This window comes from Hibiscus syriacus, unplaced genomic scaffold (genome assembly GCF_006381635.1).
Source record: "Hibiscus syriacus cultivar Baekdansim isolate YM2019G1 unplaced genomic scaffold, ASM638163v2 tig00116997_pilon, whole genome shotgun sequence".
Classification (NCBI taxonomy): Eukaryota; Viridiplantae; Streptophyta; class Magnoliopsida; order Malvales; family Malvaceae; genus Hibiscus; species Hibiscus syriacus.
The window spans coordinates 5,681,856-5,753,944 of NW_024063513.1; the positions used below are offsets into that span (position 1 = coordinate 5,681,856).

General features: G+C 34.0%; 3 protein-coding genes and 2 pseudogenes across 5 annotated transcripts; 1 reads left to right on the plus strand and 4 right to left on the minus strand.

Annotated features, from left to right (window-relative positions):
• The first annotated feature begins 8,311 nt into the window (after nt 1–8,311).
• Nucleotides 8,312–11,562, plus strand: LOC120194147 (annotated as a pseudogene).
• A 20,476-nt stretch (nt 11,563–32,038) lies between these two features.
• Nucleotides 32,039–33,584, minus strand: LOC120194039. 3 transcript variants are annotated; one of them, XM_039196440.1, is made up of 3 exons: nt 32,889–33,584; nt 32,691–32,792; nt 32,039–32,611 (listed from the first exon to the last, which is right to left on the minus strand). In XM_039196440.1, exons 1-2 carry the CDS (start codon nt 33,378–33,380, stop codon nt 32,730–32,732), a joined length of 555 nt encoding a protein of 184 aa, XP_039052371.1. In that variant the 5' UTR covers nt 33,381–33,584; the 3' UTR covers nt 32,039–32,611; nt 32,691–32,729. The 3 variants fall into 3 exon arrangements, with proteins under 3 accessions (XP_039052371.1, XP_039052369.1, XP_039052370.1); XM_039196438.1 differs by having other exon boundaries at nt 32,691–32,802; nt 32,889–33,578; XM_039196439.1 differs by having other exon boundaries at nt 32,039–32,792; nt 32,889–33,583.
• A 9,312-nt stretch (nt 33,585–42,896) lies between these two features.
• On the minus strand, nt 42,897–43,659 carry LOC120194040 (basic leucine zipper 4-like). Its single transcript, XM_039196441.1, has one exon. The coding sequence runs from the start codon at nt 43,587–43,589 to the stop codon at nt 43,098–43,100; it is 492 nt and encodes a 163-aa protein (XP_039052372.1). The 5' UTR covers nt 43,590–43,659; the 3' UTR covers nt 42,897–43,097.
• A 10,107-nt stretch (nt 43,660–53,766) lies between these two features.
• Nucleotides 53,767–56,849, minus strand: LOC120194506 (annotated as a pseudogene).
• Nucleotides 56,451–59,895, minus strand: LOC120193906. The gene is made up of 3 exons (XM_039196331.1): nt 59,155–59,895; nt 58,336–58,523; nt 56,451–57,426 (listed from the first exon to the last, which is right to left on the minus strand). The coding sequence occupies exons 1-3, from the start codon at nt 59,801–59,803 to the stop codon at nt 56,899–56,901; spliced, it is 1,365 nt and encodes a 454-aa protein (XP_039052262.1). The 5' UTR covers nt 59,804–59,895; the 3' UTR covers nt 56,451–56,898.
• Nucleotides 59,896–72,089: the final 12,194 nt, after the last annotated feature.

Genomic DNA, 72,089 nt, shown 5'->3' on the forward strand with positions numbered 1-72,089 from the left:
CGGATAAACCTGCCAAACTATTTAATATTGAAACACAATGGAAAAAACCGAATAAAAACAATAAATGAGAGAACACACCAAATTTATGAGGTTCAACGAGAATATCGTCTACTCATCGGGCACCACACCGGATGGCAACTTCACTATACCACCAATATTACAACAAATGGAATTCTTTAGAATTCTCAAAGTGGGATAATGAATAATACAATAGGAAGAGAGAACTTGTTTTGAGATGATTTCTAATGAAATACTTAGGCCTATTTGTAGTTGAGTTTTAAGGACTAAACTTATAAATAACCTAATATTTTAGGGATTAAACATGAAAAATAAGTTGGCCACCTACCAAAGAATTTTCCAACGTGTACAAGTTAGCCACCAAATATGAAATTCCCATGTTCAAAGTTTGGCCACCAACCAAGATGAAATTTCCAACTTTCCAACTTAATTTCAAGCCAAAACTAACAAATCTCCACATTGGCTTGAAATTACCAAGCCTACTCAACTTCTTCAACTCCTCAAATTTGTAGTGCCTCTAATTACGCTCACAAGCGCCACACACCTGAAGGTGTTCATACTTTCAGGATGTTAATCAAGTTCAAACAATGATTGAACTTGATTACTGTTACCACATTGGTCATCATATCTGCAGGATTTTCTGATTTCATAATTTTCTGAAGTAGAATCTTTCATTCTTCAAAGATATCCCGCACAAAGTGATACCTCACGTCGATATGCTTACTCCTTGAATGGTAGACTTGATTTTTCGCTACGTGAATAACGCTCTGACTATCACAATAGAGACTAATGTGACTTTGAACAACTCCCAAGTCTTCTATCAACCCGTTAAGCCAAATTGCTTCTTTTACAGCCTCTGAAACTGCTATGTATTCTGCCTCTGTAGTAGACAAGGCCACCGTAGATTGCAATGTAGACTTTCAACTTACTGGGGCTTTAGCAAGAGTAAACAAATACCCAGTAGTTGATTGACGCTTATCCAAATCACTAGCATAATCGAAATCAACATATCCAACCACACACTGACCAAGTGCTTCATCCTGTTCAAAAACTAAACCAACATCCACGGTTTGTTAGAGATACCGTAGAATCCATTTCACAGCTTGCCAATGTCCTTCTTCAGGATCATGCATGTACCTACTCACAACTCCAACTGCTTGTGAAATGTCAGGACGCGTACACACCATTGCATACATCAAGCTCCCAACTGCATTAGCATATGGAACTTTTGCCATATACTCTCGTTCTTCATTAGTTTTAGGAGATAAATGAGAACTAAGTTTCAAATGAGAAGCTAGTGGGATACTTACATGTTTGGTATTTTCATTCATGCCAAAATATTGTAATACCTTTATCAGATATTGCTTCTATGTTAAACAAAGCTTCCCTCTCTGTCTATCTCTGCTTATCTCCATACTAAGAATCTTCTTGGCCTTACCTAGATCTTTCATCTCAAACTCTTGATTCAACTGAGCCTTTAATTTATCTATCTCCTTTTGAATCTTCGAAGCGATCAACATGTCATCAACGTACAAGAGAAGATAAATGAAAGATCCATCTTTAAGCTTTTACAAATACACACAATGATCATATTTGCTTCTAGTGTACTTTTGCCTCCTCGTAAAGCTATCAAATCGCTTGTAACACTGCCTCGAAGATTGCTTCAATCCATATAGCGATTTTTTTAGCTTACAAACCTATTTCTCACGACCACCATCTTTGTATCCTTCTGGCTGAGTCATATAGATCTTCTCTTCTAAATCACCGTATAAGAAAACCGTCTTTACATCAAGTTGAGCTAGCTCCAAATTCAACTATGCTACCAAGGCCAACAATATTCTAATGGAGGAATGCTTCACAACAGGGGAAAAATACTTCATTGTAGTCGATCCCCTCCTTTTGAGCGTAGCCTTTATCTACCAATCGTGCCTTTTAGCGAACATCTTTCTTGCTATGAGATCCATCTTTCTTTGTAAATACCCACTTGCATCCAATTGCTCTTTTACCTTTCGGTAACTGAGCCAGTTTCCAAGTATTGTTCTTTTGGAGAGATTGCATTTCTTCATCCATGGCACTTTTCCACTTATCACTTTCCAAGGTTTTTATTGCTTCTTGGTAAGTGACAGGGATATCATCATCAACAACTGGAAGAGCATAGGCCATCATATCAACAAATCGAGCAGGTCTACGAATTTCTCTTCTTGGCCTTGTAACTGTAAGTGGTTCTGGTGTCTCCAATGGTTATTGGGTTTGAACCTCTTCATCTTCTTATTCTTCTATTGGAGTTGAAGAATCAGCTGCATCAGCTTTTGGGATCATCATCTACTGAAACTCCACCTGTTTTGGAGTTTGCTCCACCTGCTGCGGAGTACTACTTGTCTGGACAGCTTCATTTGTTACCTTATTTATTAGGGCAGATTCATCAAAGGTAACATCTCCGCTACAAATTATCTTCTTGGTGTCTAAACACCAAAGGCGGAATCCTTTCACTCCATGGGTGATTCCCATAAAGAAAACCTTTTTTTCTCTCGGATCAAGCTTGCATTCCTTTACATGATAATAAGCAGTGGATCCAAATACATGTAAGGAATCATAATCAGTAGTAGGTTTTCCAGACCATACCTTCAATGGTGTTTTTCCTTCTATCGCTGATGACGACAGAAGAATGATGAGATGACCAATATATGTCACATCCTCAGCCCAAAATGCCTTGCCTAACCCAACATTAGACAACATATATCGAACTTTCTCCAATAGTGTTTGATTCATAAGCTCTTCCACCCCATTCTGTTGTGGTGTATTTCTAACAGTGAAGTGTCGAACAATACTATACTCATGGTAAACGTCAAAGAATGTGTCATTTTTATATTCCCCTCCATTTTCCGTCCTAAGACGTTTGATCTTTCTACCAGTCTGGTTTTCGATCATATTTTTCCATTTCAGGAAAATTCGAAGCACTTCATCGGATACACCCAAACTATTCTGGAAAAGTCATCTACAAAATTTAAAAAATAATGGTTTTCTCCCAAAGACGATATCGTTGAAGGACCCCATACATCTGAGTGAATATAATCCACAATACCTTTTGTATTATGTATAGTGGTGCCAAACTTCACTCTCTTCTACTTTCCCAGAACACAATGCTCGCAAAAGTTCAATTTGCAAGCCTTTTCACCTTTCAATAATCCTTTGTTTGCCAGAATTTGCAAGGATTTCTCTCCAGCATGTCCCAACCGCATATGCCACAACTGGGTTGCGTCTAAATCATCACCTCTGGAAGCTGCTGCAACTGCTCCAATAATTGTACTACCTTGATAGTAATACAAATTATTTTTCCTTATGCCCTTCATCATCACAAGTGCGCCATATGTGACTTTTAAAACTCCATCTCTCATAGTGACTACTGAGCCTTTGGATTCCAAGGCTCCCAACGAGATGAGATTTTTCTTCAAACTGGGCACGTATCGGATATCCGTCAGAACTCTAGTTGATCCATCTTGATTCTTCAATCAAATTGAACCTATCCCAACAGTTTTACAGGCATTGTCATTGCCCATATAAACAACTCCTGCATTTAGTTCTACTAAATTGGAGAACCACTCCCGATTAGGGGACATATGATAAGTGCAACCTGAATATAATATCCATTCATCTGAATGGAATATTATTGATGAAGCAACCAATGATATGTCAGAGTCATTTGCATCATGATCTGTAACACATGCATTTGGAGCAGCTTTTCCTTTCTTCTTCAGCTTCGGACAATCTTTCTTCCAATGTACTTTCTCATGACAAAAGGCACATTCATCTTTTCCCAGTCTGGACTTCGACTTTGATCTCCCTCTCCACTTTGGCTTTTGACTTTTCGAGTGACCTCTTGCCACCATGGCCTCTGCTTCTTCGTACTTGCTCTCCTTATTAGTTTTCTTCCTGAGCTCATAACTATACAAAGCATCAGTTACATCTTTAAGAGTAACATTATCCTTACCATGAAGTAGCGTTGTCTCAAGGTGCTCAAATTCATCTGGAATAGATGACAACAACATCAAGGCCAAATCTTCATCTTTGAAGGTTTCATCCATGCCCAATAAGTCTGCCACTAGCTCATTGAACGTAGTGATGTGTTCATTCATACTGGTTCCTGGTTGATAATCAAATTTGAACAATCTTTTCTTCATGTGGAGACGATTCTGAGAGCTTTTCTTTAGGAATTTTTCCTCCAATGCTTTCTACATCTTACTTGCAGAAGTCTCGTTCTTGTAGACATACTTCTGCTCCCTGGAAAGACAAGATCGAATCGTGCTACACGCCAAACGATTAATTGTTCCCCATTCTTTCTCCTCTATATATTCGAACTTTTCTTCCTCAATGGCGATGCCTAGACCTTTTTGGAATAAAGCGTCTAACACCTCGCCTTGCCACATGCCAAAATGACCGGATCCATCGAACAACTCCACCGAGAAATTTATATTTGACATCCTCCTCCTCACCGGTCCGGATGAAGAGCTTGATGTCTCAACTGATCCGTATTTTGGCTTTTTAATTCTAACGAACAATATTCAATAGCATGAATTGTATCTTTTCAGCAACGGAACCACCAGGATAACCTCAACCGAAGCTCTGATGCCAATTGTTGGGGAAATTAGGTTATTTCCCACACGAACGTAGTTTCAAAATTGACCTAAAATGTCAAGATCAAAACCACCAAAGGTTGCACAGCGGATAAACATGTTAAACTATTGAATATTGAAACACAATGGAAAAAACCGAATAAAAACAATAAAGGAGAGAACACCAAATTTACGAGGTTCAACGAGAATATTGTCTACTCCTCGAGCACCGCATCGGATGATAACTTCACTATATCACCAATATTACAACAAATGGAATTCTTTAGAATTCTCAAAGTGGGAGAATGAAGAATACAAGAGGAAGAGAGAACTTGTTTTGGGATGATTTCTAATGAAATACTTAGGCCTATTTATAGTTGAGTTTTAAGGACTAAACTTATAAGTAACCTAATATTTTAGGGATTAAACATGAAAAATAAGTTGGCCACCTAACAAAGAATTTTCCAATGTGTACAAGTTGACCACCTACCAAAGAATTTTCCAATGTGTACAAGTTAGCCACCAAATATAAAATTCCCATGTTCAAAGTTTGGCCACCAACCAAGATGAAATTTCCAACTTGCCAACATAATTTCAAGCCAAATCTAACAAAGTTTGAATCAAACTTAAGTAGCCTAAGTTAACTAACTTACTATTTTGATTAGTAGCTGAGCACTGTTTTCATACTCTAACATGATGAGGCAAACATTTCTATTGGGAAATGTACATTTGTTTTCATATTTGCGTGGGAGAATATCACGGGGTGATTATGAAATAATATATTTTGAGAATTTTTTTAAATATTTATAATGCATATATTTTACAAAAGCAACTGTTTGAACTTAATTCACTAAAAACAACATTTATTTATAACTTTTAAATGTTTAGTGTTGATTGTATGTCACGTACTTAGGGACGGTGAAAAGATTGAGTTTCGGGTAAGATGACAGCTGATAATGACGAATTGAGATGAATTTGATGATTTTATTGATTAAATTTATTGATGTTAGTATCTTAATTCTTGTTTTAATTGGTGACTAAAATAGAAATATTCTAATTATGGTGATTAATTGGATAGTTTATCCTACTTTTTATATTATGTTATGGTTCGATGCATGTAAATTTTAAATAGAAAAGTAAAATATTAAACGTATGAAAAAATATATAAAACAATAATTTTTAAGGTTTAATAGAGCTCGATACTCTTTAAATAAAATTTATTTTTAAAAAAACTCCATAGAGAAAGAGGGATTTTTTTTTTTTTGCGTCGCGGGACCATTTTAAGGTGGTAAAAACTAGTGTGGGGGAAATGGGTGAGTGGTGAAGCATATGTAAAGAAGACGACTAAGGAAGAGGAGAATGATTGAATGCCTCAACTTGTCTTCTTAGTTTCAACCTTGACAAGGATGGTTCGAAAGCATGCATGCATTCCCCTCCAAACCCATCGTTTTCTTTCTTTTTTTAACCTCTTCCTAGTTTCCTCTCTAATATTCCCTTTTTCTTCATTTGGAATAATTCATGCTTTATTTATCTCGTGGTTTAAACAAAAACAGATAAATCACTATTTCTCAGGCTTCATAAGACATGGTGAAATTGGTGTGTACGTACATTCGGACGTGAAAGGATTGAACACTTTGCAGGGTCGACCCAATCCATTATGATTCTTTAATTTTTTAGGTGGAGGCAAAAGTTTTGTGCATGGTCCCATTCGGATACGATGTTTCAACTTTCTCAAATTTCCACTATGCATGTTATGTTATCAAGATTTCCCACAGACTATACTCCATTTTTCTTTTCGGTGGGTCGGGACAGCTAATATCTAGCCAAGAATTCCAGTAGTTGAATCAATGTGTAATAAATTTCTAAACAGTTTTTATTCTAGTAGTCTCTTTCGATGTCTCTCGGAGTTGGCGAGAACACCAGCATCATTTATTTCGGAGTAGTGAATGCCAACAGATAAAGCGAGGTACGAGCGTAACTGATAAAGAAGACATTGACTTGATGTCAAATTAAGAAGCTGCCTTGTCTATCTTGGATATGGTATGTGTTCTTTTTCCCCCTATAGTGAAGCAACACATCCACATAGATTAGATGTTCAATCATGGATTTTGACTTCATTTCCGCTTCACGTTTAGAAACATAACATTAACACTACTTTGTGCTTGGCGTCTGTTTCTTTTTCCTTTTGGATGTTATGCTTACTACTACTGTTTATACGGCTATATATAATTACAATCTACATAGCAAAGTGAATATGATGATATTACTGTATACATCCGACATCAATTTAGATTGTTATCAATTGGATCTTCACTGTGAAGTAACACCAACTTTTCACATCTTGTTAAATCGAATTCTCTTCAAATTAGATTTCTTTTTGTTTGAGTTTGGTGTTAGAAATGAGGCATGTCTTAAATACTGAATGAAAGAGATTGTTGCAGAAGCTGAGTTGAAGGAATTTTTTCCCCTTCATTGTGGCGACCGTTACGTGGCATTGCATATTTTAGTGAATGGATGAATTCATGTAGCTCCACACACCTTGATTCCTTGGCCTTTTAACTTTAAGAAGAGAGAGAAGAGAGGAGAAGGCATGGAAGAAAAGAAACAGCTACCGGACATTGCATTGCAAGGCAACTATTTAAAGTTTTTTAATCACTGCCATTTAGCATTCATATTCCCCCGAGATATTTTTATGTTCAATTTGAAATTTACCCTAATTAATTTTTATTTTAAAAATTAAAATATTCACTTGTTCACATTAAGATCTCCAAATCGGCACAAAAGATGCTCATCCTATTTCACAATTTTAAGGTTAGTTTCTTCTTCATATGGGTTTTCCTCAAAATTGTCCTCCTTTTAAATATTTTCAAAATCATCTTTTTATGTATGTATGTTGCACATGCAAAGCTTCTAAATGGTTGTATTTATTAGTGCTGGGGAGTCTTGTCTCTTCCATTTTTGCAGGGATTTCAAGGCTTTGTTGACATTGTCTGGTTTTGTGCCTCGAAGCCCGCCTAGTCTTTTTGCTTCACCACCGATTTCCACACTGTTTCATCTCAGAAAAAAATGTCTGAATCTAATCCAAACTCACCTTGCGCCGAGCTTGCTGATTTCAAGCAACCCATCTATCATATAATGTCATTTTCAAACAAAAAGTCTAATAAATATATTGAACTCACAAATTTTAAACAAATTAATAATTATTAATTAAATTACCTCAAAAATCTTTTTATTAAATTAAACCCGATCAAATACTCACCCCAAATAAAAATGTTCATCTTTTGATTAAACAGTAAGAGTATCCCTATCCCTATTCGGGGTGTTTTTTTTGGGGGGGGGGGGGGGTTGCGGTGGGGTCCTATCAATATTAAGATATATATCGAGAGACACTAGTGTTTAGGACTAGTTTTGTCCGCTCAGTTTTTTCTTTGCCTCCGTTACTCTATCTCTTTCTCTGTCTCAAATTATTTGTCTTTATTCCCTCTTAACATCAAATCTTTAAACGGAAGCAAGTCTACTCCGAGTCTGAGCTAAAGCTTAAACCATAATACTTATGAACCAAACATTAAAACCGAACATCTTTGCACTTGACAAGTTGCTGTCTTTAGCGCAAGTAAGAACACCCAATGCTCTTGAATCTTGAGCTTCCCTTGTAGGTTGGATTGTGGGGGAGTGTGTTCTGTATGGATTTTGAGGTGATGGGTCTGGAGGGGTTCGTGGGTTTAGAGGCGGCTACTACTGGTTTTGCTCCTGATCCTGAGACGATGCAGAAAAGGTATGAGTCCGGGTACCCGAAGCAAGAGAGATCTGGAAATAATGAGGATCAGTGGAGGAGTTCAAAGCTGGCCAAATTTGAAGATTTCTCAGCCTCCAAGGCAACGTTGCTGAACCACAGAAATACTTTACTGAGATCCAATACCTCTATCTTCTCTGACGGACAACAACAGCAGCAACAATACTGAGCTTTTCTGCTCCCAAATCAGAAGCTCCTTCAGTGGCTCAAAATGTCGCATTCCCTTACTTTACCTCACATCACCTGCTTACACTAGAAACACAGGTACATATGTCGAAAGATGTTAAGATTCCAACATCATTACATATTCAAAATATCATTGAGGAAACTATGCAAATGGCTTTGACACGTCGGTTGATGCAAAGACTCGACAGGTTTTCTTATTGCTTTTCTGGTTTGATTCCATGGGTTCTGGTGTTGGGTCTGTCTTTTCATGGTAATCTATGACCGGTCTTTGGTTTAAGTCTTGTCAAATAAAAGTGAGGTTGTCTATTTTTCTTCTTCCTGTCTCGGGAGAGCGAGCAGTATTTTTGGTAAATAACTCAAACGGTGACTATGAGAGCAAAAGATGAAAACCAAAAGGTTTCATTCTCGGTTGTTTTTTTTGGGTTCTCCTCAATCCTTACCTGCCTCCATTTTTCCATTTTTTTACATTGGAGTAAAAACATTTTTTTTAAAGAAATTCTATTTCACTGCTTTGAAAGCCTTGAAATTTTGGCTTTTCTCTCGTCATTTTTATTTAATTTTTGTTTCAATCTTTCTCCTTTAACCTTCACTTGTTTTTCTTTGTTTTTTTTGTTAAAGGCTACAGCAGTGGAGGGTTTAATGGTACAAACATGCATGGGGTGTTAACAGGAGCTAGAGGACCATTCACTCCATCTCAATGGATGGAGCTTGAACACCAGGCTTTGATCTACAAGTACATAACTTCTAATGCGCCTATACCATCTGATCTTCCCATTCCTATAAGAAAATCCCATTCTGCTAGTTTTTCTATTTTCTCTGGTGGACTCCTCAGACCCAATACATGTAAGTTGTCTCTACTCTCTTCTCAGAGAAACAAAGAAAATAAAACTTTTTCCCCTCTTTCTATAATGTTCGTATAATTGCAAACGTTGCATCAAATATTCTCTCTCTCTCTCTCTCTCTCTCTCAGAATGATTTGGGAGTATGAAGGAGAGAGGCTCCAGCTAGTGATGCACTTTGTGTTCTTATTGGCAAAGAAGTACTTTATGGGGTTTCTATTATCCTTTTTTCTTTTCTCCCCCAAACTGTGAATACAGAAAACAGTGTTCAACTAAGCCAAAACGATGCACTACACGCGCTACTTGACTTGGAAATTTGTTTGAATCAAAAGCATCACTGTCAAGACAATTGAAATCTAACCTACATTTGTTTTGGTCCCATATACGACTAGGCAGCTTCACACAACATTTTTTAAAGCAGTGTGTGATAAAATTGATATCAATGGTAAACCAGAAAGTTTTATTTTGCACTAAACGCAGTTTAGCTAACAGATTTGGGGCGTTGTCATGCGTGCTTAAGGATGCAGTGGGATGTTCTTTGTAATGATTTGCACTGTGTGTTTTATTGACAAGTTTTTTTTAATGATGTTGCAACAGTGGGATGGGGAGCTTTTCATCTTGGGTTCTCAAATAACACTGATCCAGAGCCAGGACGGTGCCGTAGAACGGATGGAAAGAAATGGCGGTGTTCAAGAGATGCTGTTGCCGACCAGAAGTATTGCGAGCGGCATATGAACAGGGGCCGCCATCGTTCAAGAAAGCCTGTGGAAGGCCAATCTGGCCATTCCGCCGCCGCCACTACCACCAAACTGATGCCTAATGTCTCATCATCCCCAACATCAGTCAGTGGCAGGGCCAACCAGTGGCAGCGGCGCGTCCAACAGCCTCTCCATCGCACAACAGCAGTTCAAGAATTGGCCGCCTGGTAGTGCATCTAACCTTTCAGCGGAAGCTCCACTGAACAGGTGACAGAATTCGTCCCATCAGGATTCATTCCTTGTTTGTAAGCTGCTGTTGATAACATTTATCTTGGCATGGTAGGGTGCCTACCTTGTGCCCACTATTATTATTATCTTGTCTTGCTTTCTAAAGAATAATAATGTTAGATTGTGGAATCTACCTATCTTCTGCCATTCCTGACAGTGACTGGCCTCACTAGTTACTGTTAGGGAAGGTTCTTGTAACAGATTGTTTAATACCCTGTTACTGTAAAAGTTTGTCATTCATCTAATGCTAATTCTATTGACGGTTGGTTCTCTTCTAGGTTGCTTCCGAGTAAAGACACCGCGCCAGGACTCGCCGTCAAATCCCTGACCTGTGACCTAAAATCTAAAGAAAACTCCTCCTTGATCCCGAAGCAGCCCATCTCATATGAACAAAACTCGAGGGCCGAGTTTGGAGTAGTTTCCTCTGACTCACTTCTTAACCCATCTCATAAAGGTTTTTCCTTGATCAAGTGCAGAAATTTTGGTTCCTCTCTAGACGCTAGCAATCAAGAAACTGAGACCCAGCATTCCCTTCGCCAATTCATGGATGAGTGGCCTAAAACCCAGTCTGATCGTTCAGCCATTTCTTGGCCTGAGGTTGATGTTCAATCAGATGGGACTCAACTTACCATATCAGTACCCATGGCTGCCACTGATTTTATTTCCTTTACTTCCTCTACCAACAACAATGAGAAAGTAACACTTTCCCCTCTCAGATTATCACGTGAATTCTATCCTATACACATGGGGTTGGGAGTGGGCAATGAATCAAACCAGAGGCAAGCGAATTGGATTCCCATCTCTTGGGAGTCATCCATGGGTGGTCCTCTTGGTGAGGTATTGCATAGTACCAACAACAGCACGGGTGAGTGTAAGAACACATCACCACTCGGTGTCCTACAAAAGACTACGTTTGCTTCTCTTTCTACTAGCAGCACCGGAAGCAGTACGAGAGCTGAGAACAACAAGGCAAATGAAAGTGCCAACCTTCGCAATAATCTCCTCGGTTCAACCCTTGTTCACCCTTCCTCTCTGCCTGCTCTATAACCCACTCTTACCAACACCAAAATCACTAGGTTGTGGGAGAACGGAGAAATGGGGAAGCAAGAATTTTACCCGCTCTATAACAATCACTTATGAAAGCCTTATATTATTATGTTAATCCTTTTAATTTTGTATTCTGTACTTTGCCATGATTATAATCACTTAGTGTACGAATGGGAACAAAAATTTTGTTTTTTGTTTTTACCACCTTTACTTGCAATGTATGGTAATGACTTGTGTTCGTAACATAGTTCATAGGTTCTGTTGGTAGCATGCAAGCATGGTCTAGTAAACATAATCAATGTTTTTCACTGCTTAGAACTACAAGCCTCACTGTTACCTTTAACTGCAATTGTCTAGTAAAAAGGAACTCATCTCTACGGGTACTTTTTCTTGAAAAAAAACTTTTAAGTCAAAGTTACCACTCAACAACAGTAAATGTAACTTTCCAACCAACTTTCAAGCAATGCCTGGATGTGACTTACCATTATCACTTGCAAAGTTTGGAACTAACAATCCATCTATCCCACAGTGCTCCGCAGGCACAAAAAATAATAGATGTCCTCTGCTTAACTCTAAATGCAATCTATGTATTTCCCAATTCCCACTCCGGTTGATTGCGGATATGGAACATATGTTACATGAATAGCATTTCATATATCAAGAGTATCGTACCTTTATAACAATATTTAAGCATGCGCAATACTCAAATATTGACTTTAAAGATAATATAGTCTGCAACTACCAGAATCAAAACAACCTCTGCATGTAATTATTTTAAGCATTAGATATTCTTTGACAGGATTTATAGATTTCTTTATGTATAAAAGCTATTCAACAGCGATGGAAGCTTTCCTACACCCATTTACTCCAATAAGCTAACCAATTATATACATCGTCTCATCATTAAAGATCTCCTTTATCTCAGACCATGAAAGGAAGTAATCATGCAACATGATAATACATATGCAGACATTAAACTTACACCTTAGGCAGATGAGACAAGAAGGGTATATAAATGTTCGTTTTATTTTCTGGAACGAAATCAACTTTTTTGTTGCTGGGTATATATGAAAAACAAAATCACCAATTTTGGTTCACCCATTTATTGAGATGAAGCTTAAATGCTCAATCAATGGGCCCCAAAGTGAAATACGAACATCATGTAAATATTAGAGTATAAAATATGAGCTGACTGTTGAGTTTGTTAGTCAGTTTGTGTTTCTGTTATAGTTGGTGTTATAGTTGGTAGGCTATGTCATTCTGTGTATTGGGCTATAAATAAGGCCGACTTATGTGTAATTGGATATGAATAAATAAAGTCTTTTTCTTTATCATTCCTCCCTTCCTTAATCTCTCGTTTTTTTCCCTCATCTGTTATGAGATTTCATAATTGATTTCTCAGAAAAGGTCTTTACTCCAATGACCAACGTTTCATCATCTAATTTGGTATCAGAGCTAAGGTTGCAAATGTGTAATCGACGCTTCGCTCTGCCTCATTCCTCTTCGTGTTGATGCATTTATCTTCTCGCTAAGATGTAATCACTGCTTTGCTCCGCTTCGTTATTTTCTGATATGGTGTTATTATTGTAAGATCTTTATGTTTCTTTGATTTTGTGGTGTTACTGATATCTGTGATTTGGTTTTCTTCATGCTATTGCTTTGGTTAGAAATCTGCAGTCCTTGAGTGTTGATTTTCCGTTGGCTTGATATATCTGATTGATTGCCAAGGTTTCATATTTATGTTGTTTTATCCTCTTCTCGTTTGAAGTCTGTTGTCATAACTGTTAATGAGAGTAATAATAATATTCTTCCTAATAATGTTTGTACTGGCAGTAGCACTGTTAATTCGAGTGATTTACAAGGTTCTGCTAGCAAGTTATTTCCACTAAAAAGATTAACGTAGTGTTTTGATGAGTGGTTTAAATAGTTTAAATAGTTATTATTTTATCATCAATTACTCATTGATTCGTTGATTTACATTGCTAATTTGGTTATTTTCTGTTATTTTCTATACAGGACATTAAATTCTAAAAACTATGCTAAAAGGGGCGAATTTATGAAGTTTTTATTTTTCTGGAGTTGAGGTTGGACTAGTGGGCTTGACTTGGGCCATGACTCTACTAAATTGGCGTTTAGTCAGCACCTTCTAAAAAATCCAGTATGTATTTTCTTGCAAGTAGAAGACTCAATCGTAATTTTCATCTTGAATTTAGGAATTATCTTTATTTTTTGGGATTTTTTCAAACAATTAAAGAAATTATCTTTTGGAACTTTAGGGATTTATCTTTTGTGAGTTTTAGGAATTATCTTGTGTATTTTTAGGGTTTTAGGAAGCTACAAATACTTCTTTAGGGTAAGTTTCAAACACACCTCAGATTGCCTGAATTTCTTTGTTCTTGTTTATCTTCTTTTATAAAAGTTTTTACTTTTCTTTTCATTTTTACTTTTTTCTTTAAAAAATGTTAAGTATGATTTTTATCATACTCAAATAATTTTCTCATAAGCCAGGGGCCAAGCGATGACTCAATTTCGGTTGTGAGAATTGAAAAACACCTCATACCCTTTCGGGTTAAATTCTTAATTTTATGGAAACTAGATTGACGATCGATCTTTCTTAAAATCAAAACACACTTTCACTTCAAAAATAGATTTTTGGCTTAGATGTTATTATTTAACGTTGGGATTATAGAATCAATTGATTCGAATTGCCTTAAACACACTTAGCAATGACACACTAAGGGAAATTGTGATTGAGTTCGACTTTCATAGAGAAAGCATAATTCAAGTCGGGTTTTAAAAGTGCTTTTAAACTGTTTTGAGTTAACAATGATAGTCGAAGTTAATCCGAACAAAGATTGCAATTCCTAAAATAGATTTGGGAAAATCAACTACCAAAGAGGAAAATGAGTTACAAAGATTGAACCTTGCAGACTCAAACTGATATTTAACTGGAGGAAAATCTTATTCAAGGATCGACTGGAATTTGAGGCAAGCGAAAGCCTGAGGTTGATTTCATCATATTAGTTTTTAATTTAAAAATTTTTCTTTAATTCTTTTAATTTTTTTTACAAAATTTCCATCAAACACCCCAATTTACTTTCACTAGTTATTCTCGCCTAGTTTAGAATCAGAAGAAATCTATATTAGCGTCTTTCTTAGTTCCTATTGATCGACCCTTACCCTCTATATACTATTCTAGTTTATATTTTTGAGATTAAAGATATTATTTAACATTAAAACGACGAGTGTCATGCTTGATGATCACAATTATTTGTTGTGGCATCAACAAGTCTATTTGACTATTAAGACACAAAGATTGCTTCGGTTTATCAATGATAATGTTTATCCGCCCTCTCAACATATCACTCATGATGATATTGTGAGCATCAATCCTGAATATGAATGGTTTGGAGAGCAAGATGGTGCTCTAGCCACTTGGTTGTTGTTAACTATTAGGGAGAATGTTTTGCCACATTTAATTGGCTTAAACACTTCATCTGGCATACGAAATAACTTGCATAAATGTATAGTGGTAAAACAACATCACGCCTTATGTCATATCGAAGACTTCTTCATTCTCATAAGAAATGTGAATTGAACATGAAATACTATTAGATAAAAATTAAAAGTATATGTGATAATCTTGCTAGTTGTGAAATTATCTCTGAGTATGAACATGTCACTGTAATTTGAATGGTCTCTCTTCTAAGTATGATCTTCATTCTCATAAGAAATGTGAATTGAACATGAAATACTATTAGATAAAAATTAAAAGTATATGTGATAATCTTGCTAGTTGTGAAATTATCTCTGAGTATGAACATGTCACTGTAATTTGAAATGGTCTCTCTTCTAAGTATGAGTTTATCATTACTGTGATTACTGCAAGTCCCAACTAATATTATTGTTATAAGTACAATTTTGTTAGATGTTGATGCTAGTATGTCTAATATTCATGATGTTATTACTGTTTCTACATATTTAACTACTCAACCACTTTCTTTCTGGACTAAATTCATTGGATGTAGCAAGTGATTATAGGGGTGCTTCATCGGGCAGAGTGATAGTTCTAGTTATAGTTACAATAATAGATGTAGAGGGTGAGGAATGAGTTCCTCAAGGCCTCAATGTCAGTTGTGTGGTTGGTTAGGACATCTGGTTTATCGATGTTATTATTGCTTTGATATGTCTTTTAAGAACGAGTCTTCTAGATTTAGTCAAGGGAACAAGGGCCAACCTTTCGCTCACGGGGTGCCATTTGTGCAGTCTAATACTTGTGCTTTTAGTCCATATAATCATGTTTTTTTTATAATACACGTGTTAAACTCGTTTCATATAGTGTTTCAAGTTTCTCCACAGGTTCAGACTCTTGGTCATTTTCTTATTGATGTGCCAGTTTCTCTTGATTAATTTTCTACTTGTGCGTAGGGTAATGTTGTTTATGTAGTATCTTAACCAACCTATGTTCCTATATTATCTTTGGTTGCTGTTTCGAGTTCCTCTTCTGCTTCAGCTCAAGTGTTTCGAACAGCTCAAGTCCAGGTTGCTTCTCGGAACATTTTTTATGATTATGTCTGGTATCCAGCTTCTGCTGCCACGCGTCATCTGACCAATGATTTTGTAAATTTGTAATCTCGATCCACTAGTTCTGCAACAGGTACGGTTTAAGTAGGTAATGGTCAGTTGCTGCCAATTAGATTGTAACACCCTTAACTCATATTCGACCCGAATACAAGTCTGAGGTGTCACATTGACTTTTCAAACTTTGACTCTTATAGAAAATCCCGAGAATTTTTAAAACTTTCATTAAAACGAAATACATAAATTTACATAAGACCATAAAATACAAAAATCGATCAGAGTATTCGTAATTAACACTTATTACATGCCAACACTCTATACATAACCAAGTACATACTTTGTCAATTACTTCTGATATGATTTCTTAGTAATATTGATGTTTGTGCTACTTCTATTTCCACTTTTCCTGATTCTTGGTACCTACGTGTAAATCACTTACATGCTAAGTCATATACTTAGTGAGGCAATAAATGAATATGCAACAATAAACTTATGAATGTTCATACTTACCATTAGATCATGACATTTCAATATGCATGTATCTATCACACGATAACATATATAATCATATAATGCACATACGAAACTTACCTTCTTGTATCACTTTCACTGTAAATCGGTAATTCAATTGTTGTTGTTGTTGTCCAAGTATATTATTCTTATATTTCATATGTTCATGTACTCATATCATTTCTCTTGTGATCATGTATCTCATATCACTTCATATCATGTTCTCATATCACATGTCATATCACATGTCATATCACATATCATATCACATGAACATATATATGTCTTATGCATGTATCACAATAATTATCATGTATGCATGTTTACAACTACTGTATTATAAAAATCAACATAGGGATTAGACTTATCACAAGTCTTATTCCATTATAATATACATATAGTATGCACTCACCTTAGCTTTGTTTTGATTCGATTCTAATCCTTTGATCGTTCCGGAATCAGCTTACTTTTAGTATCTACATAATCACACATGGATTTATATCAGTATTATAACTAATATATTCTAATGGTTCACTCTTTAGACTAAGAGAAAAGTCAATTTCATCTTTTAATGAAGGTATACATCGATGCACTACTGATGCATCGATGCACTACTGATGCATCGGTGCATAAAAGGTATTCGATGTAGTTTTATTGCTGGGATGCATCGATGCACTCCTTATGCATCGATGCACCAATTGCATTCGATGTTTTTATTTTAAAAGAGTGCATCGATGCATTACTAATGCATCGATACACATTCAAACAATTTCTGGGTTTTAACCTTGATGCATCGATGCATTATGAATGTGCATTGATGCACTCTGCCCAGAATCCTCTTTTTGAACCCAAAAATCCATTCATTTTGGATTAAATCCTTCATGTTTAATCCCCTTTTTCATTCTTAACTCTAGTACACATACTTAAACCAATCTATACTTATTTATTTCATCTTAAACCTCCAAATCCTATCCTTCATATGTAATTCAATAATTACATCAATTTTTCAACTTGTTTGAATTCCACTTCTAACACTTCGTATATCTTAACTAGATTGATGACAAGTCAAATTTAACTTTCAATTCTAGTTATGAACTCTATTCCAAGATTTCATTTAAGAACTTCAAATCTTAAATCTCTCCTAACTCAATCATCCTTTGATGTTAAGATAACTTAAGCTTTTCTTAAGCTTAGTTATCATCTAATAATCAAAACTCAATATTAAATTTAACAAGAAACTCAATAATCAGAAATCTTACATTGGCTTTGGTTCACACGCACAAGAAAGAAAGAAGAAGAAGAAGAAGAAGAGAACTCTGGAAGCCTTTGTTGTTCTCTCCTTTTCAACCCACTTGTACTCATATATATCATTATCCCTTCTTTAATTAATTTTCCTTGCAAATGACTCTTTTGCCCTTTCCTTTCATTCTTTCTTTCAATTCAATCCTACACAATCATTTACATATAAATCTTTATACTATTCATTCATTCTATTTTAATCACCAAAATTTGAAACTTTCCAATTTAGTCACTAACCCGGTATTGAGGATGTTACAACTCTCCCCCTTAAGAAAATTCGTCCTCGAATTTTCATTATGAAAAGAGGTAGGGGTACTTAATCCTCATGTCCTCTTCACGTTCCCATGCTGCTTCCTCTACTTTGTGATTCCTCCACAAGACTTTAACCAATGAAATAGTCTTGTCCCTTAATTATTTGACTTCGTGAGCTAATATTTGAACAGGTTCCCGCCTCATAAGTTAAATCTGGTCGAATCTCAATTTCTTCAGTAGTCACAATGTGAGATGGATCAGATCTATATTTTCTAAGCATTGAGACATGAAAAACATTGTGTATCTTTTCCATTTCAGGTGGCAAAACTAACTGATATGCTACTGATCCTACCCTTTTAGTAATCTCAAAAGGTCCAATGAATCGAGGACTCAACTTTCCTTTACGTCCAAACCTCAATACTTTCTTCCACGGAGACACTTTCAAGAACACTTTATCTCCGACTTGAAATTCAATTTCTTTCCTTTTTAAATCAGCATACGATTTATGTCTATCAGCTGCAGCTTTCAGATTACTCTGAATTACTTGAACTTTCTCTTCCGTATTCTGAATCAACTCAAGACCAATAATTTCTCGATCCTTAAGTTCATATCAGTTCAATGGCGTACGATATCTTCTTCCTTAAAGAGCTTCATAGGGAGCCATTTTGATACTTGACTGATGACTATTGTTGTATGCAAATTCAGCAAGTGGTAAATACCTTTCCCACGATCCTTTGAATTCAATGACACAAGCTCTTAGCATATCCTCCAGAATTTGAATAGTTCGCTCGGATTGACCATCGGTTTGAGGATGAAACGTTGTACTAAAGTTTAACCGAGTTCCCAATGCTCTATGTAATGACTTCCAAAACCGTGATGTGAATCTAGGATCCCGATCAGAAACTATGGAAATAGGTACACCATGCAACCGTATAATCTCTCTAATATACAACTCAACATATCTATCCATGGAGAAATCAGTTCGTACTAGAATAAAATGGGCTGACTTAGTCAATCTATCCATGATTACCCAGATTGAATCCTTTTTGTTCGGAGTTAAAGGCAAACCCGTCACAAAATCCATCGTTATGTTTTCTCATTTCCATTGAGGAATTGAAATTGGTTGTAACAATCCCGACGGAACTTGATGCTCAGCTTTGACTTGTTGACAAGTCAAACACTTTGATACAAATTCTGTAATGTCTTTCTTCATTCCCAGCCACCAATATCGACTCTTGAGATCCATATACATTTTGTTTCCCTCCCGGATGCATTGTCAATGGACTACAATGAGTTTCCGTTAACAAATCATTCTTTAATTCATCATCATCTAGAATTACTAATCTTTCTTGATAATACAAGTTCTCATCAGACTTAATCTCATAATCCGTACCCTCTCCATTCTTTATCTGTTGTATCCTCTTTAAACACTTTTCATCTTTAACTTGCATTCGTTAATTCGATTTAGCCATACGGGCTTGACCGTCAGTTCTGCACAAATTGCACCATCGTCTCTTAACGATAATCTAGCATCAAGAGTTCGCAAAGCTGCAAACGTCTTTCGACTCAAGGCATCAGCTACCACATTTGACTTTCCAGGATGGAAATCAATCACCACATCATAATCCTTGAGAAATTCCACCCATCTTCTTTGTCTTAAATTCAACTCTTTCTGAGTCATCAAGTATTTTAAGCTCTTATGATCCGTATACAAGTAGCACTTTTCACCATACAAGTAGTGACGCCAGATCTTTAAAGCAAACACTACTGCCGCCATCTCTAGATCGTGTGTTGGATAATTTTTCTCGTGCGGTTTTAGTTGTCTCGAAGCATAGGCCACCACTTTGCCTTTTTGCATTAATACGCATCCCAAACCACTATGAGACGCGTCACTATACACTATAAAGTTCTTTCCAGACTCGGGTTGAACTAACACTGGAGCTTCTGTAAGAATTTTCTTTAACTTTTCAAAACTCTCTTGACATTCTTGAGTCCAAACAAATTTTACTTCCTTTTTCAACAATTTAGTCAGGGGTAATGCTATAATCGAAAAGTTTTTAACAAACCTTCGATAATAACCAGCTAACCCTAGAAAACTTCTAACTTCCGATACATTCTTTGGAACTTCCCACTCCATAATAGCTTTAATCTTTTGGAGATCCACTCGAACTCCTTCTGCAGAAATTACATGTCCAAGAAATGCCACTTCATTCAACCAGAATTCACATTTAGAAAATTTAGCATAAAGCTTCTTGTCTCGTAAAATATGTAAAACAATCTGTAAGTGTAAACTATGATCTTCTTCTGACTTTGAATATATTAAAATATCATCAATAAACACCATAGCAAACTGATCCAAATACGGTTGGTAAATTCTGTTCATTAAATCCATAAAAACAGCTGGTGCATTCGTAACTCCAAACGGCATCACGATAAATTCATAGTGACCATATCCTGTTCTAAATGCCGTTTTTGAAATATCTTTCTCTTGAATCTTTAATTGATGATAACCCGAACGTAGATCAACTTTTGAGAACACTGAAGCTTCCTTTAATTGATCAAATAAATCGTCGATTCGGGAAAGTGGATACTTGTTCTTGATGGTCACTTTATTGAGTTGTTTGTAATCGATACAAAGACGCATTAATCCATCTTTCTTCTTAACAAATAGAACTGGAGCTCCCCAAGGCGATACACTTGGTCTAATAAACCCTTTGTCCAATAACTGCTTTAATTGAATCTTTAATTCATGCAATTCCTTTGGAGCCATTCTGTATGGTGCCATTGCAATGGGCGTTGTTCCTGGTATTATCTCAATCTAGAATTCTACCTCTCTGTCAAGAGGTAAACCTGGTAACTCTGCAGGAAATACATCGAGAAACTCTCTGACTATAGAAATCTCTTCAATCCCTTTCTCATTGGTTCTAATATCCAGTACATTAGCAATAAACCATTGACATCCTTGTAGCAGTAACTTCTTTGCAGTCATCACTGAAATCACATTTGCTAATGGATTCCATCTTTCACTAAACACAATAACTTCAATTCCTTCGGAACTTCTCAAAGTCACTCTTTTTAATCTACAATTGACATCAGCGTAATAACGATATAACCAATCCATCCCCAGTATCACTTCGAATTCATCAAAAGGTAATTCCATCAGATTAGAAGGGAATTCAATTCCCTGAATCCGTATGGGACACCCTCGGCTCACCAAATTTATCCGAGCACTGTGCCCTAATGGATTCGTCACTATTACTTCATTGCTAGTAGTTTCTAAAGGAATGTTCAATTCTCTTACTAACATACTAGTAATATATGAATATGTAGACCCCGAATCAATCAATACAATAACACCTTTTTCAAACAATAGAAAGGTACCTGTTATAATATCTAGGTCATCACAATCCTCATTGGTCTTGAGGTTGTACACTCGAGCAGTGGAGTGTATCTCCTGTTGAGCAGAGGAATCTGACTGACTTATTCCTCTGCCTCTATCTCTTCCCCTATGGGCTACAGAAACAGACATCTCTGGATGTACAGATTCACTAGTTGACATTGGACAATCTCGAACGAAATATCCGGCGTCTCCACATCTAAAGCAGACTCCAGAAATCATCCGGCATACCCCTAAATGATTCTTTCCACAATACGGGCATTGTCTGGCTTGACTCTGATTAGTTCTCCCAGCTCCAGATTCTACTAACTGAGTTTGTCTACCTCTCATTTGATTTGATCCTCTAGAGGAGGATGTAACTGATTATGATCTAACCTGAGGTCGAAAACCAGCATCTCTGCCCCTTTTTGATGGTGCGGAACTCGAAGAAACACCCATTCTTTTGACTGTCTGAGCTTTTGAATTTTCAAACCTCTCGTTCTGAGCTCTTTCCAGAGCCTTGACACGGTTAACTACTTCTTGAAATGATGATAAATTTAAGACAAATAACATTTCCTTTAACCGAGGACGTAAACCCTCTACGAACCACTCACAAGCATCTTTTCAGTAGGAACTAGCTCGGCAGCAAAGCGGCTAAACTTATTGAATTCACACTCGTACTCATATACAGTGTGATTCCATTGCTTCAAATTCATGAACTCTTGCTTCATTTGACAAACAAATTGATCTCCAATGTACTTATGCTTGAATTCTTCTAAAAATAATGACCAAGTTACTTGGGCATTAGATATCCTCAATGTAACATTGGTCCACCAGATCTTTGCTTGTCATCTCAATAAGGAAATTACTCCATCCAGCTTCTCAGCATCAAAACAATGAAGTCCCGTAAGCATGATTTTCATGTCATTAAGCCAAAGGTCCGCAATAACAGGACCTTCATTGGCTTCCCCTTTAAACTCTGGAGCTCCTAATCCCTTCAACTCTTTCGCAACATTCATTTTTGGAGTTGAAGTAATAGGAGGTTGGAAACGCGTCAATATCGCGTCTAACGTTCTAAAGAATATATCTTGATCATTGACAGACATTCCAGAGGATGTCTGTTCTTCACTCTGCCTGGCCAAGGCAGGTGAATTACTGCTTTCAGCGGGTCTATCGTCTCCCGCTTCATTTCTAGATCTACTTTGTCCGGACATCTATAAAAATACAACCATATAGTTCTATTAGCAAAACAACATACTTACTATTCCATCAGATCAGAAGTTTCCACTATTTTGTTGGCATGTATACCTTATAAGACACTCTAGACTTCGGTTTATACCGAGAATTGACTAAACTGTAGCTCTGATACCATTAAATGTAACACCCTTAACTCATATCCAACCCGAATACAAGTCTGAGGTGTCACATTGACTTTTCAAACTTTGACTCTTATAGAAAATCCCGAGAATTTTTAAAACTTTCATTAAAACGAAATACATAAATTTACATAACACCATAAAATACAAAATCGATCAGAGTATTCGTAATTAACACTTATTACATGCCAACACTCTATACATAACCAAGTACATACTTTGTCAATTACTTCTGATCTGATCTCTTAGTAATATTGTTGTCCGTGCTACTTCTATTTCCACTTTTCCTGATTCTTGATACCTACATGTAAATCACTTACACGCTAAGTCATAGACTTAGTGAGGCAATAAATGAATATGCAACAATAAACTTATGAATGTTCATACTTACCATTGGATCATGACATTTCAATATGCATGTATCTATCACACGATAACATATATAATCATATAATGCACATACGAAACTTACCTTCTTGTATCACTTTCACTGTAAATTGGTATTTCAATTGTTGTTGTTGTTGTTGCCCAAGTATATTATTCTTATATTTCATATATTCATGTACTCATATCATTTCTCTTGTGATCATGTATCTCATATCACTTCATATCATGTTCTCATATCACATGTCATATCACATATCATATCACATGAACATTTATATGTCTTATGCATGTATCACAATAATTATCATGTATGCATGTTCACAACTACTGTATTATAAAAATCAACATAGGGATTAGACTTATCACAAGTCTTATTCCATTATAATATACATATAGTATGCACTCACCTTAGCTTTGTTTTGATTCAATTCTAATCCTTTGATCGTTCCGGAATCAGCTTACTTTTAGTATCTACATAATCACACATGGATTTATATCAGTATTATAACTAATATATTCTAATGGTTCACTCTTTAGACTAAGATAAAAGTCAATTTCATCTTTTAATGAAGGTATGCATCGATGCACTACTGATGCATCGATGCACTACTGATGCATCGATGCATAAAATGTATTCGATGTAGTATTATTGCTGGGATGCATCGATGCACTCCTTATGCATCGATGCACCAATTGCATTCGATGTTTTTATTTTAAAAGAGCGCATCGATGCATTACTAATGCATCGATACACATTCAAACAATTTCTGGGTTTTAACCTTGATGCATCGATGCATTATGAATGTGCATCGATGCACTCTGCCCAGAATCCTCTTTTTTGAACCCGAAAATCCATTCATTTTGGATTAAATCCTTCATGTTTAATCCCCTTTTTCATTCTTAACTCTAGTACACTTACTTAAACCAATCTATACTTATTTATTTCATCTTAAACCTCCAAATCTTATCCTTCATATGTAATTCAATAATTACATCAATTTTTCAACATGTTTGAATTCCACTTCTAACACTTCGTATATCTTAACTAGATTGATGACAAGTCAAATTTAACTTTCAATTCTAGTTATGAACTCTATTCCAAGATTTCATTTAAGAACTTCAAATCTTAAATCTCTCCTAACTCAATCATCCTTTGATGTTAAGATAACTTAAGCTTTTCTTAAGCTTAGTTATCATCTAATAATCAAAACCCAATATTAAATTTAACAAGAAACTCAATAATCAGAAATCTTACCTTGGCTTTGGTTCACACGCACAAGGAAGAAAGAATAAGAAGAAGAGAACTCTGGAAGCCTTTGTTGTTCTCTCCTTTTCAACCCACTTGTACTCATATATATCCTTATCCCTTCTTTAATTAATTTTCCTTGCAAATGACTCTTTTGCCCTTTCCTTCTTTATTTCAATTCAATCCTACACAATCATTTACATATAAATCTTTATACTATTCATTCATTCTATTTTAATCACCAAAATCTGAAACTTTCCAATTTAATCACTAACCCGGTATTGAGGATGTTACATAGATGTACTGGACAATTTTTTTTTCTTTCTAAAACATGTGAGTTTCATTTAAATATGGTGTTATTTGTTACAAACATAACTAAAAATTTGCTCTCTATATTCAAGTTTACCCAGGATAATAGAGTTGCTCTTGAGGTTCTACCCATACTTGTGTTATTCGTGATTTGGACTCTTGTGAGACTTTGCTTTAAGGGTACGAAGATGATGGTTTGTATAAACTAATTATACCTGCCAATGGCTTACATATGGGGAATAATAAATTTGATAAAACTCATAATGCTTTTTGTAATTTGTTTGATGCTGATTCTACCTTAGAAATGTGACATAGAAGGCTTGGTCACCCCTTGATGGATGTTGTGACCAAAGTTCTCTCAAAATATAATGTTTCATTGTTGGATAAAAAAGCTGGTTATATTCTTTATGGTGCTTATCGATATGTCAACTCTTGTAAGCTATCATTTCCTACTTTTTCTACAACTTATACATGCCCTTTAGAACAAGTGGTTGATGATATATATGTGGGTCTGCCCCTGTATTGTCTAATAACTTTAATGGAGTGTTTGGTTCAAGGATTGTGGGATTCCCATGGGATGGGAATCCCACATTCCCATGTTTGGTTGGCCGGGAATCTTATTCCCGGTAATGTTTTATTACCAATAGTAGATTTTTTTGGGTATATTACCGGGAATGTCATTACTTCTCTTCCCTTAGGTATTGTAACATTACCGGCGTTTTGGACTAAAATGTCCTTAAATTTTTTTTTTCAAAAATATCATTCTTCTGTCATTGAATAATAAAAATTCTACGAATGTTAAATTACAAATTTATCCTTAAATTATTTTAGATTTACAAAAAAAATCTATAATTAAAATTTTATATGAAGTTCAGAGGTTAAAATTTTTTTTACCCTTTCATTAAACCTTTTTTATATTTTTAATTTTGTAAAAAAAAATTATATAAATATTATGAATTTAATTTTTTAAAGAAAATATATAAATATTTTACAATTTGTAATATTATACAAATATATAATAAGGACAATTTGGTCAAATATACATTCCAATAATCTTTTATTCCTTTAACCAAACACGGTAATCTTACATTCCTGCTAAATCAACCAAACACAAAATACAACATTCCCAGTAATCATATTCTCTGGTAATCTTTTATTCTCACTGATAATCTTACATTTCGTGAACCAAACGCACCCTAAATACCATGTTGCATTTACTGATGCCTTTACTAGGTTTACGTGCCTTTATTTTCTCAAGTTTTATAAATAGGCATAGAGACAACTTGGGGTTGAGCTGAAAATGCTACAAACTGACTGTGGAGGTGAGTTTGAAGCTCTACGATTGTATTTAAAGGAGCAAGGAATTGTGCATAGAAAGTCTTGTCCTCATACTTCTGAACAAAACGGTCTTGTGGAGCGCAAACACAGACAAGTAGTCGAGGTCGATCTCTCCCTCATGGCTCAAGCCTCACTGACCTTAAGTACTGGAGTGAAGCCTTTTCTAGTGTTATCTTTTTGATTAATTGTTTACCTACTACTGCTTAGTTAAATGTGTCTTCATATGAAAAATTGTTTCACAAAATGCCTTTTAAATGACAATACGACATATTGACATTAATAATGCCTTTTAAATGACAGGCTGATAGAAGAGATATACATGAGTCAGCCTCCAGGGTTTGAACAATATGAACCGAATGGTGAAAAACTTGTCTGTCGACTTAAGAAAGCGATCTATGATCTTAGGCAGGCCCCTCAAGCCTAGTATATAACGTTGAAGTCATTTCTCACGACCAAGTTGGGGTTTCTTGGTTCAAAAGCTGATTCATCTTTGTTTATTAGGAATGATGTTAACACTAGGCTTTTGTTGATGATATATGTCGATGACATAATTATAACATGCATCAATAGTGATGAAGTTGATAATGTTGTGTGCCAGATTAATAGTGATGAAGTTGAAGTTGATATGGGGTAAGATTAATTTTTCTTTGGGTTAGCAGCATTCTAATGGGTTGATACTTACTCAAAAATGGTATATTACTGAGCTACTGGCCAAGGCAAGTCTGACTTGTGCGAATCCTACACCCACACCTATGGTGGTTGCTCCCAAGATGGCTACAGATGTGGGAACATTTTCACTGACATTCATTTTTATCGTAGCGTTGTTGAGGGTTTACAGTATGTTACGCTGATGAGACCATATATAACGTTTGCTGTCAACAAGGTTAGTCAGTTTATGAATAGTCCTAGTGAGACTCATTGGTGTGATGTCAAACGAATTCTTCGCTACTTATGTGGGACTGTGGACTATGGGTTGAACTATCAATGTTCTAGCTCTCATAATCTTATATGTTAAGCGGATGCTAACTGGGTAACATCGATAGATGATCAACAATCTACTACAAGATACTGTATTTTTCTTGGTGGGAATCTTATTTCCTGGTGCTCCAAGAAGCAAAATGTGGTGTCTAGGTCCACTTCGAAAGCAAAATATCGCAGTTTAACCAACTCAGTTTTAGAAATTGAATAGCTTGAACAATTGTTGGAAGAGATGGGTGTGTCTCTTTCTAGTAAACCGGTGGTTTGGTGTGACAATTCATCCACAATTTCCATGGTTTCCAATTCCACTTATCATGCTTGTGTCAAGCATGTTGAAATTAACATGCATTTTGTTCGCAAAAAGTTTCTACCGGTCAGCTGCTGGTGAATTTTATTCTTTTAGCTGAGCAATTTGCTGACGTTTTGATAAAACTCATTCCTCTTGCATATTTTCTTCCAATGCGTCGTCGTCTAGGAGTTGTTTCACTTCTTGAAGTTAAAGAAGATAAGTGAACTGGGAAGATGTTAGAGTATATAGTATGAGTTGACTGTTGAGTTTTTTAGTCAGTTTATGTTTATGTTATAGTTGTTGGGCTATGTCATTCTGTGTATTGAGCTATAAATAAGGCCGACTTATGTATAATTGGATATGAATGAATAAATTCTTTTTTCTTATTATTTCTCTTTTCCCTATTCTTTTGTTTTTTCATCTTGTATTATGAGATTTCATAATTGATTTCTCAAAGTAGGTCTTTACTCCGATGACTGGAGTTTCGTTCTCTAATTACAAATATATAGATGCTACCATTAAACTTAACCTTTCACAATAAAACCTGAACCATTCCTTACCAACGTTAGTGATGCTATGTAAGATGTTATAGCATTTAACGCAAGTATACATATCATTCAAGTAATAAAGTGGCATCAATTGAATGCTACAAATGTTGAACCCACAAGGAGCAGAGTGTTATCATTAGAGTTTGCAATTATAAGATTTATCAAATGTAAGAAACACTAAAAGAAAGTAATAAAATCAATAAGGAAAAACACCAGCTCATGCTACAACATTCCAGAAAGCACTAAGTTAGCTATCAAATCCATGGATGTAATATTATGAGCTTCAAATCTCATATAAACAATGCATACTCAATTTATGCAATCAACATTGATTAAAATCTTTTGAACTACATTAACTACTTTCATCAATTAAAGGCTCAAAATATTAACAACACTAATCAATTGGTTGCATACTCTTCAACACACACTATGCTACTCAGCAACACCAATACTTCCAAAGGTATATAACAAATCAAGTAAATCTATTTTTAGAAATAATTGACAATACTATATATTTAATTATAAGTAATTCTACTCGTAATCATAAAAGAAGTGTCAAAGTAAACACAATAGAAAATTCATAATATCATCCAACAAGAGTTTTAAACATTCAAATCACTCCCTCTATCAATAGAAGGCCTTGAATGCTGATTCGCTGACCGTCGATGCTACTCAACAAGCTTTCCTTGAGCTGCAGCAATCCCTAGCAAAGGCTTAGGCTTCCATGGCGTACGAAGATTGAACGTGGAAATTTGGATACTTTTAATGGCTCTCGATGATCACACTTTTTGCGTGCAAGTACTCTCATTTTATAGTTTGGATGAGAATCTATCTCCCAATAGAAGATGTCCACGTTTCAGGTGGTATCCAATCTAATGACAGCTGCCCGAGCCATATGTCCCAATCCAGAAGTTTCTCCCAACCGTATGGAGCTTAGACGACCGCTGTAGCATCTACTCAGTATTTCCTGCAATGCTACGACATATGTGTAACAGTTTTCAGTAGCAAAAATCAAATTTAGTGCGCCCTTGGTAACTCACAATGCTCCTATCATGCAGAATGTATAAAACTAAGTAAATTTAATCCTAAAATGCTCCTAAAAAGCTCAAGTTCAAACTAGACCTAAGTAAAAAAAAATACTAAAGATAACTTTTTTGGAGAGTTATCAAATAGCAGTACCAGGTTTGATAGGAAATTAATTTATTTTTTATTTAATAACCTATGACCGAAAACTATATTTTAAAAGATTCTTGTCCCGTCCTCCAACAATATTTAGAAAGACATAAAAGTTGGCTAACCAGAATAAAGATATGTTCGGAGGAAGAACCTTCACATACAAACATTAAAAATGCAACCTTTAGTAGAATACTAACATAAAAATGATGTGGCAACTCATAAGTTTGATCAGAAGTTCATTTATTTACCTATATTATCCACTGGTCTGTTAGGAAAACAATGAAGTCTGATTTACTGATTTACAGGCTGAACATCAGTTGCTGTAGCAGAAAACAGTTTAGAAGCCCGTAAAGAACATTGACAACCTTGTTCTTATCAAGTACTAGCCTTAACCAAGGATCATCTAACATGGCCAAGGAATTTATAAATGTAGTGGTGTGCGTAACCCTTACCCAATGTGTTCTCTGGTTGGGGCTTTAAACACCACCAAATTTGTTTTTAAGGAGCTGTTCACTATCACAGAAGCATATACAATAAAATGCTTTATGCTGATCATACAACCAACTCCTATATGCCATTTGAAATCCTTGCTAAATTTACAAACATTGGGTACTCATTATGAATTTGACATCCAATTCTTATGATCCTATAACAACTTTTCCATCAGTTAAGATTCAAGATTTGTTGGTTAATCTTTATTCATAATCCTAACTTAAATTTAAGTTAGTTGATGATTATCCTTATCTTAATTTTAATGCAGCATTTAATTACAAAATAGTTCGAATTGAACGTTTTGTTTAGAACCTAATTTACATTGCAATCTTTTTACTATTAAAAATACTCTCTTTTTATCTTTAATCATTTATCCAATCCTTGAGCAGGGTATAATAAGATTAATAAAAATAAGAATAATGATAAAATTTATCAAGTGATTTAAATAGTTAAATGAAGTGTTATTTTTTTAGATGTCTTGAATTTGAATTTTTTTTTAAACCCTTGAATTTGAATAGTTATATATATATATAGGATATGCACATATTGTTAATGAATATAAAAAATTAAATTATTATAAAATGTTAATGATTATAAAAAAATTAAAATATTATAAAATAATCATTAATTTTTATTAAATTATTATAAAATGATCATTAAATTACTACGAAACCATATACTGAAAAAGAACATTGGTTTGATCCAAATTAATATTAAACCAAAGGTGTGTGTACTTATTTATGATACGATAGGTCATTGCCGTGTGTAAGAAATATGTTTTTTTGGGTCTAGTATTGAGGGTCTAGAAATTATTGGGCTTAATAGGATGTTTCGAATTTTATTTTATAATCTACGACAAAAATTAGAGTATAGGTGAGCTCGTCACCTGTTCAGTTGGATATACTATTTTAATGATTCAAGTTAAATGAATTTCATGTGGATCATTATTTTATTATATTTAACGGGACTTATCATAGAAATTTTTTTATGGACAAACTTATTTTATTAAAAAAGAAAGTTGCTTAATAACAAGTGGATCGGTGTAGATACAAGGAAAACTTCGTATGGCTTTTAACTTTAACATAGACCGGGATTAATGAGGAAAAATAACTCGTCAACACAATACAATTTCTTATCCAAAATACCTAAGATAAATTCCACCAGCCCAAGAAACAAGACCGAAAGCCAGAAATAAAATCCTAGTCAATGTGTTAGATATTTGTGAATGTAAAAAAAAAATTAAACAAACTGAGATATACATAAAATAACTAACACTTGTGAATGTAAAAAATTTAAACAAACTGAGATAAACATAAAATAAATCACACACCAAGTGAATATTAATGATAAATTTTATTGTTACGATTTAATTTTAAAGGAAATTTAAGGGTCCTATTTGTTGGATTTGAGAAACATAAAATTCACATTCATGAGATAAAAAATGAGTGAACTAAAACTGTTAGAATCAGCCGACAATGACCACATACGATGCCTATCAGCAACGATGGTTGTGAGCTATGATTAACAACAAGAGACTTTGATCAAATTTATTTGATCAAATTTATGGCTTAAATTGATATTTCATCTAAGGTTTACGAGTTCAAATTATATTTCATCTAATTTTCAAGGTCAAATTAAAAATTAAACTATTTTGATTAACATGTTACATCATCAAACTAGCATAAATTAACGGTTTAGTGATTTAAATATAACAATCGATAGGGATGAAGCCGCGTTATGAATGGGAGTGGCAGCTGCCCCCTTAACATTGACAGACTAATTACATTTTAGGTCATTGGATATTTTAAAACTATTATAATTAAGTCCTTGTCCCCTAAATTTCTTGGTATAATTATTTTTTTTGGATTTCGTCAGTTCTAAGATTAATATAGTAAGTCTTGACCCAAAATTTATTTGATTTAATTATTTTGAAGACATTTAAATTTTAAAATTAGTAGAACTAAACTCCAAACTCTTACTTTTTATGATTTAATTATATTTTAAGATCATGTTTATTTTAAAATTAAAAACTTGCCCAAGGGATTTAAATTAAAATTACGGTAACGTTTTCGGTTGCGTATCGTTTATCGCGATTATGACAATAGCAAGTGCTATTGAGGTTATTGGGGGTATCGCAGTTGCCCAATAACGATTTTAAATAATATCTTTACCATTATATAATGGTCATTATTCTGATTATGAACCAATATTTCAATCCCATTTTGTCCCTTCATAATTTAATTTAACTCAGTCCATAATTTAATCTTGGACCCGTCCTTGACAATTGATAACGTAAATGACTAAAATTTAATAAATCAATAATGTAAGTGATCAAAAATTAATTTTTTTACAATAGAATGTAGCAATTTTGGGTAAATTTCATATAAATTTTTAGTTAACTTCATTCTTTTCTCAAATTTATTAGGTCCATTTATATGAAGGAACAAATTTAAACAGTAACAGCAACAGTTGAATAGCAATTAAAAGCAGACACCATAATTAAATTTTGAAACAAGCAAGCAATTTACATGTTAGCTATAGGACATTCATAAAGTCCATTAGGACTTCACTTGTAATCTCCTCTTCAATAGCGCATCCAACTACCATCCCGATATTCCATTTCTGGGAGTCAAAATCATTCCTCCACTGGGTTGAATTCATTATATCTAATTCCAACAATTGCTTAATAATGGATTCATCTCCGAGTCGTTTTCCCCATCCCTTGAATTTTTCACACCTAACCCTTGGAATCGCCTTAGCAGACCCTTTTCCTTTGCCTTTCTGTTCCTTGCCATGCTTATTTTCTACCAACTTTTTAGTACAATCAAAGAACTGGACCAATCAGGCATTTTGTGTTGTTTTAATCCCGCGCAGGCACACCTTGATTCCTCTGCCCTGGTTTCAAGTAAATTCAAGAGCCAAGGTGAGAGTATTGAGTCCACCTTGAAGAGCCTTTTTGCTGGAAACCTTTCTTGCTGTTTGAGGTGAATTAGTACTCAACTTTAATCAAAAGGGAAGCAATTATGAAAGCTTAGCAACTTTAAAGATACTAACGAGTATCGAGTGGGGAGCATGTTGAAGTAGACACTTCCTCTAACACTGACTGAGGGCTATGCTGTTTATTTTCTTCCATGCAACTCCATCCAAACTTTGACTCTGCAGCAGCCTGTTAGCTTTATGAGTAACAAACTTACGTCTTTCGTCATGAAAAGGTAAAGAGAAGAAGGAACAACGAATTAACATTTTGTTTACCTTCTTTTCCCTTTCACCGTCGAGTTTGTGGTCAGATACGCAAGTGTCGGCAACCATCCGTGGTTCATCTATGTCACTATCGGAGCATGAATTATACACTGTTGCGCTGCTAGCAGATGAAAATCTATCTGCCTCTGCAGTTTCTTGGGTATTTATGTCCATCTCAATGACACTAAGCTTTCCATCTTCATTATCGGAATTCTTGGTTATCAAGCCTTTAATTTTAAACAACTTGTTACGTAGTATAACTTTAAGAACCTTGGGAAATTGTGGAGAATCCTTCTTGCTGTCTTTTTGACTATCAGACTTGTTTAAGAACCTGGCCGAATTGGCATGGCAACAACTGAAGTTGAAGTTAATTCCTGAAATTATCTTCTTTTTCACACACCCTTTTTCTGAAAGGTAAACCTCTAAGACGAAAGGCTCTTGCTTTTCTTGGAGGAATTCTCCAAGCTGCCTCCCTGCCTTAAATGCTCTGCTCCTAGTGGCCATTTGAGCAAGTGTTAGGCTGAAGGGTGGTAGAGTTGAAAAATAAAGCTCAATGGTTTAAGTATGTTGACCAACAAGAAAGGAAACAAAAAGATGGAAAACAGATAATCTGTCAGCTTGGGAGTGAAAAAGAGTAGAAACAAGGGAAGACATACATACTCCAAAAGACCCTAAGGTTATATGTAGCTTTAACTGCTGAGATAACTTCCAAGAGCTCCCTAGACCCTAATTGTTGGGTTATGTAACAATCTTTTAATCAAGGCATCCGTCCTCCCCTTTCATTTTATATTACGTGTCGGAATTTATTTATTGTTTGGATACTTTTGAATGCTGGTCCATAACTAGTCATCATTGCTGATAGGATCAAAGGCGAATTGAACGCATAATTCCTAATGTCTTGTTAATTACAAAAAAACCTAATTTCAAATCATCTACATGTATTAATGTCTGAACACGTTTACATTATGAACCTGCATTTCATCTTGCTTTCCCGTAACTGTAGGGCACGCACGCGATATCATGGTTTAATGGGCCATGTATTAGTCGTGAACTTAGTTAATGCTCATTAAAGGGGGGAAAACACATAAAGAAAACTGCTTTATTTTTCGTTCTACTTTAAATTGAAGCATCTTTTAGATGGGAATGAAGGGTATAAATGATTGCTCTGTTTTGACATTATTTGGATAACATTTCTATGTCAAGTAACTTGAGGTCAGATCATCATTTCCCTTTGCATGATTTGCATGCTTTTCCATTTTGTTTTTATGTCCTTGGAATTCCCCGTTTGGACATGAATCGGTATTGGTAAACAATTGTACAATAATTTGAAAAGAAAACAAAAGTAAAATATGATTGACACGGACATGATGTATGGTGGGATCGAATGTTGGAATCATATTCTTCTTTGGCCAACGATAATAATATTATAATATGTGGGTATATACATATTCCACCACTACCACATGATGTGGATGCAGAACATGATTGATGGTATATGACATCGGCCCCCCTTTTCTTCACAATCTCTAATTAATAATAGGATTTATTATAAAATTAATGTCTAGATTATATTGTTTTCTATTTTAAATGCTTATTTTATTTATTAAATTAAATGTTTTATGTTGCGATTGATTTTATATCAACATCTAAAAGAAATCATCATCCTTCACTAATAAGTTCTTCATGCTTTGGTTTCTTCATCTAACTCGTACTTATAAATAAAATTAAAATATGTTCAGACTAAATCTTGATATCACTTTCGCATAGATACACTTCTATAAAGTTGAGATAAGATTTGAAGTCTTAAGATACTTTAATAAAATATAAGAATAAAAATTTATAGATTGAAATTGATTGAGTGAAAATATTTGAATTCTCAAAATTAAAGTGTTTGAGATAGAATTATTTAATTTCTTAAAATCGGATTGGATTTTAAATTTTCCCATTATTTTTCTTACAAAAATTTAAGAGGGTAATAGCAGAAGATAGACAAAGATCAAGTGTCACATTTTCTTTTCTTGCATGAGAATGAGAAAACAGCAAGGTGGTATAGTTTATAGCTTCAACATGGTTATGAACTCTGGTTTCTTTCAGATAGGCTTCTTCCACAGTAACCGGAGGATCTTGGAAGTAACGTAAGCCCATACTGTCAGCTCGCGCCAGCTTCGCCATTCCATCTGCAACGGTATTAGTTGCACGAGGAATGTGGTTGAAAAGCACTCGCCACTTCCTCCTCACCATGTTTAAGATGTGTGGGAATAACGACGAACCGCTATCCGTCTCCACCACAATCGCGCCAAGCTGCAACTCCTAAGCCAACCTAAGACCTTCAAAGATACACCATAACTCCGCATCAAGTACCGAGCAAATGTAAATATTCTTGGCAGAACCCATAATCCATCTACCATTCTTATCGCGAAGGACACCCCCACATGTTTTATGACCCGAGTCAACATATCGAGCACCATCTGAATTCAACTTAAACCATCCCATCGAAGGTGGACACCACTTCGCACCTTGGCGGTTGACCACAGACCTCTGATATACTAGAGCATTCATTGGGTCCTGGGTAAGTATCGATTCACTAACCAAGCCCTTACTCAGCTGGGGAATGTTATCACCCACCACAAAGTCCTCATTAAAGAACAACATATTCATTCGCATCCAAATGTTCCAAACGATCGCTCCAAATAACAAATCTCAGCCGTCAGCATGAGATGGAAAGTAGCTTTGGCTGACTAAGATTCTTCTTGACCCAGGCACCGTATCTATCTCTATAAATTTCGAATAACGATCCGGATGAATAACACTTGCCCAAGCTGAACGCTTCACCACCGAGTCCTCGCACAATGCACAACCTGCAGTCGGTGCAAGATGCCTCCGAAATCGTTCTTCATTCGTTAACAGGCGACCCTTATATATCAACCACAACAAGCATCTGACACGAGGAAGTCCCTTGTATTTTAAAATAAACTCCTAGCTACAATTATCTTGACTTTCCGAATCCTTTGTGTGTTGTTTATATGCACTCTTCGTCGTGAGCGGGCTGCTACTCTCCCATCTCCATTCCGATCTATCCTCACCCCCAGCAGCGAGTGGTGAAGGTACTGCAACAATATATGGGATAAGCGGAGAAGGGATTAAATTATGAAAAACGTTCCACTTTCAGTCGCCGTTAACGTCCACCATTTCAGCAATCTTAGTAGCCATTGAAACACCACTACTCTGCATGGGACATGCGTCCCGAGCCGACCCACTTCGCCCAGCCAGTTATCATTCCAAAAATCCACCGATGCCCCATCGCCTAGACTCCACACGATCCCCTCAGAAGTGTCCTACCATAGCAAGTTCACAACCCTCCATAATCGAGAACAACATGATTTGGCAATCGACATTGGGACAACCTCATTCATCCTATATTTATATCGAAGAACACGAATCGACAAACGATTTCTTTCCGCTATTAATCTGAAAGCAATCTTCATGTGCATCGGTTCGTTCTGCTTTTGTAAACACGCAAATCAAGTCCACATTGTTTATGCTCCGAACAGACATCCTCCCAACACACAAGGTGAACCCGCTGTTTTTTATCAATACTTCCCCAAATGAAACCTCTCATCAGCTTTTTAATCTCCTCGTAGACTCCCTTTGGTAATGAGCTCGATTGCATAAAATACGAAGGGAACGCGGAAAGAACTGATTTAACTAAAGTAACTCTACCTACCAAGGATAGGTTATGTGCTTTCCACCCTGAGAGTTTATCCCTTTGGTAATGAATCTTTTTTATCAAATGACTAGAAAATGAAAATTAATCATTTAATTTAATTAAAAATATATAATTAAAGCCTATTTTAAAAATAGATAATTAAAGTAAAAAAAGGAGCGTAATTAATAATTATTTTACAATAAAGCCTTAATAATATTGAGGTAGGCAACTAGCCTTTATCTTTTCAACTAATCACTCTACCAACTCTTCTCCGAAAATTCTTTTTCCTCTTCCTTGTCTTGCCCTCGTTTTCCATTTCTTCAAGCGCATTCATTTCTCTCTCTATATATATAAGGCTAAACTACAAGTTTAGTATCTAAAGCATTACTTTTGTTCCGTTTTGGTCATTCAACTACTTTTTATTTCAAAATCATATCTAATGTTGCATTTATTAATATTGATATTGATGTGTCATTATAACATAATGCCACATCATCTTTGATTTTTTTTATAAATATCACTTAAGCAATTCTATTAATTTTTTAACTTGAATGAAAAAAATAAAACCAAAACGTAATATTATATATAATTTGAGAAAAATAATAATTAAGTGATCAAAATAAAATAAAAATAATAGTTAGGATACTAAACATATAATTTACGTTATAAATAAACTAATATCACAAAGAATAGAGATATCTAATAAAAATATTTTAATTTTATTTCTAAATTCGAATTCAATTACTATTAGTTTGTTTCAATCACCTTTGCCTTTGGTCGGAGTTGGATTTAAGAGACGTTTGGGTGATGTGAAAGTGGATTGGAACGCAGAAAATATATGGGATTTGTATATTAAAATGTTTAAATTAAAGAAGAGGTAGTGATGATAAGTTTGAAAGAATATTTGGATAGAATTGTTGTAGTTACTTAAAATAATAATGCTTCAATTATTCATTGTAATTGTTGTAGTTCTAAAAGATTTTGCCGAAAACTTGATTCAATTTAATCTGTTATTATCTATAAATTAACATATTTTGAATAAATTTTAAAATGATTTTAGATGGACATCTTGTGAATGTTAGATTTCATGAATGTGAGTGTGTAAAATCTGAATTAGATTATATATATTTTTTATTAAACTAAGGTGATTACAAAATAATATATGTTCTAAATACTCTCAATCATTTGACAATGAAAACTCAATCATCCTACTGCAGTAGTTGGTGCTCGAAACATGACTTATGAGAACAACAACAATTCTTTTAACCACCGAGATAAGTTGATTCGTGTAAATATTAAGTTATACTTAAAATGATAATGCTACAACTATTAATTTTGATTGTTGTAGTTGTTAGAGATTTTTTTTGAAAAACATGATTTAACCTAATCTGTTACCATATATAAATTAATATATCCTATATGGAAATTCAAATTTGCCATAAATGGAAATCTTGTAACGTCTATTTTAGGTTTGGAACTGCTGACTCCGCATTGGATAACCTGAGGTCAAATTGGGCAAATAGGGCACCACGTAAATTATTTGGCCCAATAGGGCACCCAAACATTTAATTTGGGATCTACGGTAATTGCAGCAGTCCCCATAAAACGCGTGACGAGTTTCTTGAGATATAATTTTTTAATGGGCCGTGTTAGGTAGGTCCCATAACCAGAATAAATCTAATATATTTTTAGGGACTCGTCACGCCGGCGTGACGTCAATGATGGCGTCAAATACTTTGAGTACTCCATCGTTTTCACCCGAAGATGTATATCAAAGTGGTGTAGTGTTCGGAACACCAAAATCGGAAGAAGAAGAAAATGAAGAAGATAGACGACTACGACGAAATTGACGAGCACCACGTCATTACCATTCTACCACGTCTCGACATCGGTAAGAATTGAACAAATATAAGTAATAAATTTGTTTATTTAGTTTTTGTAGTCAATATTAAATTGTATCAAAAATTCATTTTTAAGTAATAAATTTGTTTAATTATTTAAATTATAATTAATAAAGTATACTTTTATAAAATTATAAAAAAATTAGAATTGTTTAAATTTTATTGATATTTAGTGTAATTAAAAAAATTGGAAAAAATAAAAATTTTAAAATTTCGAAGTTAAAAATAATATGAAACTTTTAGAAATTTTTAATAAATTTTAAAAAAAATATTAAATTTTTTAAAGTTTCGAATTTAAAAAAATATGAAACTTGTATAAATTTTTAACAAATTTGGAAAAAAAAAAACGTTTGGCTGCCCTATTAGGCCAAATAATTTACCTGGGTTCCCTATTTGCCCAATTTAGCTACAACCTGAACCCAAAAGGTTTGCTCTCGTGGCCAAGGATGTGTGGGCCATGTTTGGACAATTTTTCCCATGATGTACAAACTATAGATAATGACAAATCTTTTTGAAATTTTAATTATTTGCTTAAGTTATAATATATTTTTGTGCATTAATTTATAATATATTTAAATTCATTAAAAATATATTTCGAATGGGAATATTTTTAAACAATACTTCACCTAGAACAACTTCTCTCTTAAATCTGCTTAATAATATTATTCAATTGTACTAGAATATTATATTAAAATTATTTCAAATTGACATTTCTTTCATAACTTAAAATCAAACTTGGTTTTTATAAATATGACACATTGTATATCTTCAACAGTTTGGAACTGCCACAAGTCACAGCATTTCGGTAAGTACTTCACAATTAATAATATTATTCAATTGTACTAGAATATTATATTAATATATCTTCAACAGTTTGGAACTGCCACAAGCCACATCAATACTTGTGTAACTCTCTAGACCCAACCTATGTGTCACGACTAAGTTTAGTGTACATTAAACAATTCTAAAACATTTCTAACCCCTTTTCAAAATCGAGTAATGAAAAACATAATTTAAAATTTATAAAGTTCAAACCGAGTAAAAGTAACAAAAAAACATCATGCATAAGTATGGAATTCCAAATAACCAGCACCGTAAAAGTTTATGCATTAGTAGTAAAACATAACGTATCATAAAACAAATATAACAAAATATAGGCACATGTCACCCATAATAAAAATAGTCTAGAAGATGGACAAATCTCTCTCGTAACGATGCAATCGTCTCTTCTAATGGCGTTAGTCTACCATCAGGCTTATAGCTTATTATTTGTCACAATAAAAATGTTTAGCTTTGATACTACTGATGCGAAATAAAATGTGTAAAAGAATTAACAGATATGTACAAAACAGTTCATAAGAGCCAATATCAGTTATTTTAATGATAAAATTCAATTTACCGAAAAATAGTGATTTTTTTTTTGGAAATTTAAGATGAATATTGAAATGCATGATCTTTATTGCGTCACCTACAGAAAATTTTGTTCTTTTAGGGAAAAGAAAATAGGAAGCACCACCACTCGTTGTTAAAAGCCTAGGCATTACTAAACAATGGAATACGATGATACCGCATACTCCTTAGCAAATGCATGTAACTTTGTCTACTATCTTATTAACACGTGAACCAGTAGTTATGTTTCTCAGTCGGAAAATGTATTCTTGACAACTTTGATACCCATGAAAATTCAATACCATAAATCTGCTGCGAAAGAAACAAAATAAATTAAAAAAATTGTCCTTATAATGGATTTCTGCAATACTCAATATAAATATATCAATCAATTGGTTATAAAAAATTATAAGAGAGAACAAATTAATAAATTTATTTAAGTTTTGCAGAAAAACTTTGATTTACTGATATGATAAGCTAACTGATCAGCAAATTATGTAAGAAAAATATCATTAACTAAATTTATAGTGTATTGACAAGTGATATCACTTTAGTTTTAACTCACATTATATTTTAAGATCTATTTCGAATAATTTCCTTACCTTTTATCATAAAAAATTATGGAAAAAAACGAATCAGTAAACTAATTGTATTTAATCAAGAACCAAACATTTGGCAACATATAAATCAATTTAAATGAAAAAGGTCGTGGAAAGTGAAATCGTGTTGAGTTTGGTATACTTAACTCATGGCAAAGGAGGACTGGCTATCAATCTCTTTATTTTGGTGGTTGGCTTACCAGATCTCCTCTTTTTCTAATTTTGTGCTTTATTTTTTAAGTTGATTTCATGGGGACTACAGATCCAAAATCATTCTGTGCACCTGCATTATATAATCAAGGCCCCATCTCTTTACAAATTCAGAGTATCATCAACCTGTTTGCATGCCATGTAATCAATAATGTGAAGGGACATGCATGCTTTTTTGTTTACGTAGATTAATCATTTTCTTTTTTCAAGTAAAAAAAAAACCATTTTCACATTTGTTACAAAAGAAAGAAAAAGACTTGGGCTCCTTTGCTTTTTGACTTGCATGCTTGGGGTTGGTTAGTGTAAAGTAGAGATTTGATGTCTATATTGGACTGACTCCGGGTTCCAATAAAAAAAATCAAATTATTAAAATTTTGTTTTTTCATTTAAAATTATTAAAAATATTTTAAACTTCAGTTAGTTAAATTTAAGATAAAATTATTGAATCAAGTGAATAAATTTAATTTAAAATATAGTTTAAACACGAACCGAACAATTTCAATGGTAAAAGAATTGTTGATATTCTTTGAAGTCCCAAGTTCGAATATCAGAAATGTCAAGCGTATAAACGTTCAATGTCAAATAATTGAGAGTTATCTTTGATATATATATATATATATATATATATATATATATATATATAATTTAAAGGTTTGAATTTTAATAACGTAGAATTTTTAATAAAGTTTATTTTTTAATATTTTGAGGGGTGGTGGAGTGGGGTATTATTAATAAAGCTATAAACTTTGGCGAGCTCAAACTTGTAAAGGAGTGGAGTATTCGAGATAGAAATCATATAAGTAAAGTTTTTGAGAGAAAAAAACTGGATGATGCGAGATTTAGACATAAGTTATATCAACCCTCTCTTTTAATGTCCGCCATGGAAAAAAAACAGCATATGATTTGTTACGGAAATTGAGTGTGAGGAGAGGGGTGACTTTGTAATTTGCACTGCCTTTTGCTTTTCGCCTTAATCGGTCCGTTTATGAACCTATTTTTTTTATTAAGTTAAGGGAATTATAAAATAATATATGTTTTAAATACTTTTAATTATTTAATAATTAATGTTCAATTACTCTGCTGCAGTTGTTGATGCTCGAACTCATGACTTTTAAAAATAACAACGATTCCTTCAACTACTGAAGTTATGAACATATTTAAACTAAGGGTTAAACAAAACAAATTTTATCTCCAACTGTTACGATTTTACTTTGTATAGATTGTACATGTGTGAAAATTAGTCTAAATAATAATACTTACCTATATTTGTTGTTTATAATTATACATGTATCATATGTTTAAATATCATGTGTAGTTTTTCAAAAAAAAATATCATGTACACTAAGTAGTTTTTATTATATTATGTATAATTCAAGTATTTCAATTAGTCATTATAATTCGTAAATATTTTTTATTCAATTTTAATTAGTGGGTGTCAATCAAAAATACATGAGAAATTGTCAATAATTTCACTATTCACCTATTTATTTAAAATTCAGATTATATTTTTTCTCCTATTATAGAACATACATTAATAAAACTAAAATTATTTATAATTTTAAACATAAATATTTATAATAAAATTAATTTTTAAAAAATTAAAGTGAATATAAAATAATATTTATTCAATAACTCTTAATAATTTAACAATAAACGTTTGTATCTATACATACATAACTTATATTAATTTTTGTTACGTTGAATTATAGTGTGTAATTGATAGCCCACTTAAATAAAGTAATAAAATCGAAGCACATTTCATTTATTTCTTAAAAAAATCACATTAAACCCATTTTCCCCTTCTTTTTAATTCTTGCCAACTTTTTCCACATGAGAAATTATAAGTGTACAGTGTACACAGTGTTAAGCTTTAAAGTTAACAAGTAACAACCGACCACGGAGATTTAAACCTAACCACATACGTGTGGACCCACGAGTGCGCGTCATATTGTTTGTCGGCTGCTCTAATTATAAACTTTGTCAACACTTTAATTCATGAATCCCATCCAAATTAACAGTAAACTGGTCATAAAAAGAAGAGTAAAGCAATGCATTTTCTCATAAAAATATAATACTGACCCATGAATTATATACAGCATGTAGGAAGGCAAGACACATGTACAAAGCCACGGACTACCGCATTATTGTAGTCAGAAAGACAAATGCTATAAAAAAGACCTAAACAAAATACTTTTTACAATATACCAAACGTGGGGTTTATCAAAACCACCACTTTTTCTCAATATTTATATAATTAAGTAGGGAGAGAGAGAAAGTGAAATTAAGCTCTACTTATTTCTGTAACTGCTAAAAAATTCAATAGTTTAGTTCACTTAATTAGAGCTTAATTTCAAGGGGGAAGGGGGCGTGATAGTGATTTAGTTTCAAAGTAAAAGGTTTAATATTGCAATATACGCTATCGAGGTTGCATGGTGGCTAAAGTCCAGTAAAGATCCGAGAGTTTGGCCCAAAGAGCTACGGATTCGGATCTCAACTGTTCATTTTCTCGCCATACAATGTGATATTGATTCATGACCGAACTGACTCGGTTTTTAAGTTGCCGGTTCTCTATGCTCAACCGGTTAATTTCGTCCGTGACGTTCTCCAAGTGCATCCTTTTTCGCCAACGGGACCGCCTCGCTGATTCTCGGTTCGATTCCATGCGTCTTTTCTTCCTCTCGTCTGCCGAGTACACCGCCCGAGTTGAACCTTCTGAACCATAGTTTGGACTGACTGGTTCATTAGGTTCAAGAGAAGATACCGCTCCGGTCGAGCCTTCTGAACCAGAGTTTGGACCAACCGGTTCATTCGATTCGAGAAGAGATAATAACTCTTCAAGCTCTTCGCGTGTGAAGCCGGTTTCGTGAACCGGTAATTCGAACTGGTCAGCTTCTTCAGACAAGAACATTGGGTCAATTAGACCAAACACAACAGGAGAACGAAAACGGTTTTTGAATCAATAGTAGTAGCAAGTGAGAGAAGAGAGGAAAAGGGAAGGAAAGAAGAGGAGGGAAAGGGTATTTAAAGGGAAGGGTTGGGGTCCTTTGGTAATAAAAGATTTTGGAATCATACTTTTTTTTTTAAAGGCAAAAATAAAGTTACCATTGCAAAACAAATGTTAAAATACTATACATATTTTTTAATTAATTATCCTTTGGTTTAAAGTTATCGTGGGAGAAGAGAAGAAGATTAGGTTTACCTTAATCACGAAGCATCAAACCAAAAAAGATTAAAAAAATATTTTTGATTGAAAAGTTATACATATATTTATCATAGAGACAAAGAGCAGAAGTCATGTGGGATACGTCGGAGAGAAACAACATATATATATATATATATATTTTAAAAAAAGTTATTTTTTAAAATATAAAATATAAAGGTGTTCGTAGAGAGTGGTGAGAGATTATCAAGCAATTGTGTTAAGTTCTGTTCAAACTTTATATATTTTACAATTAAATTAAAATATGTTTATTGTTGAAACAATACTACGTCAAGCTAGATGAATAATAAGTTGAATGGAAAATAAATTCGATATCCAATAGGGTTAGTTTCCTTAGATTCTGTGGGGGTGGTTGGTAACTTGAAGCAAATGAAACGGGAAATACACATAAAAAAATTATTCATAAGAAAATATGGATTTAAAGACAACATAGGATAGGAGGACAAGAAGGTTGTAGCTTAGTTTCTTAGTTATGATATTTGATTGTGAAGGGACATTGCATGTGAGGGAAAAGACAATTGCAAACGTATATGTATTGCACGTTTGGTTTTTTCGTCAACTATAGTGTAATATTATTTGCAAATTATATTTTATTTATGGAAAAACGGTTTGTAGTTTCTACCTTTATTTACGCTGTCCATTTTTTACTTTTTGATTTAAGGAGATATCGTATTAGTGTATTAAGTTAATTATATTCCATGGTATAGTTTGAGTTTCAAATTTTGTTTTAATTCGACTCGGAATTAGAACGATTTAATTGGTGGAAGAAATAAATTAAAAGAAATAGTTAAAAAAGATATGATGGATGCGGAAACTCTTGAATCCGAGTCTATCAATGATCCTGATTAAAGGTGTGAGGTCGAGCCTTCTCAGTATGATCTTGTTGCTCGATCAATTAGTATAAAATTATACTTTTTTTGTTAGCACTTAACTGAAAATTAAAATTTATATCAAGATGCACATTTTGTAATATTAAATCTCTTTTATCAATTAATTAGTCTATAAATAGATAATAAGATTAGTGTTATAAAAAGGATAATACCTTACAATTCATATGAGGTGTTATAGCAGCGAATGCTTATAATTTGGATATTATATTGAATTTTTCTCTTTTATCCTTGACTTTTTCTTATAATTTTTTCCACGAAAAATTCATATATCTTGTTTATACAATCAATTATAGTTATAGTTATCATCCCATATATCATATCATTATAAAAAAAACATAAATCCATATGGTCCCGTATGATAAGAATCATTTAAGGTACTTTTTTACTCTTGTCCATGCAATGATGCAAAAGAAATCTAAAAAAGAAGTTTTGTGGAGGAATTAGAATTTGCATTTTGTTTAGGTTACTAGTGCGTCGTGTGACCTTTTACTACACTGATGATTTGCTTTTCCATTACATATATGAAATGTATGCATAAATATGCTTTAGCGGTTTAACTGATCGCAGCAAAGATTCCCTGGTAGTTTTCTTAGTTGTTGGAAGTTGAAGCATAATTGTTTTTTGCTTGATAGTTTTAGTTAACTTTACTGGGGAAGTTCTCTTTTATTCGGCTGTTAGTCTTGATTCTATTAATTTCAGGGTACCTAGCTACCAAGCCATTCTCTAAAGGCCATTAAAAATATTGTAATTTATAATACTATAGACTGTAGTGGAGGCTAACATGCATGCATACGATCGCTCATGCTGCAGCGTATAATTTCATTTGCCTTTTATTTTATGAAATTTAGTTCAACCAATAGCTACCCGTCCTTTTATTTGTAAATTTATTATATAGATGTATGTCCTAATTTAACTGCTTTAATCAACTTCTATATACAAGTGGCCTTCATGTGCCCCATTTTCTTTTAACAAGGATGCTTGGATATGATAATATGTCGACCGAAAGTTTGAGTACAACACCAAAACTTTTAAGCTTGTTATGTTTTAAAAATAGTAATAATTCTGTATTAAAGCTGGTATTAAGTCTTTTTTTTTCATAATTTAGATAATAATAAAGTAACGAAGGACCCGACCGGGATTTGATTAGGATATGATTGACTCAACTATAAGTATAGATAGAGCTAGAAAGGGTAGCAAAGTCCAAAAATAGTGTATATATTTGGAGCATATGAAGCGTCAACATTTCCCACGATTGCAAAAATATGGCCAGGCGTCCCAACAGCAAGAGGAAGAACTAACTTTGCCATATTTGAGTATTACTTGAGGCGCAGGCAAACCTGGTGGAGCCTTTTCCCATGTGCACACTAAAGCCAGCAAGTAGAGCCCAGGCATAGTGTACCCTAAAGCTCATAAATCTTCATCATATCTCATTGCCCTTTGTTTACTTTCAGAGGCCAGCACCGGTTCCCCCAAATATATTGTGTGGCTATCGAGAAAAGTATCCGCAAGTAATATATACAGTCTCGTTTAATCCTACATTATGCACTTATTTATAAAAAGTTTGAAGAAGATAGATACCCAACTCAAAGTTGATCTGGTTGGCCAATGCGGAAAAGAATCATTATAGCAATCAAGGCCAGAAATCACTTTTGAAACCGACAATCTCGAGTCTTCCAAAACTTTTAGGTCATAGCCCAATACTGCAAAGAAACAATTCTTATGCAAATACAAGTAGAACTTCTTCCAAGTGATCGTCTTTGTCATGGATGAGAATCCCCTACACCTTTCATGTAAAGTCTGTCTGTTTCACCAGAGGAATGACCAATTGACAGAAGACTTCCAAATCCAGAATTCCCATCTGAGAAAGAAAGATAATTGACATGATATAACAAGGAAACAAGCATTAAATCAATTGGAAATTTGCAGACAATGTGTCTGCTTTTCTACAAGCACAGTGCCGTTATTTTTTCTTTGAAAAATGAAGAAAATGTTGCACCAGAAAGCACCAATGGGTGCCAACCTTACAAGACTGCAGTAAAAGATACATTAGTTATTCCTTAAACAAAACAACCAGATTCAATAAGTGTGTTTTAAATATCGACCAATTTCTTCATCAACATTCAACGAATAAACAAAGTAGAAAGTATTCTGAGTTTTTGCAGAATTCTCAAAGAACAAGAATAGAAGCCAATTCTTAGAAATGCATAGTAAAAGGGTCTACCACCATATGCATCCCAATCCATTTGATAGCTGACAAATCCACACAAAAATGCAAATTAAAGTTTCCATTACGATTTGAAGCATGTAAAGTTGTACGGAAACTGATCTTTGTTGCACAGAGACAATTCCAAAGCGGGTTTTCACTGAATAAAACCATTTTAATTTGGAAACTCAAGCATCAGTCTATTTGATGATAACCATCACCAAAATTGTATTTATAACTTCAGAATTAATTCATGAGAATAAAATAGGAGTCACCGAAAAAAAACAAGCAGCTCAAAGCTTCTCCTTCAGATGCGAAGGCCCTGGTTGATCATGCAACTAAAACAAATAAACCATCAGAAAGGACCCAAAGCTTATAATTTTCATCTTCGTAGAATTAGTATCTACTCTTAGTGGTAATTTGTTACTGGATTTGTATCTGTGACACTAGGAAAGGCTGCCCCATCTAGTGCATTAAGTAGCACACAGTAGCAATGATCCGTATCTGTCAGGACCTGCATGAGGAGAAAAAAATGTCACAACTACATACTGGTACTGCAAATCTACAATTAACAAAATGTTTCTGCTTTCCTAGTGAACCAAGAAGGATGTAAATCTTCAAATAAACAAGTGAGTTTGATCCTTGTACATGCTACACAAATACCAAGTTCCAACTCCTTGTTAGCTCAATGCCTTCTAAAACGGGTTGTGACTGGAAAGCAGTAATACTATCATAGTTGAAACATCATGTACGGTGTCCCACATCTAATCAGATGCATTAATGCAAATAACATCATCGTATGCAAACAGCTGAGTATTTACCACTGCATCAAAAGTGAAGTCAAAATCCTCTATGGCGAAGCAGATGTCTGGATACAAGTTAGTAAGAATGTCATGAAAATGAAGAAAAGTTATGAAAATGAAGAAAAGTTCAATATCATCAGGATTGCTAATAATGACATGCTTGCCTTTTTTTAGTCCAAACCGATTTTCTGTAAGAAATTCAAACGGTCCACATGTGATAAATCTTTAAATTGTATTTAGTTACCATAAAATAATCATCTTCTTACTATTATAAACTTTTTAAAAATATAATTCCATTAATATACTTTATAAGAAAATTAGAATATTGTTTTTTTATTAGTGTATTTGGTAAAAAATAAAAAATTGAAAGAAAGCCTTTTAAATTCATGATTTGATAGATCTCTCATAGCTTCTTTCGAATGAGAGTGGTTTACTTTTACCAATAACAATGAAAAATTATCATTCTTCTCATCTTCTTTCTCCTTAATTTTATTTCATGTTTAAAATTTATTTGTTTTCATTTTCTTTTTCATTCAGCCAAACGAAACATTAATGTTCAGGTTTAAAATTTTTAATTATTTTATTTTTCGAATAATTATTTTAAAGATGAGATGTCAAAAAATGTAATTCATGTATAATTTGGGGTTATAACTCTAATATTACTTAGTACATTAATCTTTTTTATGAAACATTAACCTTATTTTCTAATTAACTCATCATAATTAAACTCATTGAGTGACCTCAATGGTAGAAAAAATTGTTATTCTTCTTAGAGATTCCGAATTTGAACTGTTAAGTTTTCAAAGTGTGTGTGCGTTATAAGAGACTAAGAAAATTTCAAACTGATACAACATTCCAATTACCTCAAGTTATTAAAAAAAAATAACTCATCATAATTGATTAGTTATTTTAAAATTATAAACCTATATAATTTATATTTTATTTTATAACATAAACCCAATCGATTTTAATCGTATTAAATCCCTTTTACATAATAATTAAATTTTAGTATAAACTACATATTTAGTACATAAACTATCAATTTTGATTCATTTTAATAGTTAAACTTTTATTTTTTTAAAAATCATACCTAACGTTAGTTTTTGTTTCATTTTAGTACACCACCATTAAAAACTTCACGCATTTAGTTCCTAAACTATCAATTTTAGTCTGTTTTAGTATCTAAACTTTCAAAAAAAATTCAAAACTTAACGTTAAATTTTGAACGGGATACTAAAATGAAACAAAAACTAATATTTAGGTATAATTTTAAGAAAAGTAAAAGTTTAGGTACTAATATAGACTAAAGTTGATAGTTTAGGTACTAAACATGTAGTTTACCCTTCAAATTTTTACCATTAAAAACTCGCACCAATGAATACTATATTAAAATGCATATTTATCGTATAAAAGAAATTATATAATGTGAAACCACATATATTAAATTTTATTTTTTTTAAAAATAATATTTATGTAGAAAATAATTATTTTTAAAATTTTATAGCTCACATAAATTATGCTCAATCACATTGATTTAAATCATGGTAAATTGATAGTTTAGAAACTTTACCGTTTTTTTAATTTTATAACATAAATAACTAAGAGATAAATAAATAAAATCCGATTAAATAATCAACATTGCATAATAGATTTGTCATTATTGTAATTATAAATAGATTATTGAAATTAAGAACCTAAAATTTTAGTCTGGCTATTTGATGAAAAAAAATATAGGGTAAATGGCATTTAGCACTTAAATTTTAGATTATTGAAATATGTTTTAGTACCTAAACTTTTAATTTTTTTAAATTCAAATTTAATGTTTAGTTTTTGTTTCATTTTAGTATACTTCCATTAAAAGCTTAACGCGGTTAGTATCTAAACTATTAGTTTTAGCCTATTTTAATACTTAACATTAAATTTTGAACATGTGTATTAAAACGGATCAAAATTGAAAGCTTATGTACTAAAACAGATCAAAATTGATAGTTTAGATACTAAATGTATAATGTACCCTTATATTTAACAGCATGCCCAACTAAAATTATTACTCCTAATCATTATAGAATAGTAAAGTTAAAGCTAAATTAAAGGATAATAACTATTATGAATAATATTTTAATAGATATTATTTGACCCTCGTAACAAAAATATTCATAATCATTGGTTTTTTTTTATCAGATTATGAATAAATAAATAAATAAATAATATTGATATGATAATAAAATAGTAAAAAAATTTCAAAATTAGATCTTATTAGAACTTTATAATTCATATTTGAAAGTAGTTTATAAATTTGTAGTTATTGAATTTAAAAAAAAAATCATATTTCATTTTAGATATCGATTTCAAATGGGTATCTGTAATTCAAATTAAGAACAAATTTATAAGCATCCCTAATAAGTTTGAGTGATATCAATTTTCTATAATATTTTAATTAGCAATAAATAATTTAGAACAGAAATTAATTATAATAGAATTAATTTTAAATTATATCCGATTTTCATGATTTCTCTCTCTCTTAAACTTGTGTTTTGTCTGTTTTAGGTTGTGTTTGGTGGGAAGCAAGCAACGAAAGAATATCAAGGGGAAGAAGAAGAAAAAATGTGAATTTTGCTGTTATATAAAATAATGAAAATCATTGCACGCCATGGATTAGGACAAAAGTAAAGTAAAAGTAAAAGCAAAAGCAAAAGCAACTTTTGCTCAACAATCCACCAAGCAACAGTATAAAACATAAGCCAACAACATCATCATTTTGAATATTTAAAAGCAGTAGCGTAGTTTTTCGTTTCAATCTTTAAATTTTTTTTTCTGCAAAAATAAACAAATATCGGATGAGCATGCTCTCCGTAATTGGTAGGAGAATTGCATAAAAAATTCGAATATTTGATTTTACGTAAAAAAAATATTTAAAATAGGATTTGGGAAAAATTGGTTTTTTAAATCAGATCGAATATTTTAAAACCGGATAGTATAACCGGTTTGGGAAAAAATTAGACGACCGAATTTTTTATCGGATTAAAAATCGGTTTGAAAAAAACCGGATAAAAAACTGATTTTTTATCCGGAAAAAAATCCGGTCTGGGGTTTAAAAAATTGGATGATAGGATTTTTTTACCGGATTAAAAACCGGTTTTTTAAAAAAAAAACCAGATTTTTTCAAACCGAAACCGATTACACTGGTTACATCATCCGGCCCTCCAAACCGGTTATGATCCGAACCGGTTTTTTTATAAACTGATTTTTTGGCTTGGTGAAAAAACCGAATCGATTTTTATCCGATCCAAATCGAATTTAAATCCGGCTATCTGCATGTAAATTTTATAGAGTATTGTTAAAGAGTACTGTTAAAGAGTACTGTTAAAGAGTCCAAACTTGAAAGATAAGCACTACAAAGAAAAATATAAAACCTATAATAAAATTGATTTGATAAAAATTGAAGCTCAAATGTAAATTTTATAGAGCTTTTAAAATCTCCTAATTATTCTTTCTATCTAATGTGATTAGACTACGAAATCTGCTTTTTTTGGAGGCTGGTATCGAATGAAAAAAAGAAGCTTTGATCCGAATGTATAAAGAAAGGAGAAGTTTTCTTATTTTTCATTTCATATTGTTCACGGATTCAATCAGAAAGTAGAAACGATTAGCATTGCCAAAGCCATAAACTCCACTGAAACTTGCACAAATCCAAGGAACACCACCCATCATATTCTTATATTTAACTTACCAAATTTGAAATATAAGCAACATATATGTATATTCCAGCTGCAGCACTCTAGTCTTGAAGAAGAGCTCCTTCTTTCTTCCCTTTCCTTGTCCTCCTCCTCCTGCTAGTTCCAGCTTCACGCCTAGTGTTCCCATCGCTATGAATCAACGGCACATCGTTCGCTTCCTCGCTGTCGTCCTCCGTGGCTATACGGATGCAATAACATCGTTCTAGTGATGCAAAGAAAGCAGTCGCCACTCCATTGATGAACCATATAGCCACACCATCAAGCTTTCCGCATGCGGATGGCGTGGAGCCGCGGCCGGCAGGTGATGAGGACTTCACCGCACTGGCCTCGACGTCACTTGATCCAAGGTTGAAGAAATCGGAGCAGTTGCTAGTAGAACTGGAGGTAGTAGTCGCTGCCATGAATTTGGCAATGAGAAAGCCTTGAAAGTAACCACACACACAGAGAGAGGGTTTGGGTAAAATTGAAATTGTAAATTTATGATACTTGTTTTAATTATTACTATGATAAGTCTAATTCCTACATATGCCCTTAATCCATTGTGGAATTACAAGTGTGCCTTGTTAACTAAGTACTAACAGTCTAACATGACTGCAGCCTCAAAAGGAGAGTTACTGTTAGGTAACTTAAATATTTTAGTTTACAATTTCTTGATATATCTCTTAATTTTATATTTAAATAAACTAATCTTTTTCAAAATATTTTTTCGTATTTTTTTTAAATAAACGTTAAATACTTATGAAATCCAAATGTAGATGTAAAGTTAATTTCTATTATAGTTCCAAATTATATTGTCTTCATTTACAATAATTACAAACTAAAATATAAAAAAAATATTCAAATATACATTGAATTTTCATATAATTTTTAGGTACATTAAATTTTCATATAATTTTTAGATTTAGAGTGAGAGTACGGATCTAATTAAAAAAATGATGATACAGAAATAATTAAAAAAATTAAAGTTTTCTATAGCTTTTGAAATTATGAAAACAAATTATTTTATTTTATTTTAAAAAATTATGTAATCATTTCAAAAAAAAAATATTTATTCATAGTTGGACACATGTCATGTACTGATAAAAAATTAAAATAATCACATATCATTCTTATTTCTTCACTTTTAAAATGTAATTAAAGAAATTATCCTCTCTCTCTTTTTCAAGAAATAATTAATTTGTTCATTTTTAAAATTGACATAGACTTAAAGAATGTTAAAACTAAAATGTTTAAGTTAACAAACTATAATTTTAAAATTTTGAATCAATATATTCACATTTAAAAATAGAAGGACTAAAATATTGTTTTTATAGTAGATAGGTTAAAACGAACGATTAAATATAATAAAGTGATTAACATTAAAGAATAGAGTAAAATTGTAATTATAATACAAGAATTTCCAATAAAATTTAATCGATAAATTTATAATTAAGAATTGAGAACACATAAAAAATCTTGAGAGAATATATATTTTTAAAATTAAAGATTTTATACATTTGAAATCATTTAGAATGACACCTTATAAACTTGCTAAGGGGATTGAAATGCCTAATAATTTAAATAAACAACAAAGTTTTGTTTTTATTAAGTTAGGCGACACCATAAAAGATGCACATAACGACTGCTCTCTTTGCTTAAGCATAACAATTGGGGCAGACGAGGAGTCTGCAACGGAGCAGGCCCCCATGGTAGGGTTCTCTAATTAAGTAATCTGCTCCATGGCACTTGCCTCTTCCTTCACCGTGTTTGATTCGCACACGATGACCTTTTATTGCCTTTGCTAATGTCAATACTATCACCAGTGCCCTAACAAAATTGATATTTATGTGAACTGTGGAGGAGTTGGCAAAGAAGAGTGCTTGATGAGAAGGACCCTTGCTGCTCATGTGGAATATATTTATATTCAAAATCACAAGCCATGAGGAGAAAATAGGACTATTCAGTTCAATTCTAAAAAAACATAAATAAATCTGTATATGTTCATGTTGGGATGATTTGTATAGACAGCTTAGCTAATTTAGCGCGACAACGAATGCCCACACCGAGGTATACAGCAGCCATGGAGATATTGGGTATGCATTTGAATGATGCTAATGATTTGGAGGAAAGTATATTTGTGTCCCAAAGACCAATGACGACAAAAATGAACTTCATGAACCTCAATAATTGTACTTCAAAAAAGTAAATTATAGACTGTGTTCCTAATCAGGTCCATTTTATTTGTACCAGACAAAAATATGCAATCGGATTACAAGCAAATTCAGTAAAAGTTCAACTGTATTTCCATGAAGAGACTGGACAAATCAATTCAAGCAGGTAATAGAACCCTGCTGCCCTCCAAGATATGTAAGTACAAAGCAAGACAAATGGTGACATTAACAGAAGGCTTTGCACCAGCATATCTTATAGCATTCAATCCCCTTTGCACAACCTATTTATTGACAACTTGAGTGCTTCTTCTCAAACCATCCAAAAGTTTGCACAATATAAACTCCACCACTATGGACCTAATTGTTTCAAAGGTCACCCTCCCGGTCGCATCAACCACAAGCTTCCTATTGCTGGGAATTGCCGGGGTGGATGAGACCTTATCAACCCACCCACTATTATCAAATGAGCTTCCTTCTTCAACTCCTCCTGAAAGTGCTTCATTTTCGAAACCGTCTTTGTTCGACCTGAATCCACACTATGATTAAGAATTGAACTCAAATTCCGGTTCGAGTTTGAACTTGTTAGCATTTGATGTGTCGTTTTCACCAGAGTTGCAACAGCACCATTACTGACGGGACCAAAATTTCTCTCACATTGTTTTGATGCCTCGGATTAGTCATCCCTGCAAACATCTCATCATATGCATTTATATCCTTGTCAAGATATACTGCAACAGCGGTACTTACAAATCTTTGTACGCAGTCGGCGGTTAGCTCTTTAGACTTAACATCATAAGCACGGTAATCCATTTGGGCATATCAGATGGACCGCCGTTGCTGCTCGACCCATTAATTCCTCCACCATTTGAGTAAAATCCCAGGACCAGATTCCACGGAAAGTTGCCAACCACAACAGATGCAAAACCAGTGCCAGCATTAGAAAAGATCGTATCCAATACCCTGTCAGTAAAGCTGGAACGCCCTGAGCCCGTTTCCAGTTCAACCCCATTCCCTGCTTCTAACTTGTAACCTCTTAATATTAGAAATTTTGGTTTCTAATATTGATTCATATAATTTATGTAATTGATAATTACTGTTGTTGTACACATGGAGATGATTAATGTAGAATAGAGGAGACAATTATTGAGTGTAAATCTCTCCATTCCATACTGTGAAAATATAAGTTTCAGTGATGTTATAGGTAACTAAAAAGTAAATGGGTCTTTCGGTTATTTTGACCGGAATTAGTTTTTTAAAAGCTCAAGTAACAGACAGTTTTTTTTCAATGCTCTCTCTTTTTTTCTCTTAAAAAGAAAAACAAGAACGCTATTTATTTTGGGTTCTGATTCTTTCATCAATATCCAATCAAGTCTTGATATCATCACAAGATAAATTGAGGATTATACAGTATTGAGATTGGATAACATTTATTATTTCTTGCTTTTGGGATATTCGACTATCATAATGAAATTGTCAGGTAAATTTTCATTTATTTTACTGTAATTCTTAATAATTATGTCATGAGCTTGATTTAATTACCCTATCAAGATCCTTGTATGTTAATTGCTTCCGCATGCAAGATTAATTGATTTTAACATTTGGCGTTAGAGCCAAGTTTGATGGGAATTAAATCACCAATTTTAGTTTCATAAGAAATTTGGGTATTTTTTTATTAAAGGTTTCATAAGAAAATTGAAAGAAAATTGAGTATTTTTCTTATTAAAGGTTTCATAAGAAATCTTAGTATTTTCTTATTAAAGAGTAAATCGACAATTGATTATGATATTGATGTTAAATTGATTGTTAATTGATAAGGAACAATGATATGATCCCAGTTTAATGGTGAATGGCGTTGTCGCGGCAAGTGAAGTTGTCATGGCAAGTGTAGGATTACATCAAATGATTTTGGATATGATTTAAATCTTTAATATTTAGTGAGTGCGTTAGTCACCAAAGTGGCCTACTTGAAATTCATGAAATGATTTATATTATGTTTATAAATGTTTATTTAATGTAGCATCATAAATGACATTTAAGAATAATAAACATTTATAGTTATTAACATGTAGTTATACGATTACCCAAAAGTAGATCTTACTTATGGTTAATAACAATTGAAGTAGGTTATAAACTTTGTTTAATTAATGTATAAGTTACATCCAAAGATGACTTGTATGTTAAAGTAAACTTAATGATTGACCTTATATATGCTATAAGAATTATGCATGTTTGATTATTGTTGGTTGTGTTTAGATCTAACCCAAAGGTGAATTTAAATGCAATATTTTGGTATATGTTATAGTCTGAATTGTGGTTTAAATTCAAAACAATTAATATGTAAGAGGTAAATGTTTGCAGTGGTCTGTACTATGTCAAATATGACTGTCAATTGTATAAAGTTTAATGGGCAGAACTATGATGATTGGATCGAATATGTCAAGCTAAATGCTGGCCTTTTGGGACTCGATTTAGCTCTAGTTATGGATGAATTCACTAAATCGACCGATACTAGTCTGGAGGCAGACAAGAAACTGTAGGAGAACTGAGAAAGATCGAATAGGCTTATGATGAGCTTTCTTAAGTTTAGCATAACGCCCAACATTAAGGCTTCCCAGCCCAAGACAAATAAGCAACACTTCTGTTCTTGAACCAAATTATTGGACAAATAATTACCATAAAAAGACAATTTAGCTCAAGAATTGAAGAAAAATCAGATGGCCCTTCCAACCATCTACTTCTATAATGTTTATTACAGTTGATCAAACCTCATCTTTATTACATAATCTTTAACAGAAAGATTAAAAAATACATGAATTCTCAAAGTTCTAAGAAGGGAAATTTTAACTTTACAGATTTTCTGTACAAATCTTGTATCCCAATCAAATAAAACTAAGAAAAAGCCGGTCTCGATGTTTATAACTCCTTTTACATGCTGTCTATGAACACGGGCAATAGTACTTTGACATTGCGCTTCTTTCCATTCAAAAATCCTTGCACAATCAGTCAACAGGACAACACACTATTAACACTTGATTGATCACTTATCATATTCAAACGAGCTTCCAAGTTCAGAGACACCTTTGGCACCTTTAACCAATTGCCCTGCATCGATGATGCTGTTGGTGTGTCCATCATTCCAGAAACTAAACAACCTTTTGGCTCCATCTTTGATCCAACAAGCAAAGCTTACGCCCAGCTGAATCAAATCACAGGTTTATGTTTTAGAAGTTTCAAGTCCTTTTGAAACTAACTTAGACTTTGCACGGGTGCTATCCTCTTCGGAATCCTCAAGATCACTGAAAGAAATATTTTCCACATCCTCCAGACAAAGTGCAGCCCCATTATGAACACCAAGTTCAGGACCCTCATCTTCTGGCCAATCAATCTCTTCATCATCAAAGTCTGGAATCCATATTTTTGAGGGTGGACCGACCGGAGTACCCTTATCCTCGGCATTAGACACCTGCTTCTCCTCGACAACAGACTTGTCTACAACTGGCATCTCAACACTTTCAACAGGATGCTTATCGGTCTCATAACCTGTTGGGAAGCTAGATGCCTCTTTAGAAGCATAGGTCCGAGGTGATATGGTTTCAAAAGCAAAATAATTGGAGGAAGGAATAATATAATTGCGCACTCTACTATGACAGTCTTCGTGGGAAGTGCTTCCTCCGTACCAATCAGTTTCAGGGATTGTTTGCTTTTGCAGCTCCTTCATCCACAACGATCTAGCTTCCCTTACCTGCCAGCAACAAATTAACCACCAAGAAAATTAATCAACATTCTGCATGTGAGCTTCATAAGTGCTGAATTACTGTACTGATTACTAATACCGTGAACAATAAGTACATAAAGTATATCTCATGAAAAACTACACTTATGGCAAAGAAATCCTAATTGTAATTCTAATAAACCATAAGAACATTCCATGGAACTGTATGAAATGACATGATACTTTACCGGGCATGTAACAAGTTCAACTAAGATTGAGAAGTTATGAAGAATCCTTCACCAGTTTGGAAGACGAATTTGTAAGCACAACCTTTTTGACAAAGTGGAGAGAAATATTTTTTGAAGGGAAAGAATGGAACACTTTTCTGACATCTTTGTACATCAGATATAACCCAGGACCCACGGAAACCAAGCCATAAAAGGGTTGATTAATCTAGACAAAAGCATGCATGGCAGACTTTCCGGGGGCTCGGCAAACTAGCAGACAAGTGACAAACTCTAAATATTACTTATTGCAAGCATTAACGATAATCATTAATCCGTGGAATAAATTAACTAGGTAGTAGGTGCAAGTGTAAAAAGTGGATATCATATTTGAGAGTTGACGCAAGGACTATGTGCAAAATTAATAAACTTCTAGAAAAAGGAATTTCATATCAATTAGCAAACTTTGCAATATCTTCTATTCCCATATTTATTTATCTTCAGATTTAAAAGTTCAAAATCTAAAATTGTAACCTCAACCAAGAAAACAAAATGAGAAAACAGAAACAGATATCAGTTAAACGCTCAAATAGGGCTCAATATTATCAAAGTCCCTTAGATGATACTTTCCTGTCGAAGAAAAATGTAAATAGCTTCACAAAGTAATAAAAGTCTTGGGCCTCTTAAGATATTATGCTTAGGAGAAGTCACTTACCTGAGGTGTAGACAGAACGTCAGCATCAGCCTTGTTAAGTCTTGAATGCAGGAGAACAAAATAAACTTTCCAGAAGTAACCGTCACTCATGTGGCACGGACAAAGTTCAATTCTCAGAGCTGCTAGTCTCGGAGCAAGATATTCAATAGCCATGGCATGGGCTCGTTGGGCAGCCGACATGTCAAAATCTATAACAAGGAAACAAGAAAAGACAAAAGCTCGAACTCTTATCGTCATTTTAGAAACCTAAAAATAATAAATCGTAAAAATAATCAAATGAAACAGCAAAAAATTACAATCAACATAAGCTAGACCAAAAGGCAAAATAATACAGGATAATGTGTTGGATTGAGTAAGGGTAACATAATCAATCTTATGCATCTAAAATTGCAGTACAGATGCCGGATCTTGATCAACTTTGCAAATAGAAATATAGGTTTTCAGCTCAATCACTTGATGACAGAATCACACACTAATGTCAAGGGCAGGAACCACAGACACACACTCAGGACATTAACTAAATTTACTTTTAGTTATAATCAATCATCTCCTTTCTTTTATGATCCGGAATCATTGGCTTATGAAGTCAACTATGAAAATAATGATAGCATCAATTTGGCATTTTTGCATAGAGAGAGTTTAGAATCCAAACTACTCAGTGTTCAATTGAAGTTGAAACAAGTTGAACATTTTGATCAGTTGAGCTGTAAAAACTGATCTGAAAAGCAAGAATTTGGGGGCAGAGCATCTAGATAAACAACCAAATTGTATTACTATACAATGAGATCAAATTTATCTATGACTAACGAAGAAAATTGCCATCCAAGTCTTCATCAGGATCAAGAGAGAAATCCAACCACGTTTCTGGGTGATGAGCGATATTTCTGGCAAACGCCAATACCTCATCTGTGATCCCAAGCACATCGAACTCCTGATCCTCTTCCTCCTCAATTCCATTTTCCATCTCGTACTGTTCCTGGTTTTCCTCCTGTCCAAACGGCAAATAGTCCGATGCCATCTTAGACAACGTTCCCCCGATCTCAGCAAAATCGTCCCCAATCCCCACAATTGCCGCTGAATCAGGTGGATCATCTTCGTCCCGTGAGATAGATCGATCCGACAGATCAGAATGATTCAAATTAGTGGATGATCGATCATTTGATTGGCCATTCAATTGCGTTGACGATGGAGGCGGTGGCGGAGCGAGAAAGGAAGCGACACCGAAGAGTTGTCCCGTTAGGCTATCTTTGAGTTGGGTTAGAGCTTCTTTGATGCCATGAAGTTCGTCCACTTGTTGAGGGGACAGCGATTGTTGTTCCTCCTTCGCCTTGGTTTCCTCGTTTGTAGGTGCCGATGATTGAGACACGCGGATTACGTCGTAGTTTTTCCCAGCCCTTGAAGCAGCCGATTCTTCGTCGTCGTCGTCGAGAGTGAGGGAATTCGCCAATGACCGAGCTAACCATGACATTCTTCCTTATTTTCCTTCTGTATATATATATATATATATATTTTTTTTTTGCCTTTTGGATTTTTAGGGTGGGAGGGTGAGGAAGTGATGGATGGAAACTTGAAAGCTTGGCTTGTTGGTTTAAAAAGGGTAGCCTTACTGTTGTTAAATTACTTAATATAAGAGTAGCGACAATCCTATGGTGATTGGACCACTAAAAGCACAGGTAGGGTCTGGGTTTATCATCCTAATTATTAATGCCGCGTAAACATAAAGAGGTTTGTGTGATCCTGTTCCGTTATGTCTTGAGAGAGGGAATCTTCCTTTTTCCCTTCCCTTCCTTTTTCATTTTCTATCAAAACAATACCTCGACAGTTTGTATTTTACTTACGAAATAGACTGGGCTTTAACCCTACCTCCTCTTTTTGTGGGCTTTTCTCCACTGCCTTACTTATTTTTTCTAATGCTTCATTGGGTCAACAAAAATCAAACCATTTTGATCTTATTTCATCTGAACCCAAAATTCGGCTCACAGTGTAAAACCTAGGGCTGGCTTTGCATCTATAATCACCCATATTTAATAAATTAATGAACGAATTCATTAAATGACTTAATAGTTAAAATAAATATGATTTATTTTAAAAACTTTAAATACGTATAATTATATATATATATATATATTAAAAACTTCAAATTCGAATATTATATTTATTTCTAAGACAACTATATTAAACCAAAATATTAAATTAAATATTAAGTGGAACCTTAGTTATTGTTTTTGTAAATATAATATATTTGTAATCAAAATAAAAATTAGTATCTCAAAAAACCCTATAAATAATGTAAATTTTATGTATTCATACCAACCACGTCTGCATGGTATGTGTTGCTAATTGATTAAGAAAAATGTCTAATAGATACAAGAGTAAAAACCCTATCCATTTTTCTCTCAAAAATATTTAAATCGTTTATCTTTTTTTTCATTTTTGGTTGATAAAAGGTGACATCAGCCTCTGTGCTGATTGTCGATGTCGATATTTCTAGTTTTTCCTTTAATTTCTTGTATCACATATTTATTTTTCCCTTGGCTTTTTAGTTTTCAATAATTATGCATTTATAACACATTTTTTATGTCTTTCAATAACTCTGCCTTTGTGACACGATTTTTTATGTCTTTATGACATGTTTATCTCTGATTTATGGGACATTTTCGCTCATTTGGTTGTTATTTTAGTTTATCTTTTTTCTCATGGTTAAATTTGGCATCGCCATGACTGATCAAGATGACACTTATTTGTTATCATGTTGATATTCCTTTCTTTAGACAATCAAATTGAACTTATTGGTTTTTCACTTCGCTTGATTCTAATTAATAGGTTGTCAGTAGTCTTTTAGTAGTTTTATCTCTTTATGTGGTTTGTTTGCTAATGTGATCAAATATGTTTGTATTTATCTTTTGTCTGAGTTTTTTTTGTTAGGTTTTTAACTTTTTTTTGTCATTGTGTGATCTTAAGTAGTTAGTTTTGATGTTAATGGTTGTAACGCTCCAAATCTCGGGTTAGTAGTTTGGGTTAACCCAAGACCGATAAACTGAGCCCAAAAGACCTATTAGAATAGTTTGGACCTAGTAAGTGGGCTTAAGTTGGGCCCAAGTGTTAAAGACTAGGGATGTTTTATTTTGAGATAAAAAGAGGAGGACTAATAATACAATTATCCCATGGCTCAAAACAAAAGCTAATTTTCTTTTAAAACAAGGTTGATTCACATGTACCCCTTATCTTACTAAACACTCATCATTTTCTTCTTCTTTTATCTCTTCTTATTCTTCTCCAAAGTGAACAAATGTGGAAACTTTAGAAAATTCAAGTTTAGTTTGGTTAAACCATGGTAAGAATATTAATCATCACCCTTCAAGCTTTAATTTAAGCCCCTAATCTTAAGTTTTGGGCATATAAACCAAAAATGGGTTTTAGGGAGGTTTAAGCAAATCAAGTGATTCTGGCCATTTTGGTGGATTCAAGTTATAGAGAGTGTTTTATTTTATATCCAAGTACCTAGTTTAGTTGGTAATTAATTTCTTGCCTTGTTTAGTGAAAGAGGTGGGAGAGAGCACCAAATCTAGGGAAAAGAAAAAGTGAGCCTTGGTTGATTTGGGAGGGATTTAAGTAGCGAAGGAAGCAAGGTAACACATTCACAACTTCATCATACCATTTGTGGGTCACTAGAAATGCATTCTAGCTTAAAATATGAGTTTGAAGTATGTTGAGTATTTTCATGGTAAATTCTATGTTTTATTGTTATAGCATGTTTCAAAACCTTATTTATGACCCCTTATTATCACATAAGACTTAAATAAAGATTGGGGACCTCAAGATAACATTTTGGGTAAATTTGAGTGTCTAATTCGTGCCCAGATAGGACATTTTCGAGGATGAGTATCAGTACTATAAGAACAAGATTGATATTGTTCTTATGAGAGGTAGAAAAATCAAATTGATTTTGAGGAGAGTATCGATACTCATCCTAAGAGTATCGATACTCAGTGTAACATCCTCAATATCGGGTTAGTGATTTAAGTGTAACATTTTTAATTCAATGACCAAACTAAATAAATTGAAAAGTGAAGGAATTAATTGAAAGATGTTGGTGTAGGATTGATTAATAAGTGAAGAAGAAGTAAGAGAGTAAAAGGGTCATTGAGCAAATAAAATACTAAAATAATAAATTGTGGGTATTATAATATCCATGTGAATGAATTGAAGAGATAAGTTCCAGATTACTCATCCCCCTTTTCTCTTCATCTTCTTCCTTTTCAACGTGAAACCCAAGCTCAAGGTAAGAATCCGAACTTTGGTCGTTTCTTTGATTTTTAGCTTGGAAATTGAAGTTTGGATGTTATATAAGCTAAAGGAAAGCTTACATGACATTAAAATAACAAGATAAATGTTTTAGAGATAGATTTGAAAAATGGGTTTTTAGATAAAATTTTGATATGGATGAGTTTTTGAAGTTTGAATAAGTTTTTTGACTTGTCAAGAGGTTAATTAAGGAATATAGAGTGTTAGAATTGATTAATAACATGTTTGGAATTTGGGTATGATTATTGGTTTTAAGAATTTGAATGAAGTATTGGAAATAATAAAGTGTTGAAATGATAGAAGTTAGTTAAAATGGTTGTAGCTAAGTTTGGTAGTATGGGAGAAATTGTTTATGAGAAAATTTAGTAAGAATGGAGGATTTTCGGATTTGAACAGTAAAATTTACAGATTATGCGGAGGGAACCGATACCCCCTGGGGGGGAATCGATTCCCCCTAAAGGAAAAGTTGAGATTTGGTTCATTAAATTTGTTTAAGCTGTTAGAGGTTAATTGCAAGGTTTAGGATTTTGATAATTGTCTCGAAAATTATGTTCATGTAGATATCGAGCCTAAACGAGTTCCGGAACAAGGGACGAGTAAGATCGATCGAGGGAAAGGCAAAGAGATTTAGGTGAGTGCATATGCATATCATGATTATAGAAATACATTCAGGTCTAGACTTGTGATAAGTCTAGATTTTATATCTTGATACATGAATAATAATATGACTTCTAAGTGTACATTACTATGATCATATGTTATGTGTGTTATATGCATTGTTTTACCTGATTTATGTATTACATGAAATGTGAAAACAATTATGCAACATGGAGTTATATGATTACATGAAAAGATGATATGAGCTATGTGATAAAGGTAAGAAGTTACATGTCTACGCGATATAAACTACATGAAATGTAAAAGCCCATGTTATGTAGATGAGAACTATAGGTATAGTTGGCATGCCAAGAGTAGAGGGTCTACGCGGTCTTTCGGGATAAAAATTCTACGTGGTCCTTCGGAACGTATATGTATTCTTTGGAGCATGTATGATGTCTTTTGAGACATGTACTTGATCTTTGGTATATGTATATGATTCTTAAGGAATTTCTATGTGGTTCTTAGGGGCATATTATATGGCACTACGGTGCAATTCTACGTGGCACTTCGGTGCATCTCTACGCGGTCCTTTGGGACAAATTCTACGTGCACTTCGGTGCAAATTTATATGAGCTGTGGTGACAGCATAGTGCACAACCTCACAGTACTCACATACCTCGGGTTCTCAGTATTGTATCATGGGCTATTGAATCTATTGAACTTACGGAATTTATTATATGAATTTATGATGATTAAATTGAGAAGATTATTGATAAGGTACATTGTTATGTAGCTTACATTGATTGCATAGATGTTTTCGTTACGTTTTATTTTATTATAGCATCATTGTTATATTTCATTGTTATTATTATTATGCCTCACTAAGTCTATGACTTAGCGTGTAAGCGATTTACACGTAGGTACGAAGAACCAAGATTAGCATAAATAGAAGTGGCAAAAACAACAACACTGTTAGAAGATCATATCAGAAGTAATTACTAAAGTATGTATTTTGATTGTGTATAATATGTTGGTATGTAAGAAATATAATAAGTTGTTAGTACTAACGCTCTGATCGACTTTTCTAATATTTTGAACATATTTATGTAAATGTAAATGTATAGTAATGAATGGTTAAATTTTTACGAGTTTTATGTACGTTTTACGGAAGTAATGTAGCAGGGGAATCGATTCCCTGTAGCAGGGTACCGATTCCCTATTTGTGTTCTGGAAAATTTGTGTAATCGGTACTGTAGCAGTTACTATTCACGGTACTGTAGCAGATTGTTGTTCATGCGTATTTTAATATATACAAATACGTTTTTGCCTAAAATTTTATAATAAACATAATTCAATAATTTATTATAGTACTTTCTTAAAATAAGTTTAAATGTTTGTTATTTTGTAAGGAAAAATGTTTTAAAAAGGTAATGTGACATCTCAGACTCGTATTCGGATCGGGTACGGGTTGGGGTGTTACACTTTTTGAAACCAGAGAAAAAGGTATCGAGATCGTTTTTCCAGTGTACAAATTTGGTATCGGTATTCAAGGGAGTATCGATACCCAGGGTAGAGTATCGGTACCCCCATAGGAGTATCGATACTACTCATTTTCCTTTAAATAGAAATTAGCTTGATAGTATCGATACTAGAATGAAATGTCGGGCATAATTTTAAGAGATTTTAATAGACAATAAGGTTCCCCAAGAACTCTAAAATTCCTCTCAAATAAGACTACAAGTGAGAACAATAATAATGCTTAAATACATTTAGAAACGAGATCAATTAGTTTGACATAAAACTAGCCTTGATTGATGCTCGAGAAACGATCAAGACACCCGAGTTTCTTTAGTAAAAATATTGCTGTCGAAGTATAGCCTTGTCCGGATATCCTTAGGTAGTGCGCGAGGCACTTTAAACTGACTAACTAGGGCTGAGGCCCGACACTCGCAAGGGGAGGGTTAGTCGAGGGTATTGTGTCCAATTTAGAGATCTTAAGCCTCATCCTCGGCAGACTAAAGGGGTACGCAAGCTCCGAGATACAGAACCCTTAGTCACACCATGATGTTTACCATAGAGTAGAGAGTGAAGTATACAAGTATACTTACTATTGCATTACACTTAATAGTTGAGCATTTAATGAACACTTTTAATGTGGTTTAGTTGTTAGTGTGGCACTAGGCTAGTAAGCTCAGCATTCGAAATTTGTTTCTATGCGCAAGTATCTAGGAGGAGCAGTTGAGGAGCCTTTTGAGTAGCAGTGTTTCCAGATTGAGTGCACCGATAGTACTTCTCGAGTTGTTCTTTACAGGGCATGTATCATTTGTAAACTCTTATGTATTCGAGTCGTAACTTTATTTTGAAACAATGGGTTATATCATTTTGATATACTTATGTTGGGAGCTTCCCAATAGAACTATTTGTATACATGTTTATGGTTGATTATTTTTTTTAAATGGCCTTAAATCATAGTTTTTAAATGAGTATAAAAGGAAAAAATTTGGGTTGGCCACTCCAGTGGTCCCATGTGGCATTCTAATTGGTCTACTGTGTGTCGAATCGATTTAGGGTGTTACAATGGTTATAAAAAAAATACTCTAGTTACTTGTTTAATTTACGTTTATGACTGTAAACATTTATTGTAATTTAGATATTTTATCTTTATAACAAAACTAGCGGCTTTTATAGAAAAAATCTAGTAGATACTACCTTAAACTCAAATTATAAAAAAAATAGTTTGATATTAAACCCTTATTATAATATTGTTCTTTCTATATTTTCTCTCTATATTTTCTGTTTTTAACAAAATAAGAGATATTTCGTATCGACTTGGGTTAGAAATAGATTCTTATCTTAAAACCTGAATTCAATAAAAACAATAATCAAAATGCCGTATCAAATTAAAATAAAAACTTTAAATTATCAAATTAGATAGACCAGATATCAAAATCTACCGGACGCATCCTAATTTTAATAGGGTCCATTCAATTTGACCATATTCCAGTCTAGGTGTGGTTAAGAGAACGGAGATGGGGACAATGGCTGGGCTCCTCGACCAGCTCTACTTTTGAGTAGCCTGTAAATAAATTGATCGTTCAACGAACCGTTGTTGAATTATACGGCGGGAAGTTCGTTTATGTTCGTTTATACGAATATGAATAAGATTTTGCGTTCGTTTAATTAAATGAACGAACACGAACAAATGACTTTTCGTTCATTTACGTTCGTAAACGTTCGATTATATGTTCGTTTATGTTAGTTCATTTATGTTCGTTCATCTGTGTTCGAACAAATGGCAGGTTGAATATGTTACGAAGATTATTGAAGTTGTTTGGATTTCAAGAAGATTGTTTTGTTGGACAAATTAACTTTAAGACTTTATTATGTTCATATAGCTTATTTATGATTTATGTATGTTTTTGTCGTATTCGAACAAATTGACTCTAAAGTTACAGGTTATATTAATGAATTTTAAGTTGTTATTCTTGTTGTTTACTTTTGTTACATTCATTTGTCGTGTTTAAATAAGTTTGTTTTTTGTGTTTGTGTTGTTCGTGTTAGATTTGTCTAGAAATTAAGTTGATAAGTTGGAAATTTCATCTTGGTTGGTGGCCAACTTATTGGAAATTTCATCTTAGTTGGTGGCCAAACTTTGAACATGTGAATTTCATATTTGGTGGCTAACTTGTACATATTGGAAAATTCTTTGGTAGGTAGCCAAACTTTGAACATATTGTTCTTGAAACTCAACTATAAATAGGCCTAAGTATTTCCATTAAAAATCATCCCAAAAAAAAGTTCTCTCTTCCTCTTGTATTCTTCATTCTCCTACTTTGGGAATTCTAAAGAATTTCATTTGTTGTAATATTGGCGATATAGTGAAGTTATCATCCGGTGTGGTGCCCGAGGAGTAGACGATATTCTTGTCGAACCTCGTAAATTTGGTGTGTTCTCACCTTTATTGTTTTTTATTCGGTTCTTTTCCATTGTATTTCAATATTCAATAGTTTGACAGGTTTATCCGTTGTGCAACCTTTGGTGGTTTTAATCTTGACATTTTAGGTCAATTTTTAAACTATGTTCGTGTGGAAAATAACCTGTTTTCACCAACAATTGGTATCAGAGCTTCGGTTGAGGTTATCCTGGTGGTTCCGTTGCTGAAAAGATACCGTTCGTGATATTGAATATTGTTTGTTAGAATTACAATGCCAAAATACGGATCAGTTGAGACATCAAGCTCTTCATCTGAACCGGTGAGGAGGGTGATGTCAAATGCAAATTTCTCGGTGGAGTTGTTCGATGGATCCAGTCATTTTGGCATGTGGCAAGGAAAGGTGTTAGACGCTTTATTCCAACAAGGTCTAGACATCGCCATTGAGGAAGTAAAGCCTGAATATATGGAGGAGAAAGAATGGGGAACAATCAATCATTTGACGTGCAACACGATTCGATCTTGTCTTTCCAGGGAGCAGAAGTATGGCTACAAGAACGAGACTTTTGCAAGTAAGATGTGGAAAGCTTTGGAGGAAAAATTCCTGAAGAAAAGCTCTCAGAATCGTATCCACATGAAGAAAAGATTGTTCAGATTTGATTATCAACCAGGCACCAGTATGAATGAACACATCACTGCGTTCAATGAGGTAGTTGAAGACTTATTGGGCATGGATGAAACCTTTAAAGATGAAGATTTTGCTTTGATGTTGTTGTCATCTCTTCCAGATGAATTTGAGCACCTTGAGACAACGTTACTTCATGGTAAGGATAATGTTACCCTTAAAGATGTAACTGCTGCTTTGTATAGTTATGAACTCATGAAGAAAACCAAAAAGGAGAGCAAGTACGAAGCAGCAGAGGTCATGGTGGCAAGAGGTAGCTCAAAAAGTCAAAAGCCAAAGTGGAGAGGGAGATCAAAGTCGAAGTCCATACTAGGAAAAGATGAATGTGCCTTTTGTCATGAGAAAGGCCATTGGAAGAAAGATTGTCCAAAGCTGAAGAAGAAAGGAAAAGCTGCTCCAGATGCATGTGTTGCAGAGCATGATGCACATGACTCTGACATATCATTGGTTGCTTCATCAACAACATTCCATTCCGATGAGTGGATATTAGATTCGGGTTGCACCTATCATATGTCCCTTAATCGGGAGTGGTTCTCCGATTTAGTGGAACTAAATACAGGAGTTGTTTATATGGGCAATGAAAATGCCTGTAAAACTGTTGGGATAGGTTCAATTCGATTGAAGAATCAAGATGGATCAACCAGAGTTCTGACGGATGTCCGATACGTGCCCAGTTTGAAGAAAAATCTCATCTCGTTGGGAGCCTTAGAATCCAAAGGCTCAGTAGTCACTATGAGATATAGAGTTTTAAAAGTCACATATGGCGCACTTGTGATGATGAAGGGCATCAGGAAAAATAATTTGTATTAATACCAAGGTAGTACAATTATTGGAGCAGTTGCAGTAGCTTCTGGAGGTGATGATTTGGACGTAACCCAGTTGTGGCATATGCGGTTGGGACATGCTGGAGAGAAATCCTTGCAAATTCTGGTAAAGAAAGGATTGTTGAAAGGTGCAAAGGCTTGCAAATTGAACTTTTACGAGCATTGTGTTCTGGGAAAGCAGAAGAAAGTGAAGTTTGGCACCACTATACATAATACAAAAGGTATTGTAGATTATATTCACTCAGATGTATGGGGTTCTTCAAAGACATCGTCTTTGGGAGGAAACCATTATTTTGTAACTTTTGTAGATGACTTTTCCAGAAGAGTTTAGGTGTATCCGATGAAGTCTAAAGATGAAGTGCTTCAAATTTTCCTGAAATGGAAAAATATGATCGAGAACCAGACTGGTGGAAAGATCAAACGTCTTAGGACGTACAATGGAGGGGAATATAAAAGTGACCCATTCTTTGACGTTTGCAATGAGTATGGTATTGTTCGACACTTCACTGTTAGACATACACCACAACAGAATGGGGTGGCAGAGCGTATGAATCGAACACTATTGGAGAAAGTTTGATGTATGTTGTCTAATGCTGGGTTAGGCAAGGTATTTTGGGCTGAGGCTGTGACATATGCTGACCATCTCATTAATCGTCTGCCGTCATCAGCGATAGGAGGAAAAACACCATTGGAGGTATGGTCTGGAAAACCTGCTACTGATTATGATTCCTTACATGTATTTGGATACACTGCTTATTATCATGTGAAGGAATCCAAGCTTGATCCGAGAGCAAAGAAGGCTTTCTTTATGGGAATCACCCATGGAGTGAAGGGATTCCGCCTTTGGTGTTTAGACACCAAGAAGATAATTTGTAGTAGAGATGTTACCTTTGATGAATCTGCCCTAGTAAAGAAGGTAACAAGTGAAGCTGTCCAGACAAGTAGTACTCCGCAGCAGGTGGAACATACTCCAAAACATGTGGAGTTTCAACAGATGATGATCCCAGAAGTTGATGCAACTGATTCTTCAACTCCAATAGAAGAATCAGAAGATGAAGAGGTTCAAACCCAAGAACCATTGGAGACACCAGAAACACTTGCAGTTACAAGGCCAAGGAGAAAAATTCGTAGACCTGCTCGATTTGTTGATATGGTGGCCTATGCTCTTCCAGTTGTTGAGGATGATAACCCTATCACTTACCAAGAAGCAATATAAAGCTTGGAAAAGTGTCATGGATGAAGAAATACAATCTCTCCAAAAGAACGACACTTGGAAACTGGCACAATTACCAAAAGGTAAAAGAGCCATTGGATGCAAGTGGGTATTTGTAAAGAAAGATGGATCTCATAACAAGAAAGATGTTCGCTACAAGGCACGGTTGGTAGCTAAAGGCTACGCTCAAAAGGAGGGAATCGACTACAATGAAGTATTTTCCCCTGTTGTGAAGCATTCCTCCTTTAGAATATTGTTGGCCTTAAAAGCACAGTTGAATTTGGAGCTAGCTCAACTTGATGTAAAGACAGCTTTCTTGCACGGTGATTTAGAAGAGGAGATCTATATGACACAGCCAGAAGGATACAAAGATGGTGGTTGTGAGAAATGGGTTTGTAAGCTGAACAAATCGCTATATGGATTGAAGCAATCTCCGAGGCAGTGGTACAAGCGATTTGATAGCTTTATAAGGAGGCAAAAGTATACTATAAGTGAATATGATCATTGTGTGTATTTTCAAAAGCTCAAAGATGGATCTTTCATTTATCTTCTCTTGTACGTTGACGATATGTTGATCGCTTCGAAGAGTCAAAAGGAGATAAACAAATTAAAGGCTCAGTTGAATCAAGAGTTTGAGATGAAAGATCTAGGTGAGGCCAAGAAGATTCTTGGTATGGAGATAAGCAGAGATAGACAGAGAGGGAAGCTTTGTTTAACACATAAGCAGTATCTGAGAAAGGTATTACAATGTTTTGGCATGAATGAAAATACCAAACATGTAAGTATCCCATTGGCTTCTCATTTGAAACTTAGTTCTCAATTATCTCCTAAAACTAACGAAGAACGAGTGTATATGGCAAAAGTTCCATAGGCTAATGCAGTTGGGAGCTTGATGTATGCAATGGTGTGTACGCGTCCTGACATTTCACAAGCAGTTGGAGTTGTGAGCAGGTACATGCATGATCCTGGAGAAGGACATTGGCAAGCTGTGAAATGGATTCTACGGTATCTCCAACAAACCGTGGATGTTGGTTTAGTTTTTGAACAGGATGAAGCACTTGGTCAGTGTATGGTTGGATATGTTGATTCCGATTATACTGGTGATTTGGATAAGCGTCGATCAACTACTGGGTATTTGTTTACTCTTGCTAAAGCCCCAGTAAGTTGGAAGTCTACATTGTAATCTACGGTGGCCTTGTTTACTACAGAGGCAGAATACATGGCAGTTTCAGAGGCTGTAAAGGAAGCAATTTGGCTTAACGGGTTGATAGAAGACTTGGGAGTTGTTCAAAGTCACATTAGTCTCTATTGTGACAGTCAGAGTGCTATTCACTTAGCGAAAAATCAAGTCTACCATTCAAGGACTAAGCATATCGACGTGAGGTATCACTTTGTGCGGGAGACTTTGAAGAAGGAAAGATTCTTCTTCAGAAAATTGCGACATCAGAAAATCCTGCAGATATGATGACCAAGGTGGTAACAGTAATCAAGTTCAATCATTGTTTGAACTTGATTAACATCCTGAAAATATGAACACCTTTGGGTGTGTGGCGCTTGTGAGCGCAATTAGAGGCACTACAAATTTGGGGAGTTGAAGAAGTTGAGTAGGCTTGGTAATTTCAAGCCAAGGTGAAGATTTGTTAGATTTGTCTAGAAATTAAGTTGACAAGTTTGAAATTTCATCTTGGTTGGTGGCCAACTTATTGGAAATTTCATCTTGGTTGGTGGACAAACTTTGAACATGTGAATTTCATATTTGGTAGCTAACTTGTACACATTGGAAAATTCTTTGGTAGGTGGCCAAACTTTGAACATATTGTTCTTGAAACTCAACTATAAATAGGCCTAAGTATTTCCATTAGAAATCATCCCAAAAACAAGTTCTCTCTTCCTCTTGTATTCTTCATTCTCCCACTTTGGGAATTCTAAAGAATTCTATTTGTTGTAATATTGGCGATATAGTGAAGTTATCATCCGGTGTGGTGCCCGAGGAGTAGACGATATTCTTGTCGAACCTCGTAAATTTGGTGTGCTCTCTCCTTTATTGTTTTTTATTCGGTTCTTTTCCATTATGTTTCAATATTCAATAGTTTAACAGGTTTATCCGCTGTGCAACCTGTCGCAACCGTCTTTCGGTTGGGCCCCGAAATTGGGCTTCGACTTGAAAAATGGATTGGAGTCACCACCGATCATTTT

Coding starts and splice junctions, on each gene's coding strand:
- LOC120194040 (XM_039196441.1), bottom strand. CDS start 43,589: ATGTTCTTGTCTGAAGAAGCTGACCAGTTCGAATTACCGGTTCACGAA.
- LOC120193906 (XM_039196331.1), bottom strand. CDS start 59,803: ATGTCATGGTTAGCTCGGTCATTGGCGAATTCCCTCACTCTCGACGAC. Junction 58,524..59,154: donor TCCTGATGAAGACTTGGATG/GCAATTTTCTTC, acceptor TCCTTGTTATAG/ATTTTGACATGTCGGCTGCC. Junction 57,427..58,335: donor ACGTTCTGTCTACACCTCAG/GTAAGTGACTTC, acceptor TGTTGCTGGCAG/GTAAGGGAAGCTAGATCGTT.
- LOC120194039 (XM_039196438.1), bottom strand. CDS start 33,380: ATGGCCACTAGGAGCAGAGCATTTAAGGCAGGGAGGCAGCTTGGAGAA. Junction 32,803..32,888: donor ACGGTGAAAGGGAAAAGAAG/GTAAACAAAATG, acceptor TAAAGCTAACAG/GCTGCTGCAGAGTCAAAGTT. Junction 32,612..32,690: donor ATGCTCCCCACTCGATACTC/GTTAGTATCTTT, acceptor CACCTCAAACAG/CAAGAAAGGTTTCCAGCAAA.